A 71,811-nucleotide genomic window follows, 5' to 3' on the forward strand; every position below is an offset into this window, starting at 1 on the left:
TTTAGCCTTTATCTGCTGCTTCACCATCCTGAAATCAAAGAGGAAGAAAAAGGAGGGATGGCGGGACCGCAGAATCGCAGATATGACTGAGGCTGATGTAAATCCGAAGGCCTACCCCTTTGCAGATGCCCACCTCACCAAGAAACTACTGGGCCTTCCTCTCCATCCTCTCAGGATTCATCCTCTCTGGTGAATGGAGCAGTCATGTAACTACAAGCAGCTTCAGAAAGGAGCCAACGAAGCCACCAAAATGCTCAACAGAGGCATCTCTGAGTTCATCGTGATGGCTGCAGACGCTGAGCCCCTGGAGATCATCCTGCACCTTCCACTGCTGTGTGAAGATAAGGACATGCCCTACATGTTTGTGTGCTCCAAGCAGGCCCTCGGGTGGGCCTGTCGGGTGTCCAGGCCTGTCATCACCTGTTCTGTCACCATCAAAGAAGGCCCCCGGCTGAAGCAGCTGATCCAGTCCATTCAGCAGTCCATTGAAAGGCTCTTAGTGTAAACCACTGGCCTCTCAGTGAGTCCTCCCCCTGGGGTTGTGTATCATATCATCTGTGTTCGCATGTAGTTTCTCCAGCTACCTTCTCTTGTTATATTCTAGTACTAAATCCGGGTTTTGCATTTTTGTATTATTTTTGTTTTACAGGTTGTTATCTGTATATTAATCCCCCACCCCACCTCCATCTCCCATTCTACTCTCTCTCTACCATCCTATCCTCCCTTTTGAAAAATGAACTAATGCCAAGAACAGGCAGAAACAGAGTGGTGACACCATTCAGAGGCAGGAAGAGCCTCGTCAGAGATCTGGTTTGAGCTCACTGCCTGTTTTATGTAGGACATGATGGATGTAAACACCATTCACTTTGTATCCTTTGTGCCTGGAGTACAAAATGATGCCATAGGTGTTTGGTCTCTAGGGGATTATGAATCATTAGGGGAGAAAGCATGTATTCTTTGAAGGTGTTAGGTGTGTGTTCAAGTGTCATTTGCCAAAATGCTCCTGCTGTTTGCTAGGTAATGTGATGTTGTTCTCCTTTCCCCCAAATCCCAACCATGCCCCTGAGGGCGGCAGGGCAGCAGCATACCAAAGAGATGTGCTGCAGAATTCCAGAGGCTACCTGGGTGAGTTAGACATGGGGCAGCTGATGTAAGGAGTTGAGAAGTGGCTAGAAAAAAAAAAAAAAAAGAGGGTCCACTGACACTGGAATGAAGTCTGAGCAAATCATGGAGACCTGACTGGAAGCTATAGCAGAGACATTGGAATCAAGGAAACATCCTTTCTGGTGAATGGAGTTGCCTTCAATGGATACTTGGTACTAGCTCTGAGAGCCCTTATGCCTGTTTCCTGCCAGAATGTGGGTCAGGGTCAGATGTATGTATTCTTTATCACATCAGAAGGACAGTACTAGTGTGTCATTCTTGTGAGCATCCTAATAAAGAAATATATTCATATTCCGAAATAAAGAGGAAGGAAAATAAAAGAGCCCAAGAGAAGAATAAAATTCCAATGTTATGAATTACATGGCCACAAGGCAGTGACTGTCCTTCTCCCTAGAAGTCTTTATATTTGTTCAGAAGTTTTCCACCAAGCAGAAAAGCCTCCCCCGCACTGTCCAGTAACGATAGCCGCTACCCACAAGTGACAATTTTAATTAAATTTAAAATCTGACTTCCATTCATTTCACACATTCAATAGCCACATGAAGCTAATGGCTATTATGTCGAACAGCTCAGACATATAACATTTCCAACATCCCTGAGAGTTCTAGTGAAAACAGTGCTCGAGATGAATCAAGGAAAATTCCTCTGCTCAAAAGCAAGTGTTGACTAGAGATCATTTAAAAAGCATAAAATTTTTCAAAGGCAGTTTTGAAAATGTATTCTTCTTTCAGAAAAAGTGAAATTTAGAAGCTGGAAAAATGCAAGTTTTAGGCATATGAACATTTGACACATTGACTGTGAACAGATTAGATTTAGAAGACCTGAGGAGGAGCTACTGCCTTCTCCATCCCGTCTGGGCCTTGGGAAGCCCCAAGCTAAGGCAGGCTGGAGCAGAAGATATCCAGCCCTCAGACTGCCCCCTGCCCCTCCCAAGTAGATCCCAGCCAGGAGCTGACAAGAGTGGGGCTGGGCTTTTACAATTGAGGCAGCCCCAGAAAGGCTGCATGTCCTCTGGAGAAGGGGTATTCAACCCGGGATGCTCCAAGCCTGGGGTGGGCTGGACCAGGGAGGGGGCCCTGGGTGGGGAGTCAGCTCTACCACTGTCCTGCTGTGCACTCCGGGAAGCATCTCTGCCTCCGTGGGCCTCCTCCCCTGTGAGGTGGAGAGGCCCGATCAGGGCGTCACAAAGGCCTTTCCTGGGATTCTTTAATTTTCAGACACACATAGATATGAAACTTAGGAAAAAGTTGAAGTAATGGAAAAACACTCACACATAAAAAGCAACACACTAACTTGTATCAGGATTGAAACCAATATGTTTAGGATTCTTTGTAGTCATAAAGTCACTTAACTGGGCTTCCTCAGAAAGTTGTACCTCCTTAGCATAACCTTTTCACCTTCCTCCCCCGTCTTGGCCCCTTCTCTGTGGATAAGCTCCCACAGCTCTGGTGGAGGCTCAGTCTGAGCACTACCCCAGACCTGGATTCCCTCCTTTGACTGCAGTGGGGTGGATTTCAGACCCCCCACCTTCCAATAGCAGCAGCTAGGTCACCTGGAGTTAGGGAGGAGGAGAGAGACCCTCCTGGGAGTGGGAGTGGTTTGGGCACCACCAGGGCCCAGTGGGCCCATCCTGGCCCCTGAGGCCAGCACCAGACTTGTCTGCCCAGAGTGACGACACCTGGAAGACAGAATGTGCAGGCATCAGACTACAGGGAAGCCAGGACCCCCGCCCGTGCCCTTGCTCCTCCCAGGAGAGTTGAGGCTGAGACCTCAGGCACTCGCCCACCCCTGCTCTGCTACATTACCTCCCTGGGGGAGGACGCCAATCTTGAATATTTATTGAGTGTATTTATTTGATTAACATTCCATTTAGTGGGCATTATCTTTGGAACAGTGATCAAATGTGATACGTGTCACATAGATTTCTTGGTTCTGGGCTCGGCCTGTGGCTCAGAGCTCCACTGGGGCCTCCCTTTGACATCCCACCTCACCCCCCTTTCCAGCTCCCTTCCTATCTTGACCTCTGGCCCTCCTGGAGCGGGGAGCATTGAGTGTGGGTTGTACTGCAAACCCAATCCACGTCTAGTGGCCAGTGAGTGGTGGCAACATCCTGGCTGAGGCCCAGGCTGCTGGCTGCCACTCCCCTACCCACCCAATTCCCATGTACTCCGTGGGTGGATTGGGGGCACAGAAGGGGGGACTGGCAGCTGCTTGGAGCTACAGCTCTGCATCATGGACTCTGAAAACTACATCTTCCTGAGACCTGAAGGAGAAAGTCTGGCTGTTCCGGGTTCTGCCCAGAATCAGTCCTGGCGGGAGAAGGAAGACACTGGATTATTGAAGTGGAACTCTGACCACCACTCATCTGTGCCCCAGATACAGAGCACACAGCTCCTGAGGCTGAGCAATAAAGCAGGCCCCCCAAATCTCAAAAAAAAAAAAAAAAAGAAAACCTGAGGAGAAGAACAAGAGAAGGAGATTATGGAGAGAAAGCAAAGGAGGAGGATAGCCTTTAAAATGTAAAAGATCTGAGATTGGAGGGTTTCCACTCTTAGCTGCTTACATCTGTTCTCCAACCTTCTATATTCAGAACCTGTGTCCCTGCCATGAAGGAGAACTGCCAACTGAAGGTATTAAGACTTCATTTACGACTGAGCAATACTTACCAAGGGATACAACCTAATTGGAAAAGCTCCAGGCTGAAGGACAAACAGTGTATGTTCTCATTCATTTGGGGAATATGAATAATAGTGAAAGGGAATATAAGAGAAGGGAGAAGAAATGTGTGGGAAATATCAGAAAGAGAGACAGAACATAAAGACTCCTAACTCTGGGAAACGAACTAGGGGTGGTGGAAGGGGAGGAGGGCGGGGGGTGGGGGTGAATGGGTGACGGGCACTGGGGGGGACACTTGACGGGATGAGCACTGGGTGTTATTCTGTATGTTGGTAAATTGAACACAAATAAAAATTAATTTATTAAAAAAATAAAAAAAATAAAAATGCCAATGTGACATTTCAAGAAAAAAAAAAAAAAAAGAAAGAAAAGCTCCAGGCCAAAGGCCAACTATCTTGGAGCATGGTAGATTGTCAGAAATCCTATAAATCACTCACATAGTTAGCAAAGAAAAAGTCAGTTCAGAGTGGTAGGATATCCAGTTCCTCAGCCTGGCTCAGAGTGTAGGCAGCAGTGCATAGCAAGGCAGATGAGCAATGCAGATGCTCTGTCAGCCACTTTCAGGTAGGGATATGAGGTAGGAGGTAGCTGGGTGAAGGTGAGTAGGCCCTGGGGCAGGCTGCATTCCTGGACACTGCCTTTGCTCAAAGAAGGAGGAAAACTAGTGCACACTGACAGAAACACAGTAAACCCAAAGCCATGGGTTCCATGAAGCTATGTATTTGTTTCTAACACCAAGGAGGGCACTTGATGGAATGAGCACTGGGTGTCATACTATAGGTTGGCAAATCAAACTTAAATAAAAACAAAAGAAAAAATATTTAAAAAATATAAAACTTTCATTCTAGATCTAAGTTTTCCAGAACTTTGAGATCTGTTCATTGAAAAGGCCTTACTCTTAGTCCAGTTCTCTGTGTTCTGTACTTGCCCTTAAAGGGTGCTCAGGATCCTGGGGATGCTCAATGCTCTTCTTTACACACCTCAGGTGCACTAACAAGCCAGAAGAAATATATAATCATGTCCAGGGTGGGTCCTACTCACATACAGAATTCTGGGTGAATTCTTTGGTCATTTTGAGATCGACGGTAGGATAATGACAAAACCCCTAGGTTTTGCAAAGACACAGACCAACTGCTCCCCTCAGAATTCAGGATCCTGGGCTTTCCAGATAATGTTAAAGAGGAGAAAGTACTGGATTTAGAGTCAAGAATACAGATATCTTGTTTCATGTATGCCCCTTTTACCTGTGGGACCTCAGACAGGTATGTCCCCTCTGTCTCAAGTTTCTTATTCAAACACCAGAGACAGTAATCTCCATCTTACAGGAATAGTGCTGATGCCACCTATGCAGAGAACTCATCCAAGCAAGCCACCAATAAAAGCTGGTGCCTCCTGACCCTTATCTTTACTTACCTCTGAAGGTGTTTGAGTTGAGTGTGTGAGGAACTGGCTGATAGCTCTTTTATGTGGCCTCTTCTTACTTGGAGAGGGGGAGAGGAGGTTGTGACCTGGAACCAGGACAGAAGAGCAGAAAAACAAGGTTCAAAGGCCTAGAACTTAATGGTGATTTGCATTGTGGCAGATCTGTAAGTTCTGCCCTGGAGCTACATTTTGGCCATGTCACAGAGTTTTTCCTTTGATACTCTCCCATTCCAAAGGATCGGATTTTCTTTAATATGACAGTACATCCTATCCTGCTACACTAGAAGAACACTGTGTACCTTACTAACAGTTCTGGCCATCCAAACAGACCCAAGTCTTGAGTCTATCTGATGCATCTGAGTCTCCCCATAGGTAGACTGAAGTGCAGTTTGCGTATCTATTTGCTTTGGACTTGCTTTGTGCTAATAAGATCCCACCTTTCTCTGTATTGATTCTCTTTTGCTAATTAAAGCATAGCACTGGCATGGCTGGGTGTCTCAGCGGTTGGGTGCCTGCCTTGGGCTCAGGTCGTGATCCCAGGATCTGGGATTGAGTCCCACATCGGGTTCCGTGGGAGGACCCTGCCTATGTCTCTGCCTCTCTCTCTCAGTCTGTGTCTCTCATGAATAAATAAATAAATCTTAAGAAAATTAAAAATAAAACATAGCAGTATCTCCCACCAAATGCCTTGGGGGTTTTATGTGGATAAAAAAAGACTGAACAGGAAGGACTTAGGAAAGGCAGATGGCCACCCAGCAAATGAGGGAAGTAAAGTGATCGAATCTAGCACCTAGGTCTTGACACAAGTTTGTGGGTTGAGGGCTGGGGGCCTTTGCTCACCAAATATCAGAGAGGAGTTTTGCACTGGGCACTCATACACATGATTTGGAGCTTATTAGAAAAAAAAAAAAAAGAGTCCAGAGGCCAAGGGCCAGGGCTGCCAGGGAGCAGACTTCATTCTTCCAAACTCTATGTCCAGGAATATTTCATACACTGCCTGGAGATATCCATGTATAAGCGATTTTTTCTAGGATTCATCAAATGCACTGAACAGTAGGAAATGTATTTCAGGATTCTGAGGACTTGGCTATGGAGGGTAGACTGTATAGAGACAAAAGGCAGAATCTGGGGACCTGGGTACAAAGGCGTGGGAGCAAACAGAAGGGAACTTTGATGGGTGGGGACTACAAAGGCTGCCACACCTAAAATGATTGTGTTATGGAATACCAAGACCTCTTTTTCTATGGCCAGGTAATAATGTTCTGTGAGGGGCAATCACAGCTCTGCCCTGTGTCTGGTCCAGATGTTGGGGGTTCCTAGTGGTCTGTTTGAGGAGCACAGTCACTGAGAGTGCCAAGGAGGTTCGTCTGGGGATTCTTGCCACACTTGGTTTTGGACTATGCAAATAGATCTTCAAAAAAGCTGTGTAGATTTTAGGAAAACAGCAGGCCTTTACTCTTGCTTTTGCTCTCTGCATATTTTATTTTATTTTATTTTATTTTTTTAAAACAAAATTCACATTTTATTTAGGTTGAAATAAACTATACAAAATTGATTTTCTTCACCAAAAATAACAGCAATATTTTCTGTATTATTCCTAGATAACCACAAAACACTTATTTTTGTAGGTTTTCCAGGTTTTGTTTATAAATCAAGACGAGGCAGTAGATATAGTCATGGAAAAAGACAGAGGAAAACAGACAAATCACTTGTCAGTATCCATGGCCTCTGATCCTGTCTTGACCATGAACAGAGGTGTTCAACATACACCTGCTAAAAAGCTTACAAAGACATAGGTGTTCAACATATACTTGCTAAACAGCTCATGAGGATGTAGGCTCAACAAAGGAATGTAAACAGCAACAACCCAATGTGGAACAATGGCAGGTTCTCTCATTCAAACTTTAAGTATAAATTGTTCCTTTAAGTTCATTTGATAAAGACAAAATCTACACTGCAATCTTTGCTTGGCAAACTCACTTTTCTCTCTGTCTGGTAACTCCCTTAACTCCATTATAGATTTTTAACATACTAATACCCCTACTACTCAAATGTCACTCGTGAGCTTCATTGTAACATTTTACAAAATGTACTCCTTCTTCCCACACCTCTTCAAAATCTATTTTCTCTCTGCATATTTTATACACATGTACATATATACATGCATACACATATACATGCATGAACACTCATACATATACACATATATATACACTTACCTATATAGACACATAATATATATACTCACATATATACACACATACATATAAACAGACAGGCAAAAAAAAGACAGGCATATATGTTCATATATACATATATGAATATGAATTTATGTATACATTTATACAAATTATTACTTATATGATTATATGTATACATATACACATATAGTACACACATATATAATACATGCTCATGTAATTTTTATCTGTAATGTGCCTTGTGTTCTTCTAAAACTATAAGGTTGTGTTGTTGGTGTCTGCTCTCATAGTCCCCATTCCGGAGCTCTAGAGAAATCCTAGTGATTGCTTATTCCATTGGCATTTGAATGTTTAAAAAAGATTTATCTGTATATCTGAGAGAGAGAGAGAGAGAGAGCAGGAGGAGGGCCAAAGGGAAAGGGAGAGAATCCCAAGCAGACTCTCTGCTGAGCCCAGAGCCCAGAGTGGGGCTCTCAGGACCCTGAAATCTTGACGTGAGCCAAAACCAAAAGTCCAGTTCTCAACCAACTTAGCCACCCAGGTGCCCTGATATTTGTATTTTTAAAACTGAGACATAATTTACATGTATTAGTTTCAGGTATGTAGCATAATGATTCAATATATATATGGTGAAATGATCATCACAATAAATCCAGCTAGCATTCATCACCACACAATTACACAATTTTTTCCACATGCTGAGAGATTTTAAGACCTATTCTCTAAGGAACTTTTCAATATACAATACAGTATTGTTCACTACTGTCACCATGCTGTACAGTACATCCCAGAACTTATTTATTTTGTAATTGGAAGTTGGTACCTTTTGACCCTTGTCACCCATTTTGTTCACACTCTACCTGCCACCTCTGGTAACCACTAGATTGTTCTTTGTAGGTATGAGTTTGGGCTGTCTTGGTTTTCTGGCTACATATATGTGAGATCATACAGTATTTGCATTTGTAAAGGATCCAATCTTCAAAGAAAAAATGGCCGATGTTGGAAATTTAACCATCCCTTAGGAATTCTTTTAGGACAGGGAGGTCTTTACAGTTGACCTCAGGTTAAAGGGTAAGATTGTGTGTCTATCCCACCCAGAAAATGTTGAAAGAGGAGACAGTCTGTGGAGCTCTCCCCACAGTCACTAGGGTGAACAAGGAAAAAAGAGGAGGCAGGGGAGAAGGAAAGGCTGAGGGGTTCTCTCCAAGGGAGTAGGTTAGTGGAGCTTGTCAACGGGAAGAAATAATTTAAGTTGAAGGAAGGTTAGAGTGATTGACCCTCCACCTCACAGAACGTGAAAAGTTCCCTTCTCAGAATTCACCTCCTCACTCCATAATACCAGAACAAATTCCCCACATTTGCTGTTCTTTCAGAGAGTAGAGGTAGTTCATTTGAAATGGCTGTTTTGAGTTCCTATATCTACTCCTGGCTCTGCTACCAATCCATGTGGAGTTGGCAGATCTGCTTGGATAAGCATGCAAATCTCACCGACTCCTGGACCTAACAGTTTCTCTTCTAAGAGTCCAATTCCAGGGCTGGATCTTAGTACCCAGTGTAAACGATGAGGTAAGAGAGTCCTTCTGGTCCCTAGGACTTGCTATGTATTGTTGGGAGGCAAGATTGGAGACATGACAAAGGTACTGCATTGAGCACCTACTGTGTGCCAGGTACTATGAGGGTGTATATAAGATGTCATCTTATTTCATCTTCACCATGGAAGTGTCAAGAATTAATGAATGGACTAAGTCTACAGAGGTCATAGGACTGTCCCAGTGTTACGAAGCTGGAGAATATTGGGGTCAGTTTCAACTCCCCATCTGCCCCAGCACAAAACGTATGAACATTCCTCTGCTACTCAAATTTTTATTGACAATAGAAGGTTGATTCATGCCCATTATCTCCAGACTTACACTGTGGTGCCTTATAAGGTTTAAGGAAATTGACACTCATCTTCTGTTGAGTTAAATATGATTTATACATATTTAGTTACAAAACTATCCATCTCTCTCTTTACATATACATATATGTATTTATTTATACAGGCATACATGCATATATATGTGTATTTATTTATTTATACTTAACATATCTACTTAATTCTTGCACCCACACAATCCACTTCACTTATATTAATCTCAGAAATAAAAGATTTATGGTTGAAAATATTCAATATAATACATTGTCTAGATAATCAGTAATTAGTATAATGCAAATGGTTGACAATAGGAATTTAAGTGAGATGTGTGTAATTATGGAAAACCACATTGTGAAATATTTACCTGATTAAATGAGGGTGGGGCAAAATGGATAACAATAGATGGGTGATTTCAAATATGAGAAAACAATAGATTGTTTATATTAAATATGCAAAAATAGAATGGTAATAAATGAGACACACATGAATTCTCTAGTTAGATTATCATTTTTTTAAAAAATTATACTCTTCTCTTTTTTCTGTAAATTATCTAATAATTAGAATTAGGAAAAAATTGGGACACCTGGGTTGCTCAGTGGTTAGGCATCTGCCTTTGGCTCAGGTCATGATCCCAGGGTCCTGGGATCAAGTCCTGTATCAGGCTGCTTCTGATACAGGGGAACCTGCTTCTCCCTCCACCTGTGTCTCTGCCTCTATTTGTGTCTGTCATAAATAAATAAATAAAATCTTTTTTTTTTAAAGAAGTAGGAAAAATTTGTTTGCAAAGGAGGGGGTTAATCATATGAGAACAGGAAACTTCTTCAGAAGCCCAGGTCCCAGAGAGAACAGCGTGTGATAAGGGGAGGAAACAAGGCCAGTAGAAGCAAGGAGGAGCCTAGGATAACCAGCCAACTCTCCGGAGAAGTCTGTGCCAGACTGAGAACACTCCACTCTGGCCAGAGTCATGCCAACCCAGGCTCTGTTGCTTATCCTGCTCCTCTGTTTGCTGCTGCTGCAGGCCCAGGGAGGGTACCATAAATCCAAGAGGACGCAGGGTAGGTGACAGGAGGGGAAAGGGGCCTTCCGAGGAGGACCTGGGAATTGGAACCTTTAACACATCCTGCTCAGACCACAGCACTATGAAGACTCTGGGTCCTCCAAACCATGGCCCTCTGGCCCCTTTACCCAGCTCTGGGAATGTGATGTGGGTGGAGGGAGAACCTCTATCTTTTGATTCTCCATTCCAAATACCCAGACACAAATGGTACATACAGTAGTGAAAGGTACATCATGGCCTGAGAATCATGAGGGGAAACTAAAAAACTTTTCTTTGATTTCTGCACATAGGTGACACGTTACATCCAGAAATGTTGGTGGGAGTAGGTGTAGAATGAAAGGACCCTGGGAAAGCAAGTTTTGGCGTGTTCAAAGTCAAGTCCAAGTTATCATTGGAGGGACCAGGATGGTGACAGTGGAAGGGAAAGAAAGAGAGTGCAAGTGGTATTTTCTGTGAAGGGGCAAGGGCCCTGGAGTCAGGGACAGTGACAGGAGAGAGGGGGCAAAATGGCAAGTCTTCTTCTCTGGACCCTGAAAATTCTGGAGAGTGGAGAGCATCTGCAGGATATCTCAGACTCTGCTGGTTTCTCAGAGTGTAGATTCTAGGGAGAATATTTACCAAGGCCATGACTAACAGGAGAGACAAAGTCCTGGCTACAGAGTATGGAGAGGGCCCAGGAAGATCAGGCATTGAGATCTATTAGGGGAAAATGGGGGGAAATAGGATTTAATATAATATACATATAATATACATCACCAGGACTGGGTGAAAGGCAGAAAGTGAATTCCCTGAAAAGTCCAAGAGTGTCATGTGTGGGACCAGGTTCTAGGGTCTTTGGGAGAGGATTTAAACTTGAGAAGAGTGCTCTTAAGGGATCTGGTTCCACTGACCCTGTTCCTGCTCTGTTTCAGAAATACAGCTGATTAAGGAAATCAAGGTCTGTGAAAAGCACACCACCATATACATGTGCAGACGCTCATGTGAATATCATCAAGACTGTCAAGCAAATAACATATGCTGTTCAACCTTCTGTGGGAATATTTGCATGAGCACCCTCCAGTGAGTGGGTGAGGAGGCTGGGCTGCTGTCCCAAACCTCTATTCACACCAAGGCATGAAGACTTCACCACAGGCAAGAGGATGTCAACAGGAAAGCAGTCTTCCCACTGTCTGAACTGATTGTTCCTGTCAAATAAACCAGAACAAACCTCCACACATCTGACTATTCTACTCTCAGTGCTTGTGATCTTTGAGGACATAGTGCAGATCACAGAGTGCCTACTCGCTGGATCCAGGTCTCTGATCTCTCTCCCCTTGTCATACTTCTCTCTTCTCTCTCCTGTTGGCCCCCACACCCGTGCCAGGCCCCTGAAGCCCTGCCTCATTGTTGATCTGCTCACTGAACGGAGAAACTTCTCATGTGTGATATCTCCCAAAGCTAACAAGAATACTCCTTAGCCTGGATCAGAAGGGCCAAGTTAAACATGAGGGAGGTGGGGCTAGACATTGGTCACAGAGTAGGAGGCCCACAACAAGGCCTCTTCTTAATTGATCCACACCATCCCATTCTTCCTATTCTCCTTGTGAGGTTCAGATTACTGTCCCTTTAAAACAATGAGGAAAACTAATCCAAGGGAAGTTAAGTAATATGCTCAAGGCCAAGAGATTGAGAGACCATAATAGGCTGGAGGGGGATGCTTGCCTGGACTCCCTGTTTGCTCACTGCTCCTCCACTATGGTAAAAACATGGCCATGGAAGTGAATGCCTTCACTAACATCTCCCACCACATCCTCCACCAGAACGGCCACTCTTGGGATGGGGCCTGGAATGGGATACCAGAACTTGAGACGCCAGTGCCTTCCATCAATTTAAAGGTCCACACTTTTCTGTAATTCCCCTCCATATAGTCTCACTCTCTCTCTTTATTAATCCAGGAAAAGGCTACATAGTAGAGAACAGGGGGCTCATGGTGATGCTACCAAGGATTAATTGCCTATTGAGGGTAGCTATGGGTGTTGCCCATGGTCTCATGGTGAATCAGTGGACCTTAATCATTGGACAGACTCCTGACTGCTCTGTGCCAGCAGAGAGGCTCTGAGGTGGTCGTGGGACTAAATCCAGGGACTGGATCACATAGGCCCAGTGGGGACATGGAATCAAGTGCAAAGAACTCAGGAAGGCAAGCAGGCCTTGCTGGAGGCAGGTGTGCAGTGGTACGCTCCAGTCCAGTGCTTCCTGCTGGGCAGCAGGGAAGGATTGTCCAGAGGAGAAAACCTGCCTCTTTCAGGCCAGAGCCTCTGGCCCACCTCAGAAGCATCCCAGGGCTCCTAGTATTAGAGGAGCTTCTCCACCTCTCCTAGGAGCTGCACTTGACCAGGAGGCCTTAGGAAAGAGAGATCAAGATCAACCAGCATCATCATCAGATGTAGATGGGCGGTAAGAGCATCATCAGATATAGATGGGCGGTAAGAGCATGCCCTGCAGGAACTCTTTCTTAGTGCTTCCTCACATAGCCTGACTCTGTAAGCATCTTCCCAGTGCTTGGCCATGCCCCAAACACCCTGAGAGAGACTATTAAGAAAGGCAAAGTTCCTGCCAGGACCCATATAGGAAATGAGCTCCCACATCCATATCCAGTGCTCCCTATCATGTGAGTACACCATGCTGCCAGCTGACCTATTTCTTGCCCCAGCGTGAGCACCTTGGACTATGAATTCTACTGGAAAAAGCTGGTCTTCTCCATCAGGACAGCTGGTGTCCCAGCCTGTGTTCTACAGAGCTCTCTCGACATCCATCCCACCCAGTGACAAAGAGGCTACAGCTAGAATGCTTTGGCTGGGAGGAGTGTTTCCCTGGTCAGCACTCCATGTTCTGTCCTATGGAACAGCTGTGTGCCCCTGTGGTAGGGCCAGTGGAGGAGTGAGACCCCTGCAAGGACTGAATCTCACGGAGGCAGAGGATGGAGCAAATGTAGATTCTGCCAAGACCTGGTGTCCAAAAACCGAGTCCTGGCCTGCAGAGAATAATTGATCAGGCTGCCCTGTGTGACAAACACACAGCCTCACAGCTGCCATGGCTTCTGCATTGCTTATTCTTTTCTCATCCTCCAGTCATGCTCCTTCTCTATGTTATACAGATGGGAGATTCTAGAAGTATATTCTCCATCTCATACACCATGATATAGGTAAACTTCTACCTCATATCAATCCTTTGCCTACCCTCACTGCTTACAGGCGGGTCCATACACCTTTGATGCCTTCACCCCAAAGTGTGCCCCACTACTGCTTCTGGTGTAGTATGTGTCATAACAAAGCCATGGTGCTTAATTAAGGAGCTATAAGGAGTTACCTGGGGAACAAGGGTTGGATTTCAGTGTTGAGTGCAATACCTTCAAAAGAAATGCCCATCAACAAATATAGAGAAGCTGTAAGCCCAAGGACAAGAAAGGAGGATTTGGTGAACCTACGGCAGGCAGTCTCTGATCTGTCTACTAATAGAGAGCCAAATTCCTGGAAGACCCAAGACCCTGGCCTCCACATCACTGTCCAATGGAGCAAGCATCCCCCTGTCATTAGAGTAGGTGTGCCGACCTCAAGGTGGGTACTCTAGCTTCCAGAATGATCCTTCCTTCTGCTGTATCTGTATCCTCTTACTCCTGCTTATTTTGTCTGCCTGGCAATTATACCTGGTAATAGTAGTCATATCCTGAGTTGTCTGGTAATGCAAGGCAGGATTTCCAGCCCATATTGTTCCCCTAGTATATATTTGAATTGCCTTTTTTTTTCAGGATTTCTTTTTCTTTTTTTTAAATAATAAATTTTTTTTATTGGTGTTCAATTTGCCAACATACAGAATAACACCCAGTGCTCATCCCAACAAGTGCCCCCCTCAGTGCCCGTCACCCATTCACCCCCACCCCCTGCCTTCCTCCCCTTCCCCCACCCCTAGTTCATTTCCCAGAGTTAGGAGTCTTTATGTTCTGTCTCCCTTTCTGATATTTCCCACACATTTCTTCTCCCTTCCCTTATATTCCCTTTCGCTATTATTTATATTCCCCAAATGAATGAGAACATACACTGTTTGTCCTTCTACGATTGACTTACTTCACTCAGCATAATACCCTCCAGTTCCATCCACGGTGATGCAAATGGTGGGTATTTGTCGTTTCTTTTTTTTAAAATTTATTTATTTATGATAGTCACAGAGAGAGAGAGAGAGAGAGGCAGAGACACAGGCAGAGGGAGAAGCAGGCTCCATGCACCGGGAGCCCAATATGGGACTCGACCCCGGGTCTCCAGGATCGCGCCCTGGGCCAAAGGCAGGCGCCAAACCGCTGCGCCACCCATGGATCCCGTATTTGTCATTTCTAATGGCTGAGTAATATTCCATTATATACATAAAGCACATCTTCTTTATCCATTCATCTTTCGATGGACACCGAGGCTCCTTCCACAGTTTGGCTATTGTGGACATTGCTGCTAGAAACATCGGGGTGCAGGTGTCCCGGCGTTTCATTGCATCTGTATCTTTGGGGTAAATCCCCAACAGTGCAATTGCTGGGTCGTAGGGCAGGTCTATTTTTAACTCTTTGAGGAACCTTCACACAGTTCTCCAGGGTGGCTGCACCAGTTCACATTCCCACCAACAGTGTAAGAGGGTTCCCTTTTCTACACATGGTCTCCAACATTTGTGGTTTCGTGCTTTGTTAATTTTCCCCATTCTCACTGGTATGAGGTGGCATCTCATTGTGGTTTTGATTTGTATTTCCCTGATGGCAAGTGATGCAGAGCATTTTCTCATGTGCATGTTGGCCATGTCTATGTCTTCCTCTGTGAGATTTCTCTTCATGTCTTTTGCCCATTTCATGATTGGATTGTTTGTTTCTTTGGTGTTGAGTTTAATAAGTTCTTTATAGATTTTGGAAACTAGCCCTTTATCTGATACGTCATTTGCAAATATCTTCTCCCATTCTGTAGGTTGTCTTTTAGTTTTGTGGACTGTATCCTTTGCTGTGCCAAAGCTTCTTATCTTGATGAAGTCCCAATAGTTCATTTTTGCTTTTGTTCCTTTTGCCTTCGTGGATGTATCTTGCAAGAAGTTACTGTGGCCAAGTTCAAAAAAGGTGTTGCCTGTGTTCTCCTCTAGGATTTTGATGGAATCTTGTCTCACATTTAGATCTTTCATCCATTTTGAGTTTATCTTTGTGTATGGTGAAAGAGAGTGGTCTAGTTTCATTCTTCTGCATGTGGATGCCCAATTTTCCCAGCACCATTTATTGAAGAGACTGTCTTTCTTCCAATGGATAGTCTTTCCTCCTTTATTGAATATTAGTTGACCATAAAGTTCAGGGTCCACTTCTGGGTTCTCTATTCTGTTCCATTGGTCTATGTGTCTGTTTTTGTGCCAGTACCACACTGTCTTGGTGACCACAGCTTTGTAGTACAACCTGAAATCTGGCATTGTGATGCCCCCAGCTATGGTTTTCTTTTTTAAAATTCCCCTGGCTATTCGGGGTCTTTTCTGATTCCACACAAATCTTAAAATAATTTGTTCCAACTCTCTGAAGAAAGTCCATGGTATTTTGATAGGGATTGCATTAAACGTGTAAATTGCCCTGGATAACATTGACATTTTCACAATATTAATTCTGCCAATCCATGAGCATGGAATATTCTTCCATCTCTTTGTGTCTTCCTCAATTTCTTTCAGAAGTGTTCTATAGTTTTTAGGGTATAGATCCTTTACCTCTTTGGTTAGGTTTATTCCTAGGTATCTTATGCTTTTGGATGCAATTGTAAATGGGATTGACTCCTTAATTTCTCTTTCTTCAGTCTCATTGTTAGTGTATAGAAATGCCATTGATTTCTGGGCATTGATTTTGTATCCTGCCACGCTACCAAATTGCTGTATGATTTCTAGCAATCTTGGGGTGGAGGCTTTTGGGTTTTCTCTGTAGAGTATCATGTCATCGGCGAAGAGGAAGAGTTTGCTTCTTTGCCAATTTGAATGCCTTTAATGTCTTTTTATTGTTTGATTGCTGAGGCTAGGACTTCCAATACTATGTTGAATAGCAGTGGTGAGAGTGGACATCCCTGTCTTGTTCCTGATCTTAGGGGAAAGGCTCCCAGTGCTTCCCCATTGAGAATGATATTTGCTGTGGGCTTTTCGTAGATGGCTTTTAAGATGTCGAGGAAAGTTCCCTCTATCCCTACACTCTGAAGAGTTTTGATCAGGAATGGATGCTGTATTTTGTCAAATGCTTTCTCTGCATCTAATGAGAGGATCATATGGTTCTTGGTTTTTCTCTTGCTGATATGATCTATCACATTGATTGTTTTACGAGTGTTGAACCAGCCTTGTGTCCCGAGGACAAATCCTACTTGGTCATGCTGAATAATTTTCTTAATGTGTTGTTGGATCCTATTGGCTAGTATCATGTTGAGAATTTTTGCATCCATGTTCATCACGGATATTGGTCTGTAATTCTCCTTTTTGGTGGGGTCTTTGTCTGGTTTTGGAATTAAGGTGATGCTGGCCTCATAGAATGAATTTGGAAGTATTCCATCTCTTTCTATCTTTCCAAACAGCTTTAGTAGAATAGGTGTGATTTCTTCTTTAAACGTTTGATAGAATTCCCCTGGGAAGCCATCTGGCCCTGGACTCTTGTGTCTTGGGAGGTTTTTGATGACTGCTTCAATTTCCTCCCTGGTTATTGGCCTGTTCAGGTTTTCTATTTCTTCCTTTTCCAGTTTTGGTAGTTTGTGGCTTTCCAGGAATGCGTCCATTTCTTCTAGATTGCCCAATTTATTGGCGTATAGCTGTTCGTAATATGTTTTTAAAATCGTTTGTATTTCCTTGGTGTTGGTAGTGACCTCTCCTTTCTCATTCATGATTTTATTAATTTGAGTCTTCTCTCTCTTCTTTTTAATAAGGCTGGCTAATGGTTTATCTATCTTATTAATTCTTTCAAAGAACCAACTCCTGGTTCTGTTGATCTGTTCCACAGTTCTGGTCTGGATTTCGTTGAGTTCTGCTCGAATCTTAATTAACTCTCTTCTTCTGCTGGGTGTAGGATCTATTTGCTGTTTTTTCTCTAGCTTCTTTATGTGTAAGATTAGCTTTTGTATTTGAGTTCTTTCCAGTTTTTGAATGGATGCTTGTATTGGGATGTATTTCCCCCTTAGGACTGCTTTTGCTGCATCTCAAAGATTTTGAATGGTTGTATCTTCATTCTCATTAGTTTCCATGAATCTTTTTAATTCTTCCTTAATTTCCTGGTTGACCCTTTCATCTTTTAGCAGGATGGTCCTTAATCTCCACATGTTTGAGGTCCTTCCAAACTTCTTGTTGTGATTTAGTTCTAATTTCAAGGCATTATGGTCTGAGAATATGCAGGGAATGATCCCAATCTTTTGGTATCGGTTCAGACCTGATCTGTGACCCAGTATGTGGTCTATTCTGGAGAAAGTTCCATGTGCACTTGAGAAGAATGTGTATTCAGTTGAGTTTGGATGTAAAGTTTTGTAGATATCTGTGAAATCCATCTGGTCCAGTGTATCATTTAAACCTCTCGTTTCTTTGGAGATGTTGTGCTTAGAAGACCTATCGAGTATAGAAAGAGCTAGATTGAAGTCACCAAGTATAAGTGTATTATTATCTAAGTATTTCTTCACTTTGGTTATTAATTGATTTAAATATTTGGCAGCTCCCACATTCGGGGCATATATATTGAGGATTGTTAAGTCCTCTTGTTGGATAGATCCTTTAAGTATGATATAGTGTCCCTCTTCATCTCTCACTACAGTCTTCGGGTAAATTTAGTTTATCTGATATAAGGATGGCTACCCCTGCTTTCTTTTGAGAACCATTTGAATGGTAAATGGTTCTCCAACCTTTTATTTTCAGGTTGTAGGTGTCCCTCTGTCTAAAATGAGTCTCTTGTAGACAGCAAATAGATGGGTCCTGCTTTTTTATCCAGTCTGAAACCCTGTGCCTTTTGATGGGGTCAGTAAGCCCGTTCACGCTCAGAGTTACTATTGAAAGGTATGAGTTTAGTGTCATCATGATATCTATTCAGTCCTTGTTTTTGTGGATTGTTCCACTGAATTTCTTCTTAAAGGGGAATTTTAAGAGTCCCCCTTAAAATTTCTTGCAGAGCTGGTTTGGAGGTCACATATTCTTTCAGTTCCTCCCTGTCTTGGAAGCTCTTTATCTCTCCTTCCATTTTGTATGAGAGCCTTGCTGGATAAAGTATTCTTGGTTGCATGTTCTTCTCATTTAGGACCCTGAATATATCCTGCCAGCCCTTTCTGGCCTGCCAGGTCTCTGTGGAGAGGTCTGCTGTTACCCTAATATTCCTCCCCATGAAAGTCAGGGATTTCTTGTCTCTTGCTGCTGAAGGATCTTCACTTTATCTTTGGAATTTGCAAGCTTCACTATTAAATGTCGAGGTGTTGAACGGTTTTTATTGATTTTAGGGGGGATCTCTCTATTTCCTGGATCTGAATGCCTGTTTCCCTTCCCAGATTAGGAAAGTTTTCAGCTAGGATTTGTTCAAATACATATTCTGGCCCTCTGGCCCTTTTGGCGCCCTCGGGAACCCCAATTAAATGTAGGTTTTTCTTCCTCAGGCTGTCGTTTATTTCCCTTAATCTATCTTCATGGTCTTTTGTTTGTCTCTTTTTTCCTCAGTTTCCCTCTTTTCCATCAACTTGTCTTCTATGTCACTCACTCGTTCTTCCACCTCGTTTACCGTGGTCGTTAGGACTTCTAGTTTGGATTGCATCTCATTCAATTGATTTTTAATTTCTGCCTGATTGGATCTAAATTCTGCAGTCATGAAGTCTCTTGAGTCCTTTATGCTTTTTTCTAGAGCCACCAGTAGCTGTATAATAGTGCTTCTGAATTGGCTTTCTGACATTGAATTGTAATCCAGATTTTATACCTCTGTGGGAGAGAGGACTGTTTCTGATTCTTTCTTTTGAGGTGAAGTTTTCCTTCTAGTCAATTTGCTCAGTGCAGAGTGGCCAAAAACAAGTTATATTGGGACAAGGAGAAAAAGAGAGGAGAGAAAGAAGGAAAGAAAAAAGAAAAAAGGAAGAAAAAAAGAAAAAGAGAGAAGAAAAAGAAAGGGGAAAAAAGGGGTGGGGGAAGCAAACAGAAATCAAAAAGCAAAAAACAAAACAAAGCAAAACAAAACAAACAAACAAACAAAAAAACACGGGGGAGTATCTTTTTTTTCTGTATACTTTTAAGTCCTTTGATTTCCCCTGGAACTTGTCCATCTAGTTGGTCTTCTGGGGGAGGGGCCTGTTGTGCTGTTTTTCAGGTGTTAGCACTTGGGGGAGCTGCTCAGCCCCCTGCCTGGTGCAGGGCTCAGTGAGGGTTGTTTACCCCGTGAGGCCCCAGGAGGAACAACCGCAGTGGCAGCGGCCAGCTCTGGAGCCCTGGAGTCAGCCCCCGCAGTAACTCCAGAGCTCTCGGTCTGCAGGGGCCTGGAGGCTCCGGGGCGGGGCCGCTGATCTTCTCAGCTCGGGACAGGAGCGTCCTTGCTGTCCTGGGCCCTTCCGGCCTCTGCCTGTCCAGGGGGGAGTCCGGATCCTGGGCTGTGTCCCGGCGCCCAGTCCTCCCGGGCCTGCGCTGTTGGATTCGTGCTCCCGGCCGCGCAGCCGCCTCTCTGCGGAGCCGCTGCCCGAGCCCCTCTGAGCTGCTCCCGGGCCAGCCGTGCGTGCGCTGCAGCCCTTCAGGTAGCTCGGCGCACTCTCCCCAGGGCGCAGGTGTCTGTTAGTGTCCCAGGGAGCCTGAGGGCATTCCCGCCCTCCTGGGGTCCAGCTCCAACTCCCTGCGAGCGCTGTTCAGCCTGGGAAGATTGGTGCAGCTCCTGCTTCTCCTGGACGGGGCTTTCCTGTCCTGGGGACACTCGCCCCGGCCTTAGCCCGGCTCCTCGCGGGGCCCCTCCCCCTTGGATGCCTTTTGTTTCTTTATTTCTTTTTTCCCCCGGTCTTCCTACCTTGATAGAAGCGTGAACTCTTCTCACTGTAGCATTCCAGCTGTTCTCTCTTTAAAGCTCAGGCCAAATTCGTAGATTTTCAGGATGATTTGAAGGTTATCTAGGTAATTTGGTGGGGACAGGTGATTTGGGGACCCTACTCTTCCGCCATCTTGCCCCTCCTTATAGGGTTAGTTTGCCCATTGTCATTCCCAGGTCAACCCCAGACATGAGTGGACACCTTTTCCTTGCTCCACTGATGACAAGAGAATGATGGTATGAGATCTTCAGGAGGGCCTGAGTATGTCCCCCTGAGTCTTAGAGTCCCAGGAGCAAAAAATCCCAGGTGACCTTGGGTGAAGAAAAGAATGCCTCATCTTCCTTCTGGTGTTATCCAAGTCTAGCTTCTGATACTCCCAGAGCACTCCATACACAGATGACCCTTCCCTACTCACCTGACACCCATTTCAACATGTCTTTTCTTTGTCCTTATGTCCTTTTAAATTCTGTGATTTGAAGAACTGATAATGCCTTGCCATGTTACCTCTCTCAGACTAAACACATCTCAAAAACAGCACTTGACAGGATGAGCACTGGGTGTTATTCTGTATGTTGGCAAATTGAACACCAATAAAAAACAAATTTATTATTTAAAAAAATTAAAAAAATAAAATCTGAGAAAAAAAAACAGCAAGAGAGAGAGAGAGAGAGACGGAGGCAGAAAAGAAGGGAAACAGAAAGAGAGAAAGGCAGAGAATGTTGTTATGCCCAGGAAGGCACCTATGTTGTTGGTGGAACTTCAGATACTGTGGAAGGGGTAGAGTCTTTTCCAGATTTCCTGAAACCATAATACGTGGGTAAGAGTAAAGACTTGTAGCAATGTCTTCATTTTTGTCTCCTCTAATCCTGCATCCTCTCCACATTTTACAACAGTGCCTGGGCTGTTCAGTAATGACAATTATGGCCCCAAATCGAAGGACACTGATTTTTGGTCCTGGCTAGTAACCTATCACTGTAGCTGTGTCTTGGAGCCTTAGTTTCCTCATCTAGAAAATGGAAACGATACAACCTACTGGCAACTTTGGTGTCACTGTGAGGACTAGATAAGATCAGGTGAAGTTTATTCATGAAGTGGCAAGGCATGGTCAAAAATAGTGCTTAGAGTTGATTCTGAGTTCATGTGGTGGATCCCCCCACTTGCCAGCTCTGTGCCTCTTGGCTCAGTCATGGAACCTCACTGAGCGTTATTCTGTCTTACTTTTGTTCTGTTTTTTAGTTCTTTCATTGTTTCGGTTATGATTTTAGTTTTAAGTAATCTCTACATCCAACTGGGGGTTATACTCACAAGCCTGAGATCAAGAGTCACACAGTCTTCTAACTGAACCAGCCAGATGTCCTGCACCTCAGTTATCCCCCCATTTGCTCTTGTAAAGAATGTATATTTCCCAGTAATTCTGAATTCTTCTTGATACACATCAGTCACTTGTTATTTGTATTGTTCAAATCTTCTAGATCCTTCCTGAGTTTGTTGTATTTTGTTTTGTTTTGTCTTCCCACTCTATTGGTTACTGGGAAGTGTGTTAAAATTTTCTGCTGGTCAGTTATGCTTCTGGCAATGGCAGGCCAATTGACTTTGCATTCCAAGAATGCAAAATGAGATCTCCTGCAGTCTCCCAGCCCCACATTTGGATACTGGTCACCTCCCAATTCTTCTTCCAGGATGGGTTAACCTGGACTTTGAAGTGAGACACCCAAGAGCAAGGGCTCAGTGTGTTGCTTAATGTACCTACTGGTTAAAAATGTCCTATCTGCCTGGTGGCTCCAGAGTCTTTCTCAACTGCTTCTTTTTGTTAATTGCTTAGCAGGAAACAGTTTATTGGTTTTGTCCTAAGGCAATCACCCCCTACTAGTCCAGGAGAACACTATGGACCTGTCCTCTTTCTGCACAGTGCCCCTCCCCAACCCTATATGCCACCAGATCCCCTATTTCAAGCACATCTCTGGTTCCTAACATATATGCATTTCAGGAAACTCAAGTACAGGGGCATGTAGACAATGAGGTCTACATATCTATTTGTCTTCAATCTGCTGAGTGGACTTGAGTAGGTTCAGCCACCTGTCTGTGCCTATTGGTTTTCCCTTGTTAATTTTAGCAGGTGTGTGCTGCAGTATTCATGGGTATAACAACAGAGATCAAAAACTAGAGTTGGAAAGTTACTAGGGTAGGGTCATAGAGCCCATAATCCACCATTGCCCACAACTTCATCTGTGGTGTCGGGGACAGGAGGAAGATTTGATATCAACCTGTTATATCCTTCAAATTCCCTTACTTCTCCCCCCAGTGTATATTTAATCCTGTCATGGAGGAAAACTAACTTTCATTTCAGTTACCCCAATTCCTCCTTACCCCTCAAGGTAGGATCAAGCATCTCTTCTTCCAGTAAATCTGATACCACGACACACATAATGATCTCTCTGTACTTATACCTTAAGGCACTAACTATATATCCCATTTATCCCTTTTCACCATGGCCCATTCTGGTTTCTGCTTGTTTGGGTCATAAGACTTGGCATATATGCCAACAGAGAGTTAGTCACACCTCTGCACATGAGAAGTTGTCCTTGCCATGAGCCTGAGCACAATGTAGATTCTCTATAACCTTCTAAAGTTTGCCTCTTCCTCCTAGGAGTATTCACACTTGAATCTTCAAGTTCAATTCCTATAGATTCAAGTGATTGAGTAAATAATGCTGACAAATATGGCATTATTTGAGCACTGGGTGCTACATGCATCTGATGAATCATGAAACTGTACCTCTGAAGCTAATAATGCACTGTATATCAATTAATTGATTTGAAAGAAAAGAAAGAGGAAGATGAGAAGAAAAGAAAGAGAATAGAAATGAACGAGCTTAATCAAGGCCTCATTACAAGTTATAGTAATAAAAAAGTTCTTTCTGAAAATATAAAACAAATATCAAAAACAAAAACAAAAAAAAGTGGCATTGTCTGAGAGGGCTTGGATAGGCCAATGACATTTCCTTTCAATTCTAGACTGTGGGTGCTATCATCTATAAAAAAGATTGTACTTCCCTGGATTAGTTAAATGGTGGCCACATGTGGGGACATACTAGAATCACAGGCCTGAAATAAGGAAAAAAAGGCTGCACCAAGAAATTCTGGGAAACCCAGAGATATGGTGTTTCCTATAGCCAAAAGAACATCCCACACATAAGCAGTTTATCCTCAGAGATGATAGTCAATGAACAAAGAGAGTCTAGGAGTCTTGGCTAATGAGTTCAATCTTCTTTTTTTTTCAGTTCAATCTTCTGAATGGTGAGAGGGCAGAGAAATCCACAGGGAGGCAGGGGTTAGGGGCTTAAGGTGGAGGGAGCTAATGGTAGTGGGACTACAGAAGAAGAGTCAGACGTTCTGGGCTACTGCCACTGTTTATTTGTGAAGGAGTAGAGGTTGACAAAACAATGGTTCAGAGAAGAGGGTTGGCAAGTAGGGGAGATGTTGCCCTCACCTGCCCTCCAACCCCCCAACTGAGACAAGACAATGGTCCCACTGATTATCAGGGAGTATTAATCTGATGCTCCTTGGACATCTCTACCGGAGTCCAAGGGAACAGCATTAGACACCACTGTGCTTCTGGGGTTGTTGTTTGCAGTGCTGGTCTCTGGAAGCAAAAAGGGGTAGATATTCAGTGGCCACAGTTGGCTGAAACACAGTTCTTTGAGAGTGAGAGTAACAGATCCTCCCAAACCCCAGGGGCAGGATATTTTCTGTGGTTTAGGAGATGTCCACACAAGGCTTCCCTCAGTCTATATGTATTAAGTCCAGTGAGTCCAGGCAATATGTATTAAGTCATGAGTCCAGATCTCCTGAGTTTTGGATAAGTCAGCAGCCTTGAAAGTGAGCAATAAAAATGGGCTTGGACTGGGAGGAAGGGGTGGAGATCTCCATGTTGGAATGGGTACTGAGACTAGGGAGGCATAGTATCCTTTGACTTTCCCTCACGTCTAGGGGTTCCATGGTCTTTCAAAACCAAATGGCAAAAGAAGGGTGATTCTTATATCTTACCAGGTCCTCGAATTTTCATGCAGATGTTTCCACAGATGGACAAGTAGCATAAACTGTCAGTATTATAACCTGAATAAGAGTTGCACTGTTTCCTGCAATCATAGTAGTTGGGCAGGTTTGGGCAATCTGATAGTGCATCTTTGGGGTTAACTAGGAAGGAACACATAAGCAGTGACTTCAAGAAGAGGAAGAGATTTTTCTCACTATTATCAGCCCCTGTATGTCCCCAGCACCACCTCCATTGGTTTATCTTCTTCTTTTCCCTGCCCAGGGATCTGGGAGGCCTTTTCCATTCCCAGAGTCAAAATCCAGATCTCACCCCCTAACAAACCCAGCAACCATGAGGCCACCTCCATGGAATTCAACATCACATGACCTGAGTCCTGAAACCAGTTCTCAGAACAAAGAGGCCCAAGAGATCCTCTGGTCTCCTGCTCTCATTTTATGGAGAGGAACAGGGTCCCAAAGGAGAGGAAGAACTGTTTCGTTCTTTTCTCTGTCTGTCTGAGACAGCCCTTCAAACCTAGCTGTCCCTCAGAAACCTTTGCCAGCCAGTATGGATCCACTACTCTCCCCCTCATTTCTGCAAACTTCAATTCTTTTACCCCAGCCATTCCAAACTTCTCTTGGTCAAGATCCATTTCAGTTCTCTTCCCACACCCAATGTTCTAAAATACTCAATTCGGTAAAGAAAAGGCATATTTCAAGAAACAATTAGTCTCCCTTGCTCAATTTGTTGCCCATCCTTGGAACTCCTGAGTGGAGGATGCAAACTCCTGGTGGTTCAAGCTAGGCACTCTCCATGCAGCCTTCCATGGCTACAGGTCCTCCTCAACAAAAACACCATGTAGTACCACAGTCCCCACAACATACAGAAAAACATCATTACTTGTCACATCAGGAGTCCCTCAAACTTGAGAACTGCACATTCAGCTTTCCTCAGGTATCCTGGCTTAAAAAAAGAACCAACATTTTCATTATGCCAGTACCTGACTCCTTGTTTTCTAGCCCCTCTTCAGATTGAAGCTCCACAAAAATACCTACTGAAATGTGGATGACGAGTTACTTTCCTAGTTTTTTCTCTCATATTTCCTGTCACTGGCATGATGACCAGGCAGTAGAGTGTCACCAGTTGGAGAAACAACCACTTCATGATGTTAACTCTGGATGTCTGAGTGTGAGCCTGGCAGCAGACCCAGTATTTTACCAGGTCCTGCAGGGGTTAGGGAAGGGCTTTGGGGTGTGGAGTTTGAAGAACATGTGACTGGTCTCTCACTGCCCCACCTGGTTCTGCTTCATCTCCTCCAGGCACCACTCCTTGGCTGGGCACTGCCATCTCCTGAGGTACTTTTCTTGTCTTATGCTTTCTACTCCTCTCATTACAGAAATGAATTCTTCATAATTTTATCATTATTTAATTTAGAGATTTGAAAAACACAGAAAAGCACAAAGAAAACTAATCAGATATAATCAGTTATCCACTACCTAGATAGATAATAATGTCATTTGTCTTTCATGAAAGATATCTTTAGAGTTGAACCCCCCAAATCATACATATTTATTATTGAAGTGTTTTGGTATACTTTAAAAGCCGTTAAGAATATCAGTAAATGGGGGTACCTGAGTGGCTCAGTTGGTTGAGTGTCTGCTTTCAGCTTAGGCTCTTATCTCAAGGTCCTGATATCAGAGTCCTGTTATGGAGGCACTTGCTGGGCTCTCTACTCAGCAATGAGTCTGCCTCTCCCTCTCTCTCTGCTCCCCCTCCCACCCACCAATGTCCTATCTCCCTTAAATAAATATAGAATATAGTCTTTTCAAAAAAGGCTGTCTATAAATGTGAGTTAATTAAAATTTAAAAATCACCAGAGACTTTTAAAAATTGATTATAAAATTTGAAGTGGACAACTTTTTCTAAGCCTGAATTTCCCCAACATTTTCTGGGTTCCACAAGAATTAGCTCTTAAATGATACCAGCATATTTCATATTTAAATGATACTGAATTTACACTTTGAAAAATAAAGAAAATAAAAGATACTGAATTTAGTTTTTGTAGATACAATAATTCTATATCATTCAATTTCATTAAGGTACTCTTTGGGAGTGACATCATCAGCAAGATGGTGTGAATGAATAAGACTCCCGTCTTGACCCCCCATCCCCATACACAACATGCAACATTTGGAATCCACTCACAGACAAAAGTACCTTTGTGGAAGCTGTGGATCCAGCACCATATGCCAAGGGACCCAAGAGGAGTCTCAGCCATGGGTTGGGTCATAGGCATGAAGATTTCAGCCTTGGCATGGGACCCTGAAGTAGCCTGAGAACTGGCTCTATTCCTCCTCAGCCACAGTCCAGGAGCCACTGGAGAACACTCATTTAGACAACAACCTGCAGGTGACAGAGCTTTGTGGAAGTCCAGGCTTGTAACAGGGAAGTTCCACCACACTGATGGAGAAAAAAAAATCCAAGTGTGGATGGAATGGAGAGGTTATAGGTAACAGTTTGACTCTACGCACTTCACACCTACCCAGATTTTTAAAAAAATATTTTCTAAAGAACTGTGAATGGAAAAATGTTTAAGTTGTCTGTGCATCCAGGTGAGAGGATATATAGTCACTGCATCAAACTTAAGCTCATTTCATACTTACATCATTTACACATATTATGCATTATCAGTATCTTCCCCAGATTGCTAACTGAAATATTTTCTTAAAAAGTAAAACCTTATGAATGAGATTGGCATGAGGCAACAACAACTCTGCCTTTCCTCGTGACCTTCCATAACTGGCTGGCTCCTTCCTTTCCACATCTTTTGTCTTTAGCGGAGGATGATATTTAAAGAGATGACTAGAGCCATTTCAGGGAGCTACTCAGTTTTCCTTGTCTGTCTCATGTTACTGTAGATACGCATTTAGTTCACTTCTGTTTTTTTTTAACTCCTCCTAATCTATCTTTTATTGCAGAGGTCTCAGCTAGGAACCCAGAAGGATAGAGAGAAACTACTTTCCCTTCCCCATAATACCCAAGATACCCAAAGGGAAACACTTTCCTTCTGTATCCTTCCCTTGGGGGTCTCTAACCTTTTATTCTTCTCTACCTTTTTTGTTGGAAGGAATAGCCACTTCACTCAATAGAACTCCAAGTGCTCCTTATCCCTGAATATCAAGACAAAGCCCCACTCCTGCAGGATGGTTCCCTGAGCCCCCGAGTCCTTGTGCCTTTTTCTTACCCTGAGCTCTAAGGCACTAACCAGTGTTTTGGTAGGCCTTAGTCCCTTACCTGGCCTCGGTCTATCCTATATCCCATTGTGGAACCTTTCCATGGACTCTATAGTTGATAAGTGTGAGGTGCTGACTCATCCCATCTAAATGAAAATATCTCATTCTCTAGACCAGGCAGAGGCACAGAGATGAACACGTTGTAGGGACTTTATAATCCCCTCATCCAAGGGAAGTTACAGCATTAAAATGACCTTCAAGATACTAATGGTAGAAATTCAAATATATACTAGGGGAACAGTATGGGCTGTAAAGCCTGCCTCACATTACCACAGGATATGAGTATTATTACCAGATAAAACTGCCAGGCATACAGGGACACCTGGGTGGCTCAGTGGTTGAGTGTCTGTCTTCAGCTCAGGGTGTGATCCCCAGGTTCCAGGAGGCTGCTTCTCCCTCTGCCTGTGTCTCTATCTCTGTGTGTCTCTCATGAATTAATAAATAAAATCTTTTTAAAAAGCTGCCAGGCAGACAAAACAGGCAGGAGTAGGAAGATACTGGGATGCCAGAAGGAAGAATCATTCTGGAAGCTCAGAGTGCCAACCCTGAGGGCAGGATCCCTTTCTCTATGATAGGGGTTGCCAGCTTCTTACCACAGGGGTACATGTTAAATTGGACAGTGATATGGAGGCCAGGCTCTTGGATCTTCCTTGAGGAGCTTGACTTTGCATATGGAGACAGATCAGAGACCATGTGTTCACTAAATCCTGCTTTCTGTTCTCCTTGGGAATAAAGCTAGACTATATTTGCCAGTCTCCTTATAAATAAGAGGCCTGGGTGACTACCTTATGGCAAGTCAAGTAGTTAAAAGTCAGGGAGCCCTAGGGACAGCCAAACTTAATAGCACCCTGGTCCCTGTTAATGGGAACAGAAATTCTTTCTGTAAGATGAGGAGTTACCCATTTTAAGCAATTTCTCCAAAGAGATTTGTTAACTGGGGATGTAGGTGGAGCCCAAGACTCTTTGGGCCTGCCTGCCTCAAGGGACCAATGGAAAGGCCAGACCAAGGAAGCAATAGTCTGGACCTTGGACAAAAGAGGGATGAACAAACTAATGGATGACCCTTTGGGGGAACTGAATGAGAGCAAAGGAAGAAAAGTGAGCCCCTCACATTGGTGTTTGGGTTTTTGTCCTAAATGGCAGTCTTGGTATGGACATAGGAGGACATTGCCTTATGCTTCCTGTTTCTTTGACCAGGATTTTGGTGAATCTGTTCCATGTCACAGCTTCTGGATGAGGGTGGCCAGTAGTGAGGAAGCATGTCCAGGTCCGATCATCTTACTCCAACCAACTCACTCATTGTCCAATCAGATATTTCCACAGAAGGTCCAGCAACATGTATGATTGGGAGATAAACACTTCTGTAATTTAGTGCACCTCTACTTACAATACTTTAACAGAGGCTGTGTACCCAGCACTGCTCAGTGGCTCTTCTTCCAACTGGAACTGAGATGGTAGGTGTTGGCAGATCCATCACCCACAACTTAGAGAAAACACCTTTCCCAAGCTTAACAACTCTTGAGCTCTGAATACTGAGCTCGTAGTCACAAACAAAACACTTGTTTTCATTTTCAGAAAATCCTTTCCTTGAATTCTAGCTGAGTCTTTTCACAGAAGACCCTTGTTGCATCACATGCCTTCCCTCTTACCACATGTCCCCATAGCACCTCAGGCCTTTGGGCCCTCTCCAAGCTCCCTAAAGATAGGAGCCAGGACAATTTCACAACTTTGGCACTACCTCACCAGGTCTATTTCCTTAGCACTTGGGATTTCCGGGCCTATAATATTCTCTAGCTCCACTTTCCATACCCAGTTTACAGAATGGAAAACTGAGCTGAGGGAGAAAAGGTACTATCTTTCCCCTTGTCTCTTTGCTTCTCTGCTCATACCACCTAATCACTCAGCCTCACTCTACATTTTATATCTTTCACTATCCCACAACCTTCCTCATTATCCCCTCATTTTCATCTGGCCCCAAATTTTGACTCCTAACAATGTCTCACTTGCCTTTTCCATTTTTTCTCATTCTAAAAGATTCTTCCCTTCCAAGTAAATCATATTGCCCTTTTGGTATTCATCAAAGGCAAGAGATCTGAAAATATGGCTCAGAGGGCAGTTCTGTGTTGGTGTTTCCCCTACCTAAGGTAGTCTAACATTGGAAATTATCATTTTGTGCCAGTTTTTGGTATGCACTTACAGACAAAGCTATGTTCCCTTTCCATATGCCCATCGTCACTTTCAGAGCTCAGACGGAGAGCTGGAGGGACTCCAAACTGGGGACATCCAACCTAAATCTTTCTTTGTGTCTCTATTTTAAGGAGTTTGTGATCCAGAAAAGAGGGTCACATAACCAGTTACACCTGACATCCCAGGCCTGGGCAAAGCCCCCTCCTCCCATGTCATACCACCTACAAAAATCTTGTCCTTGATGCCTCCCAGCAGAGCCAGAAGTAGCATAAACCCATAGATGAGCCTGATGAGTAGGAGAACCTGGGGCTTCATTGTTGTCACCCTGTATGTTTGGGTTAAGTTCTGGCAGAAGACAGGTTTTCTCCAAATGCCACTGGTGGTAGAATAGGAATTAAGTAGACTTGGATCAGAAAAAGATAGAAAATGCTTGTGAATATTGGGTTATTCTTTCTCCTACTTTTCCCTTTCACCCTCTGGCACCTAACAGCGTATCAAGCTAGCCATTGGCTTCCCTAGGGTACTTCCCCAACTCACATTACGTGTTACTTCCTTTGCAAAATTGTTTTTTTTAATGCATTTTTTTCTGATTTAAAAGCAATAAATCTTTTCTATAAAGAACTTATTAAACTCAACACCCAGGAAACAAACAATTCAATCATGAAATGGGCAAAAGACATGAACAGAAATTTCACTGAAGAAGACATACACATGGCCAACAAGCACATAAGAAAATGCTCCACATCACTTGCCATCAGGGAAATACAAATCAAAGCCACAATGAGATACCGCCTCACACCAGTGAGAACGGTGAAAATTAATAAAACAGGAAACAACAAATGTTGGAGAGGATGTGGAGAATGGGGAACCCTCCTGCACTGTTGGTGGGAATGCAAACTGGTACAGCCACTCTGGAAAACTGTGTGGAGGTTCCTCAAAGAGTTAAATAGAGCTAGCCTATGGCCCAGCAATTGCACTACTGGGTATTTATCCCAAAGATACAGATGCAGCGAAATGCCAGATCACTTGCACCCCAATGTTTATAGCAGCAATGTCCACAAGCCAAACTATGGAAGGAGCCTCGGTGTCCATTGAAAGATGAATGGATAAAGAAAATGTGATATATATATATATATATATATATATATATATATATATATATATATAAATGTTACTCAGCCATTAGAAAGGGCGGATACCCACCATTTGCTTCAATGTGGATGGAAAACTGGAGGGAAAAAAAAACTGGAGGGTATTATGCTGAATGAAGTATGTCAATTGGAGAAGGACAATCATTATATGGTTTCACTCATACAGGGAATATAAGAAATAGTGAAAGGGATTACAGGGGAAAGAAGGGAAAATGAGTGGGAAACATCAGAGAGGGTGACAGGACATGAGAGACTCCTAACTCTGGGAAACGAACAAGGGTAGTGGAAGGGGAGGTGGATGGGGGGATGGGGTGACTGGGTGACAGGCACTAAGGGGGGCACTTGATGAGATGAGCACTGGGTGTTATACTATATGTTGGCAAATCGAACTTCAATAAAAATAAATAAATAAATAAATAATAAATGCAATAAACATTCAGCTTGTATAATTTGTCAAACAATAACAAGAAAAATACAAAAAGGAAACAGATAAGCATTAGGACTTCCACTATGCATGGATACCCTGTGGATGTGAGTCCTTTTTTGTTATATTCATTATTTTAAAAAAAGATTTTATTTGTTCATGAGAGACACAGAGAGAGAGACACACACACACACACATAGGCAGAGGTTAGAAGCAGGCTCCATGCAGGGAGTCGGATGTGGAACTTCTTCCTGGGACTCCAAGATTGCACCCTGGATGGAAGGCAGGTGCTAAACCGCTGAGTCACCCAGGGATCCCTGTTATATTCATTATTTTTATGAACTTAGAATCATAGAATATGTCAAGTGTCCTGATTTTTCTAGTTAAGAACATACATAAAGCAATATAATGGAATTGTTAGTACATACCCTAAGACAGAGAGTACCAGAGTGATTCCAGAATGAGTTATGAGGGATGGGTTACTCAATAGGACTTATGAAAGTTGATGGCCAAGATCTAGTCAAGGGACCCTTAAAACTTTCATCTAAATAGATGAAGGGGCACCTGCGCCACAGTGTTCATAGCAGCAATGTTCACAACAGCCAAACTATGGAAAGAACCAAGATGTTCTTTGACAAATGAATGGATAAAGAAGATGTGTGGAAGCCTGGGTGGCTCAGTTGATTAAGCATCTGCTTTTGCCTCAGGTAGTGATCCTGGGGTCCTGGGGTCAAGCCCTGCATTGAGCTCCCTGCTCAGCAGGGAGCCTGCTTCCCGCTCTTCCCCTGGCCCCGCACTCATGCTTTCTCTGCCTATCTCCCTCTCTCTCAAATAAATACATAAGTAAAATATTTTTTTAAAGAAGAAAATGTGGGGCATCTGGGTGGTTCAGTAGTTAAGTGTCTTTCTTTGGCTCAGGTTGTGATCCTAGGGTCATGGATCGAGTCCTATATCAAGCTCCCTGCAGGAATCTGTTTCTCCCTCTGCTTATGTCTCTGCCTCTCTTTGTGTCTCTTATGAATAAATAAATAAAATCTTAAAAATAAATAAAAGAAAGAAAGAATGAATGAAAATGTGGTATATATACAATGCAATATTACTCAGCCATCAGAATGGATGAATACTAACCATTTGCATAGACATAGATGGAACTGAAGGATATTATGCTGAGTGAAATAAATCAAACAGAGAAAGACAGTTATTATATAGCTTCACTCACATGTAGAATATAGGAAACAGTAGAGAGGATCATAGGGGAAGGGAGGGAAACCTGAATAGGAAGTCATCAGAGATGGAGAAAAACCATGAGAAACTCTTTTTAAAAGATTTTACAAAAAAAAAAAAAGATTTTACACTGAGGGGGGCACTTGATGGGATGAGCACTGGGTGTTGTGCTATATATTGGCAAATTGAACTCCAATAAAAAAAAGAAACATTAAAAAAAGATTTTATTTATGAGAGAGAGAGAGAGAGAGAGAGAGAGAAGCGCAGAGATACAAGCAGAGAGAGGAGCAGGCTCCATGCTGGGAGCATGACATGGGACTCAATCCCGGGTCTCCAGGATCAGGCCCTGGGCCGAGGCAGGTGCTAAATTGCTGAGCCACCCAGGCTGCCCCCATGAGAGACTCTTAACTATAGGAAACAAACTGAGGGTTGCTGGAGGGAATGTGGGTGAGGGGATGGGTTAACTGGGTGATGGACAGTAAGGAGGGCACATAATGTGATGAGCACTGGGTTTTATATGCAACTGATAAATTGTTGAACACTATATCTGAGACTAATGATGTAATATATATATACACACACACATATATATGTTGGTTAATTGAATTTAAATTTAAAAAAAGAAAGAAAACAAAGTTGAATGGGTTGTAGAGAGGATTTCAGAGATTTTAGGGATCCCTGGGTGGCGCAGCGGTTTAGTGCCTGCCTTTGGCCCAGGGCGCGATCCTGGAGACCCGGGATCGAATCCCACGTCGGGCTCCCGGTGCATGGATCCTGCTTCTCCCTCTGCCTGTGTCTCTGCCTCTCTCTCTCTCTCTCTGTGTGTGTGTGACTATCATGAATAAATAAACATTAAAAAGATTAAAAAAAAGATTTTATTGGTAAAAAGCTCTGCTTGGGGAAGTGGGGAAGCTGTCTTCTAATTCCAAGTTGAGGGAAAAGGCTTTGTGGTTACTACTCATAGAGCTTACTGTGTCTCTCTAGAAGTCTATAGGGATCCTGTAGACCTGAGTCATGACTGAAGAATCTAAAGGGTGATGAATCTGGCTACAGTGGCCTTTAGTAGCAGAGAAGAGGGCTATAGTTGGGGAACATCTGTATTGCAAATGATTAGATGCCATTTTGTATCTGTAGTGAATCCTTGATATCTCCCATGAAAGAGTATAAGAAGCACAAAGCCAACTTATGATAGTAGTGTACTGTGTGAGAACTGTCCTACTCCTACTTATTGGTTCTTCCTGATTCTACTACCTAGGAGAGAGAAACTTTTATTAGCCAGATGGAGGAGAAGGAACAGAATCACAAAGAGCCCAAGGTGGAGACACTGACCACATCCTTTCTCACAACTAGAGCTTCTGAGGGAGGAGAGAGTCCTCAGTTCTCAACAATTTGTGGAGTTATGACTCATTACATGGCCTGCACATTTAATTATTAAGTTGAGATGTTTTATGACTAAAGGTCATGCAAAATTTGAGGGACATACCTAAGCTTTCCTGAAGAAGCAAGGAAACAACCTGAATATCAGATGTGTGTTATCACACCTCCTGTTCTTTTAAAAGCAATAGAAAGGAAATTTCTGCAACCACACAATTTGCTGTATTTTAGAGAGGAAGCATATTTTGACATATGCATCAGGGTCAAATAGGCTTGAACTAGAATCCCAACAACCACTCCCCCCAACATTTCGCTGTGGAAACTGGGCTTATCACATAATTCCTGGAGCCTCAGATTCCTCATCTGTATTTCTGTATCACAGAAATAAATCCATATTCATCTCATTAGGTTACTAGGATCAAATAATCTTGTATATGAAACACTTAGCATAGGAGCTGGAACATAGTATACACTCAATAAATGTTAGCTTTTAGTACTAAGCTCAGAATTTCCTCTCTTGTCTAGATGTTTAAAACTATTTTCATTAAAATTTTTAGTTTTTGTCTGCCGGGACACCTGCACCCCGATGTTTATAGCAGCAATGTCCACAATAGCCAAACTGTGGAAGAAGCCTCGGTGTCCATCAAAAGATGAATGGATAAAGAAGATGTGGTTTATGTATACAATGGAATATTACTCAACCATTAGAAACGACAAATACCCACCATTTGCTTCGATGTGGATGGAACTGGAAGGTATTATGTTGAGTGAAATAAGTCAATTGGAGAAGGACAAACATTATATGGTCTCATTCATTTGGGGAATATAAAAAATAGTGAAAGGGAATAAAAGGGAAAGGAGAAAAAATGAGTGGGAAATGTCAGAGAGGGAGACAGAACATGAGAGACTCCTAACTCTGGGAAACGAACTAGGGGTGGCGGAAGGGGAGGTGGGCGGGGGTGACTGGGTGATGGGCACTGAGGGGGGCACTTGATGGGATGAGCACTGGGTATTATGCTATATGTTGGCAAATTGAACACCAATAAAAAATAAATTTATAAAAAAATCCTTAATTTGTAGAGCTGACAGCTAATCAAACAATAAAAAAAGGAAGGATAAAGATGATAGTAATGGTTAAGAAGAAAACAGTGGGCAGAAGAGGAAATAGCCTGCTGACTACTGGCAGCTGAGGGGTGGGGGAGATAACATATGGAAGCAGGAGCTTTAATTAACACTCAGAATTCCCAGAGCCCTTCCATCTGTCCCCTTTAGCCTTTATCTGCTGCTTCACCATCCTGAAACCAAAGAGGAAAGAAAATAAAAGAGCCCAAGATAAGGGATCCCTGGGTGGCGCAGCTGTTTGGCGCCTGCCTTTGGCCCAGGGCACGATCCTGGAGACCCGGGATCGAATCCCACATCGGGCTCCCAGTGCATGGAGCCTGCTTCTCCCTCTCACCTATGTCTCTGCCTCTCTCTCTGTGACTATCATAAATAATAAAAAAAAGAGCCCAAGATAAGAGTAAAATTCCAATGAATATCTCAAGACAGTGATTGTCCTTCCCTCTGGAAGTGTTTATGTTCGTTCAGAAGTTTTCCACCAAGAAAAGTACTCCAGTAAGGTAGCCACTACCTACATGTGATGGTTTTAATTAAATTCAAAATTCAGCTTCCATTCATTTTAAGCATTCAATAGCCACATGTACCTAGTGGCTACTATATCGGACAGCTCAGACATACAAATTCTCCATCATCCCTGAGAGTTCTAGTGAACAATGGTGCTTGAGAGGAATCAACCAAAATCCCTCTCCCTCAAAAACAAGAGATCATTTAAAAGGTGCAAAATTTTTGAAAAGGGGCTGTGAAAACGTATTCTTGATGAAAAAGTGAAATTTAGAAGCTGAAAATAGGGCAAGTTTTAGCATGTGAACATTTGACACATTGACTTTGAGCAAGTTAGATTTAAAAGACCTGAGGAGAACAAGAGAAGAACATTATGGAAAGAAAGCAAAAGGAGAAAGGAGAAAAATGAGTGGGAAATATCAGGGAGGGAGACAGAACATGAGAGACTCCTAACTCTGGGAAACGAACTAGGGGTGGTAGAAGGGGAGGTGGGCGGGGGGTGGGGGTGACTGGGTGATGGGCACTGAGGGGGCACTTGATGGGATGAGCACTGGGTGTTATTCTGTATGTTGGCAAATTGAACACCAATAATAAATAAGTTTATTTAAAAAATAAAAATAAAAAAACAAAAGCTATGGAAGGGCCAGAGGATGATTCCACATACATAATAAATGCAACTACTCTTCAAAAAAAAAAAAAGAAAAGAAAAGAAAAGAAAAAAGAAAGCAAAAGAGGGAAGCAATTAAAATGTAAAAGATCCAAGGCTGGAGGGATCATACTCTTAGATGCTTAGATGCTTACATCTGTCCTCCAACTTTCTCCATTCAGAACCTGTGTCCCTGCCACCTAGCCTCAGCATGGCTTGATGAAGGAAAATTGCCAAGTGAAGATATTGAGATTTCATTTACCAATGAGCAATATTTACCAAGGGAAATGACCTAACTGGAGAAGCTCCAGGTCAAAGGCCAACTACCTTTGAGCACGGTAGATTGCCAGAAATCCTATAAATCAGTCACATAGTTAAAAAAAGAACGTCAGTTCAGGGTTGTTGGGATACCTAGTTCCTTAGCCTGGTTCGGAGTGTAGTTGTGATCCTCTGAAGTCAGCAGTGCATAGCAAGGCAGATGAGCAATGCAGATGCCCTGTCATCCCTTTACAGGTGGGGATATGAGGTAGGAGGTAGCTGGGTGAAGGTGAGTAGGCCCTGGGGCGGGCTGCATTCCTGGACACTGCCTTTGCTCAAAGAAAAAGGAAAACTAGTGCACACTGACAGAAACACAGTAAACCCAAAGCCATGGGTTCCATGAAGCTATGTATTTGTTTCTAACACCAAGGAGGGCATTTGATGGGATGAGCATTGAGTGTTATACTATAGGTTGGCAAATCAAACTTAAATAAAAACAAATGAAAAATTGAAAAAAAAACAAATGAAAAATTGTAAAAAATATAAAACTATCATTGTATAACTAAGTTTTCCAGAACTTTGAAATCTGTTCATTGAAAAGGCCTCACTCTTAGTCCAGTTCTCTGAGTTCCTTACTTGCCCTTAAAGGGTGCTCAGGATCCTGGGGATGCTCAATCCCCTTCTTTGCACACCTCAGGTGCACTAACTGAGCCAGAAAAGAGATATATAATCACATCCAGGCTGGATACTACTCACATACAGGATTCTGGGTGAATTCTTTGGTCATCTTGAGACACAATGTAGGATGATGACAAAGCCCCTAGGCATTGCAAAGACACAGAGCAACTGCTCCCCTCAGAATTCAGGATCCTGGGATTTCCAGATAATGTTAAAGAGGAGAAAGTACTGGATTTAGAGTCAGGAATACAGGTATCTTGTTTCATGTATGCCCCTTTTACCTGTGGGACCTCAGACAGGTATGTCCCCTCTGTCTCAAGTTTCTTATTCAAACACCAGAGACAGTAATCTCCATCTCACAGGAATAGTGCTGATGCCACCTATGCAGAGAACTCATCCAAGCAAGCCACCAATAAAAACTGGTGCCTCCAGACCCTTATCCCTACTTACCTCTGAAAGGGTTTGAGTGTGTGAGGAACTGGCTGATAGCTCTTTTATGTGGCCTCTTCTTACTTGGGAAGGGGGAGAGGAGGTTGTGACCTGGAACCAGGACAGAAGAGCAGAAAAACAAGGTTCAAAGGCCCATAACTTTTTTTTTAATTTATGTTTTATTGGTGTTCAATTTGCCAACATATAGAATAACACCCAGTGCTCATCCCATCAAGTGCCGCCCTCAGTACCCGTCACCCAGTCACCCCCACCTTCCGCCCACCTCCCTTTCTACCAAAGGCCTAAAACTTAATGGTGATTTGCATTGTGGCAGATCTGTAAGTTCTCCTCAGGAGCTACATTTTGGCCATGTCACAGACTTTTTCCTTTGATACTATCCCATTCCAAAGGATTGGATTTTCTTTAATATGAGCACTATATCCGGCTAAGCTAGGAGGAATGCTTTGTACCTTACTCACAGTTCTGGTCACCCAAACAGACCCAAGTCTTGAGTCTATCTGATGCATCTGAGTCTACCCATTGGTAGACTGAGGTGAAGTTTATAATTCTATTTGCCTTGGACTTGCTTTGTGCAAGTTTGGACTGATTATTTTTTGGTAATTAAAGCATAACACTATCTCCCGCCAAATGCCTTGGGGGTTTTGGTGGATAAAAAGAGACTGAACAGGAAGGATTTAGGAAAGGCAGGTGGAAAAAAAATAATTAAAAAAAAAAAGGAAAGGCAGGTGGCCATCTAGCAAATAAGGGAAGTGAAGTGATCAAATCTAGCACCAAGGTCTTGGCACATGTTTGGGGGTTGAAGGCTGGGGGGATTTTCTCACCAAATATCAGGGAGGAGCATTGCACTGGGCACTCATACACATGATTTGGAGCTTATTAAAAAAGAAGAGTCCATGGGCCAAGGGCCAGGGCTCCCAAGAAGCAGACCTCCTTTTCCCAAACTCTATGTCCAGGAATATTTCACACACTGCCTGGAGACATCCATGTGCATACATCCAGTATATATATATATATATATATATATATATATATATATATACACACACACACATATATATATACACATTTCTTAAAACATATACATATATGTATATGTATTAATGTTAAATAATATATATCATTTAATATATACATATATACACATATATTATACACATATATGATACCTGCTTATGTATTTTTGACCCATAATGTGTGCATGCATTCTTCTAAAACCGCAAGTTTGTGTGGTTGATGTCTGCTCTCATAGTCCCCATTCCTGAGCCCTCCATAAAACCTACTGATTGCTTACTCCACAAGTATTTGCATTTTAATTGAGAGATAATTGACATATAGCATCATATTAGTTCACATATACAGCATAAAGTTTCAGTATTTATATAGTGAAATCATCATCACAATAAGTCTAGCTACCATTCATCACCACACAATTACGCTTTTTTTTACTTGTGTCAAGAACTTTTTTTTTTAGATTTTCTTTTTTTACTTGAGAAAGAGATAAAGAGAGAGCACGGAGTAGGGGCAGGGGAGAGGAACAGAGAGACAAGCTGACTCCATGCTGAGTGGGCTAATGTGGGCTCAGTCCCAGGACCCAGAGATCATGACCTGAGCTGAAGCTCAGATGCTTAACTGACTGAGCCACCCAGGTGCCCAGTGATGAGAGTCTTGAGATCTATTCTCTTAGCAACTTTTTAATATACAATACAGTATTGTTCACTACAGTCACCATGCTATACAATGCATCACCAGGACTTCTTTATTTTGTAACTGGAGGTTTGCACCTTTTGTCCCTGTCACTCATTTTGTTCACACTCTACCTGCCACCTCTGGAAACCACCAGACTATTCTCGGTAGGTAGGAGTTTGAGGTGTATTTGTTTTCTGGCTACATATATTTCATACAGTACTTGCAGTTGTAAAGGGATCCAATCTCCAAAGAAAAAATGGCTGATGATGGAAATATAAGCATCCTTTAGGAATTCTTTTTGGACAGGGAGGTCTTTACAGTTGACCTCAGGTTAAAGAGTAAGATTGTGTGTCTTTGGGAAGAGCTATCCCACCCAGAAAATGTTGAAAGAGAAGACAGTCTGTGGAGCTCTCCCCACAGTCACTAGGGTGAACAAGGAAAGAAGAGGAGGCAGGGGAGAAGAAAAGCCTGAGGGATCTTCTCCAAGGGAGTAGGTTGGTGGGGCCTGTCAACAGGAAGAAATAATTTAAGTTGAAGGACAAGGTAGAGTGATTGACCCTCCACCTCACAGAACGTGAAAAGGTCCCTTCTCAGAATTCACCTCCTCACTCCATAATACCAGAACAAATTCCCCACATTTGCTGTTCTTTCAGAGAGTAGAGGTAGTTCATTTGAAATGGCTGTTTTGAGTTCCTATATCTACTCCTGGCTCTGCTACCAATCCATGTGGAGTTGGCAGATCTGCTTGGATAAGCATGCAAATCTCACCGACTCCTGGACCAAACAGTTTTTCTTCTAAGAGTCCAATTCTAAGACTGGGTCTTAATACTCAGGGTAAACTATAAACTAAGAGAGTTCTTCTGGTACTTGGGGCTTGCTATGTGTCATTGGGAAGCAAGATTGGAGATAAGACAAAGGTACTGCATTGAGCACCTACTGTGTGCCAGGTATTATGAAAGTGTTTAAAGATGTCAATTTATTTCATTCTCACCATGGAAGTGCCAAGAATTCATGAGTGAACTAAGTCTACAGAAGTCATAGGACTGTCCCAGTGTTATGATGCTGGTGAATATCGGGGTTAGCTTCGACTCCCCATCTACCCCAGTACAAAATGTACGAATATTCCTCTGATACTCAAATTTTTATAGGCAATAGAGGGCTGATTCCTGAAATTATCTCCAGACTTACACTGTGGTACCTTATAAGGTTTGAGGAAATTGACATTCATCCTCCGTTGAGTTAAACATGATTTGTACATGTTTAATTACATTTATAGCAGCAATGTCCACAAAAGCCAAACTGTGGAAGAAGCCTCGGTGTCCATTGAAAGATGAATGGATAAAGAAGATGTGATATATATATATATATATATATATATATATATAATTTTACTCAGCCATTAGAAACGACAAATACCCACCATTTGCTTCGATGTGGATGGAACTGGAGGGTATTATGCTGAGTGAAGTAAGTCAATTGGAGAAGGACAAACATTATATGGTCTCATTCATTTGGGGAATATAAAAAATAGTGAAAGGGAATAAAGGGGAAAGGAGAAAAAAATGAGTGGGAAATATCAGAAAGGGATACAGAACATGAGAGACTCCTAACTCTGGGAACCGAACAAGGGGTGGTAGAAAGGGAGGTGGGCGGGGGGTGGGGGTGACTGGATGACGGGCACTGAGGGGGGCACTTGATGGGATGAGCACTGGGTATTATGCTATATGTTGGCAAATTGAACTCCAATAAAAAATAAAAATAAAAATAAAAATAAAAATAAAAATAAAAATAAAAATAAAAATAAAAATAAAAATAAAAATAAAAATAAAAATAAAAATAAAAATAAAAAAAGAGCTCTGGTCATCCTGGCCAAAGGAGCAGAGGAGATGGAGACAGTCATTCCTATAGATGTCATGAGATGAGATGGAATTAAAGTCACCATTGCGGGTCTGGCTGGGAAAGACAGCGTAGCCGAGAAGTCATTTGTCCTGATGCCAGTCTGGAAGATGCAAAAAAAGAAGGACCAGAATGTATGTGAGTCCGCTGCGGAAAAGGAGATAATGAAAGAGCAAGAAGACAGGAAGGGCCTCATAGCCGCCATCTGTGCAGGTCCTACAGCTCTTTGGGCTCATGAAATAGGTTTTGGAAGCAAAGTTACAACACACCCACTTGCAAAGGACAAAATGGTGAATTGAAGTCATTACAGCTACTCCGATAACCGCATGGCGAAGGACGGCCTGGTCCTCACCAGCCGGGGGCCTGCAACCAGCTTTGCGTTTGCGCTTGCGATTGTCCAGGCGCTGAGCTGCAAGCATGTGGCTGACCAAGTGAAGGCCACGCTCGTCCTTAAGGATTAAAGCAGAAATCTTTGATGACGAGGTAGAGAAATGGGATGTTTGTAATCCTTCTCACCGTGTCCACTTTAAGCAAAATGGGCAATTCCCCCGCAGTCTGGCTGCCAAGTGGCCGCCTCACCGAGCTTCCAGGCCCGCGCCTAGGTCTTCACGGTCCTGAGCCTTGATGGCAGAGTAAATGGCAGTTAGCAAACTGCTGGTTGTTACTTCGTTTGTCTCTCAATTCTCCCTTTTGTGTGTGTGTGTGACCAAATTCACTATCAGCTTCACCTGCAGCTGTTAAGTGTTGATACAGCCACTGAGATAAAAGAGCAGTGAACACATTTGACACAGCAAGGAGGAAAAGCATAAAAAAAAGATTTAAGGAGCTTGTGATTTTTCCTCCCATTTGTTAACTGTATATTGTTAGTGTGCTACTACAAAACCAGTGGAGAGAAGGGCACTTGACGGGATGAGCCCTGGAGGTTATCGAACTCCAATAAAAAAAATATATACACAAAAATACCAGTGGGAAAAATGTTTTTAAAAAACTTATGGAGGAAAGACCCTGTGGCCATAATAATACATATAGTGCTGTGGGACAGCATTTTATTTTTTAAATTTCAAAAAAAAAATTTTATTGGAGTTCAATTAGCCAACATATAGCATAACACCGAGTGTTCATCCTGCCAAGTGCCCCCCACTCAGTGCCCATCACCCAGTCACCTGAACCCCCCACCCACCTCCCCTTCCACTCGTTCATTTCCCAGAGTTAGGTGTCTCTCATGTTTTGTCACCCTCACTGATATTTTCACTCATTTTCTGTCCTTTCCCTTTATTCCCTTTCACTAATTTTCACATTCCCCAAATGAATGAGACCATATAATGTTTGTCCTTCTCTGATTGACTTATTTCACTCAGCATAATACCCTCCAGTTCCATCCACATTGAAGCAAATGGTGGGTATTTGTCGTATCTAATGGCTGACTAATAGAAGATGTGGTATATATATACAATGGAATATTACTCATCCTCAAATTTCTTGAAATTTCTCTGGACTCTCTGAAATTCAGCTTCTTCATAGAACTACCTCCTTGGCATTCTTCTTGAGATACTTGAAGATATCTACCACTATTTGCTGTATCAGCCTGGAACCCTCCTCCCTCCCCCAGTGATCATGGCTATCAATCTATGAATGTTTTTCTCTAGCATTCAAAAATATTATGCTGTGTTCTGGTGACTCACTATAGCTTTATAGAGCCCACAGAACTTAGCTTATCTTCTTGTGCACAGAAGAATCACGAAAACATTTCATGTGATCAGACAGGTGTGTTCATCATTCCAATGTGAATACTTAGCCATTTTACATCCATTATTGTGGGCTTTTCTATGACCCTTGGCTCCAGCCAACCTCACTCATAAGGTTTTATTTTTGTAGAAAATATTTTCACTTAGTAATGTGGGCAAGTTGATATCCATTATGTACAATATGTGTAAACAGTGTGAGCATGAAGCAAACTGAAGTGTAATGCAGGGACTATACATCCTCTTGCCTGGGTGCACAGATAGCTTAAACATTTTTGCATGCACAAGTCCTCAGACTATTTTTAAAAGATTTTATATATTTATTCATGAGAGACACACAGAGAGAGGCAGAGACATAGGCAGAGGGAGAAGGAGGCTCCTTGCAGGGAGCAGATGTGGGACTCGATCCTGGGACAGGTATCATGCCCTGAGCCTAACGTAGATGCTCAACTGCTGAGCCATCCAGGAGGCCCTCCTTAGACTTTTTTTTTTTTTAATCTGGAGAGGTAGGATACAGATAAAGTCAACCTGTCACTTTTAACCTCTCCATTGTGTCCACACATGGCTTTTGTTTTTCCTCCATCAGTGTGATGGAACTTCCCTGTTATAAGCCTGGACTGCCACAAAGCTCTGTTACCTGTGGGTTATTGTCTAAATGAGTGTTCTCCAGTGGCTCCTGGTCTGTGGCTGAGGGAGGATAGAGCCAGTTCTCAGGCCACTTCAGTGTCCCCTGCCAAGGCTGAGATCTCCATGAAAGGATCCAACCCATGGGTGAGATTCCTCCTGGGTCCCTTGGCATATGGTGCTGGATCTGCAGCTTCCTCAAAGGTACTTTTGTCTGTGGGTGGATGCCAAAATCTTGCGCTGCTGAGAGGAAGGATCCAAGCAGTGAGGTCTTCTTATTCAGCCATCTTACTAATGTCACCGCCAAACACTACCTTAATGAAATTGAATGATATAGAATTACTGAATCTACAAATATTGTAAATGCAGTATAATTTAAAAATGAAAGATGAAGGGATCCTTGGGTGGCTCAGAGGTTTAGCGCCTGACATTGGCTCAGGGTATGATCCTGGAGTCCCGGGAAGGAGTCCTGCATCAGGCTCCCTGCACGGAGCCTGCTTCTCCCTATGCCTGTGTCTCTGCATCTCTTTCTCTCTGTGTCTCAAATAAATAAATAAATAAATAAATAGATAAATAAATAAATAAATAAATAAATAAATAAAATCTTTTAAAAAGAATGAATGGTGCTGCTATCATTTAGGAGCTAATTCTTATGAAACAGAAAATGTTGTGATAATTTAGGCTTAGAAAAAAATTGTTCGACTTTGAATTCTGTAACCAATTTTTTAAAGTCTGTGGTGATTTTTAAGTTTTAATAAACTTACATGCATTGACATTCTCTTTTATTTTATTTTATTTTTGTTAAGATTTCAATTTTATTTTATTTTTTAATAAATTTATTTTTTATTGGTGTTCAATTTGCCAACATATAGCATAACACCCAAGGCTCATGCAATCAAGTGCCCCCCTCAGGGCCCGTGACCCAGTCACCCTAACCCCCCGCCCACCTCCCCTTTCCACGACCCCTTGTTTGGTTCCCAGGAGTCTCTCATGTTCTGTCTTCTCTCTGATATTTCCCACTCATTTTCTCTCCTTTCCCCATCATTCCCTTTCACTATTTTTTATATTCCCAAAATGAATGAGACCATATAATGTTTGTCCTTCTCTGATTGACTTATTTCACTCAGCATAATACCCTCCAGTTCCATACACATTGAAGCAAATGCTGGGTATGTGTCGTTTCTAATGGCTGAGTAATATTCCACTGTATACATAGACCAGGTCTTCTTTATCCATTCATCTTTCTATGGACACCGAGGCTCCTTCCACAATTTGGCTATTGTGACATTGCTGCTATGAACATCGGGGTGTAGGTGTCTCAGTGTTTCACTGCTGGACTGACATTCTTAAATGGCTTTTAAAATTTACTAAAACTCTCAAACAGTAAAGATGTATGATTTTTTTTATTGAAAGGACAATTTTAAAGCTATCTTTCTATGAAAACAAATGACACTATTACCTATCTAGGTTGGATAGCTGATTATATCTCCTTCATTTTCTTTGTACTTCTGTATTTTTCAAATTTCTAAAAATAGAAATGATTAAATATGAAGAATTCATTTCTGCAGTGAGCAGAGTAGAAAACATAAGAAATAGGAAGTACCTCAGGAGACAACAGGGTCCAACCAAGGAGTGGTGCCTGGAATAGATGAGACAGAACCAGATGGGGCAGTGAGAGACCAGTCACATGTTCTCCAAACTCCACACCCCAAAGCCCTTCGCTACCCCCTGCAGGACCTGGTAAAATACTGGGTCTGCTGCCAGGCTCACATTCAGACATCCAGAGTTAACATCATGAAGTGGTTGGTTTTCCAGCTGGTGACACTCTACTGCCTGGTCATCATGCCAGTGACAGGAAATATGAAAGAAAAAACTAAGAAAATAACTCGTCGTCCAAATTTCAGTAGGTATTTTTGTGGAGCTTCAAACTGAAGAGGGGCTAGAAAACAAAAAGGAACCAGGCACTGGCATATGTGAAACTCTTGGTTCCTTTTTTAAGCCAGGATACCAGAGGAAAGCTGAATGTGCAGTTCTCAAGTTTGAGGGACTCCTGATGTGACAAGTAATGATGTTTTTCTGTATGTGTGGGGACTATGGTGTTTTTGTTGAGGAGGACCTGTAGTGGTGGAAAGCTGCACAGGATTCAAAGCCTGCATATAGAATGCCTAGCTTGAACCACCAGGAATTGGTGTCCTCCACTTAGGAGTTCCAAGGATGAGCACCAAATTGGGCAAGGGAGACTAATTATCTCTTGAAATATGCCCTTTGTTTACCAAATTGAGTATTTTAGAACATTGGGTGTGGGGAGAGAACTAAAATGGGTGATTGACCAAGAGAAGTTTGGAATGACTGGGGTAAAAGAAATCAGCAGAATTGAGGGGAGAGGAGTGGGTCCATACTGGCTGGCAAAGGTTTCTGAGGAATAGCCAGGTTTGGAGGGTTGTCTCAGCCAGACAAGGAAAAGCAAGGGACGGTTCTTCCTCTCCTCTGGGACCCTGTTCCTCTCACTCTGTAAAATGAGAGCAGGAGACCAGTAGATCTCTTGAGCCTCTTTGTTCTGCGAACTGGGTTTCAGGACTCAGGTCATGTGTTGTTGAATTCCATGGAGGTGGCCTCATGGTTGCTGGGTTTGTTAGGGGGTAGGAGCTGGATTTTGACTCTTGGAATGGAAAAGGCCTCCCAGATCCCTGAGCAGGGAAAAGAAGAAGAGAAACCTATGGAGGTGGTGCTGGGGCCTTAGAGGGGCTGATAATAGTGAGAAAAACTCTTCTTCTTGGAGTCACTGCTCATGTATTCCTTCTCAGTTTTAGTAAAACCGAAAGGGCGAGATTGCTCGAGGTCACCTACCAACTACGAGTGCCAAAGAAAGTGCCAATATTCCTGGGATTGTGTTGCTGGCTATGAATGCTGCTTTGCTGCCTGTGGAAGTATTTGCTTGAATATCCGACAAATTGGTAGGGTTAAGAATCACTTCCTCTTGCCACTCGGTTGTTAAACCTATAGAACCACTATTGTAGGGGAAAGACAGAGAGAGACTATACCTCCTCAGTCCCAGGACCCATTCCAACTGGGGATCCCCACCCCTTCCCTCAGCCCAAGCCCCCATTGTCTGCTTGTAGGCCTGCCTGATTTATTCAAAACTCAGGAGATCTAACATTAATGTCCCTTTGCTCACTAGACTCGAAAAAACCCAAGGGAAGCCTTGTGTGGGCATCCCCTAAACCACATTAAATATCCCTGCCCCCAGGGTTTGGGAGGATCTGTTACTCTCAAAGAAATATGTTTCAGCAAACTGTGTGGTCACTGAATACCTACTACCCCTTCTCTCTTTCAGAGACCCATAAGGACACTACACCCAGAACCGAGGCTGTAACTACTTTGTATCCCCCAACCACCATTTGGAATTAGGACCTATAGACACCTACAAGGTGTCAGGCTAATTCTACATGATGTCCAGTGGTATCATCGTCTTATCCCAGCTGGGAGGCGGCAGGGAGGGGAGTGGATGGGTCCCAGGGCAATGTCTCTCCTACTTGCCAACCCTCTTCCCTGAACCATTGTATATCAGCCTCTTTTCCCTGAAAAATAAACAGTGGCATTAACCCAGAACCTCTGTCTCTTCTTCTATAGTACCACTACCTTTAGCTCCCTCCATTTAGTACCTAAGTTTCCAACGCCTGCCTCCCAGTGGATTTCTCTACCCTCTCACCATTCAGAAGTCTGAACTCCTTAGCCAAGACTCCTGGACTCTCTTTGTTCATAGACTACCATCTCTGAGGAAAACGGCTTATGTGTGGGATCTTCTTATAGCTACAGGAAGCACCATCCCTCTGAGTTCTCCAGACTTTCCTTATGCAGCTTATCTTTTCTTTTCAGGCCTGTGATTCTAGTAGGTTCCCACAAGTGGACTCCCTTTGAACTAATCCAGGGAAGTACAATAAATCTCACAGGTGACAGCACCCATGGTCTAGAATGGATAGGAAATACCATTGGCTTCTCTAAGCTCTCCTCTCCAACAATGCCTTATTTGTTGGCATCGTTTACTCAATCACTTGGAAACTATAGGAATATCTTCAAGTGCAAATACTCTTAAAAAAATAAACAAACTTTAGAAGGTTATAGAGAGCGTACAATGTGTCCAGACTTGAGGGAAGAACCACTCCTCAAGAGTCGAGGTGTGACTAACTCTCTGTTGGCATACAGCCCAGGGAAGGGTTAAGTCTTATGATCCAAAGTAGCAGAAACCAGGATGGGGCATGGAAAAAAGCATGTATGGGGTATACACTCAGTACCTTAAGATATAAATGCAGAGAGGTCATTATGTGCATCATAGTATCAGGTTTACTGGAAGAAGAGATACTTAGTCCTAAACTTGGAGGATAGGGAGGAATTGGGGCAACTCAAATGAAAGTTAATTTTCCTCCATGACAGTATTAAATATAGAGTGGAAGGAGAAGAAAGGGAACTTGAGGATATGAAAGGTTGATTCCCTCCCTACTTCCTGTCCCCAAACCAACAGATGAAGTTGTGGACAAGATTGGATTATGAATCTGGCATTAAGCTCTATGACCCCAGCATATTGGAACTTGCCAACTCTTCCTTTTTGGTCTCTGTCATTATATCCATGAAACCTGCAACACGCAGGTATTACTTGCTAAAATCAACAAAGGAAAACCAATAGGCACAATAGGTGGCTGAACCTACTCAAGTCCTCTCAGCAGGTTGATGACAAAGAGATGTGTAGACCTCATTCTCTACATGCCCCTGTACTTGAGTTTCCTGAAATGCATATATGTCAGGGGCCAGAGATGTGCTTAAAATAGGAGATCTGGTGGCGAATAGGGTTGGAAAGGGGCACTGTGCAGAGAGTGATAGTTGAGACGGGCGAAGGAGGACAGGTCCATAGTGTTCTCCTGGACTAGCAGGGGGTGATTGCCTTAGGACAAAACCAATGAACTGTTTCCTGCTAAGCAATTAGAAAAAAGAAGCAGTTGATACAGACTCTGGAGCCACCAGGCAGATAGGACACTCTTAACCAGTGGGTACACTAAGGAACACACTGAGCCTTTGCTATGGGGTGTCTCACTTCAAAGCCAGAGGTAACCTGCCCTGGAAACAGAATTGGGAGTATCCAAATATGGGGCCAGGAGAACCCCAGGAGATCTCATTTTGCATTCTTGGAAGGATTGGTCCCAAGTCAACTGGCCTGCCATTGCCAGAAGCATAACTGACCAGCAGACAATTTTAACACACTTCCCAGTAACCAATAGAGTAGGAAGACAAAACAAACAAAATACAACAAACCCAGGAATGATCTAGAAGATTTGAACAACACAATAACAAGCACTGACATGTATCAAAATGAATTACTAGAGAATATACATTCTTAAAAAAGCAAATGGAGGGGATCCCTGGGTGGCGCAGCGGTTTGGCGCCTGCCTTTGGCCCAGGGCGCGATCCTGGAGACCCGGGATCGAATCCCACATCGGGCTCCCAGTGCATGGAGCCTGCTTCTCCCTCTGCCTGTGTCTCTGCCTCTCTCTCTCTCTCTCTCTCTCTCTCTCTCTCTCTCTGTGACTATCATAAAAAAAAAAGCAAATGGAACATTTTTTAAAAAGTCTCAGCAAATGTCAAGAAAATGAAATCAAACATACCACAGTGGGAAAAAAAAACTAGAAATAAGTAAGGTAAAATTGATAGAAAAAATTTCCAAATGGGTAAAAGTTAAGGAAAGCAGTGCACCAGGGTGGTTCAATCAACTAATAGTCTGCCTTTGGCAAGGGTCATGATCCTGGGGTCCTGGGATTGAGCCCCATGTTGGGCTTCCTGCTAAGTAGGGAATCTGCTTCACCCTCTCCCCTCGCCCCTCCCCCCACTCATGGTCTCTCTATCCTTCTCTCTCTCTCTCTCTCTCTGCTCCATTTCTCTCTCGAAGAAATAAAATCTAAATAAAATTAAACAAGCAATTCTAAGGAGTCATAGGTCAAAATGAAATCATGATAGAAAATAAAAAATATTTGGAACTGAAAAATGAACATGACATCTCAAAACATATGCATACAGAATGATGTCCAGCAAGTGGCAACACATGAGACCCTAACCTCTGTCCCTCCACATAGATCAATAATTACACAGCTGTCCGTGAACAAAAACAGTTCTGCAGTAGCAGACACACAGTGGAAGTGATTGTGGCAAATGGTGTCCTGTCCTACAAACCAACCCAGCATATTTGCCATTGAAGAAACCAATGGCCAGCATGGCATCCGTAGACCTCAAAGCAGATTTCAGTAGCTTTTGCCACTCTCACTGTCACCGGCCACTTGAGTCTCTTCCCACTCCTTAGCCTCTGCCCACATGGAGCTCAGGAACTGCACCAGTAGCCGACCCAGGCCTCTGTAGCTGTGCAATTGCAAGATGCCTGTCAAGACCCCCGTGACTGACACCACCAAAGTGAAGTGTACATGCTTGGGGCTGGCCTACCTGTGACAGGCCTTCACTGCAGTACACATGCCCTGGGAAAATGTGAAGCCACAGGAGGCCTTCACGTGCTGACCTGCAGAGCCACTGCTGCCACTTACGGTCCTAGATCAGGCCCTGTCTTCAGTCACTGGCCTGTACCACAGCACTCATCTACAGACAGTCCATCCTGCTACCCACCTGCACTCCCCTGGTCCCACCCCCACCACAGGCCTTCCCTGCCAGGTGTTGGCAATCTAATGCACAGCATTCTGACTATAGTTAATACTAGTGTATTGCATACTTGCAAGTTGCTGAGAGAGCAAGTCTTCAGTGATCATCAAAGTTTCTTGATCTACAGTCTTATGTCTCCCAACATATTTAGGAATTTTCAGTCATTATTTCCTCAAATATTTTTTCAGCATCAGAACTTTGGTTGTTGCCCCTTAGGTTCTGTATATTTTTGGTATGTTCTTCTTTTTTTTTTTCTTTGTTGTTCAAATTGGATACTTTCCATGCAGCAGTCTTCAAGTTGGTTGCTCCTATCTCTGCCCTGTGGATTCTGATATTAAGCCCATTCAGTGAGCATTAAATCTCAGTTACCATGCTCATTTCAAATTTCCATTTTCTTCTTCTTTAGGTCTTCCATTTCTTTGCCGAGACTTTCTATTTTTCCATCTTTCAAGGGTGTTTTGATTACTTGTTTCAGAATTTTTATAATAGTTGCTTTAACACTTTTTAAAGAAGATTTCAACATTTATTTCATCATGAAACTGGAGTCTGTTGGTTGCCTTTTGCCATAGGAGTTGGTATTTTCCTTTTCTTTCATATATTCCAAAATTTTGGATTATATCCTGGACATTTTTAAACATATTTTATTTATTTATTCATGAGAGACACACAGAGAGATGCAGAGCCATAGGCAGAGGGAGAAGCAGGCTCTCCAGAGGGAGCTTGATGTGGGACTTGAACTTGGACCCGGATCAAGCCCTAAGATGAAAGCAGATGCTCAACCACTGAGCCACTCAGGTGTCCCTATCCTGGACATTTTGAGTGTTTTAAGAGTCTGAGTCTTGTTCACACTGAACGGAGAAGGTAATACTGTGTTTTCAAAAGTAATTCAAATAGTTAAGTGTAGAGTGAGTTCAACCTGTCTTGGGTGAGTTGTGTTCCTATGTCAGTTCAGTTGTTCAAAGCCTCTGTTTGCAGTTCGTTTGGTGCCTCCCTGAATATGCACCACCACATGGCTAGTCCGGGATCTAGGTGGTGGTGTACCTATCTGCTGGTTCATTTCTCGAAGTATGTCAGTTAGGATCACATCCATGCATGCAATGGCTTAGAGGTGAACCCAGAAATAAATAAACAACTATATGTGTTTGCTTTCTCAAGTTCTTGTTGGTCATCTCCCCCCGTGCCTTCTATTTCCCCTCAGCTCCAAACAGCTTAGGCTTTGGTTATCCTGCTCTACTAGGCCCTTCCACAACTACATCCATATCCAGAGCCAGTTGGTGAGAGAACAAAGAGAGAAAAGATAAACAGGGACAATGGTGGCCACCTGCTCCATAAAATTACAGCTGCACCCAACAGAGGAAGATTTCCCCTCTCTCAGAGTCTTGGCTCCTTCCCATCCTGATCACCACTCTTTTTCTTAGGGACTAGGACATAGAAGAAAAATTAAGGGGCATTCAGCAGGCTTGGTAGAGCATGCAACTTTTGATGTCAGGCTGTGAGTTTGAGCCCCGTGTTGGGTGTAGAGATTATGTAAAAATAAAATATTTGAAAAAAGAATGAGGAGGGAGAAGTGGAGGAGGAGGAAAGGGAAGAATTAAGAGAAAGAGAAAAAAAACCAGGTGATTTCTGCACCTCTTCTGGGCATTACAAGTTCTCTTTTCTATGTCTCAAGCCAACTTTAGAAAGCTTCTCCCGTCATTCTACCTGTGCCCTAGTGCTTATTTTCAGGTTTGGTGGGGGATATCAGAGGGGGAAAAATCCCAGTAGATCCATCATCAACAATGTGGTACTTGAATTCTAGCCTTCTTTCCCATCTGTCTGTTAGTACTGATTTTCCAATTTTTATAGCTATATTCAGTGGGATGGGCAAGGAACCAGAAACAGGCAATAGTATTTATCCCTGGAAATGGGTTCGCCTTTCCTTCTATTAGGCCTTTTTTTTTAAGATTTTATTTATTTATTCATGAATGACACAGAGAGACAGAGGCTGAGAGACATGCAGAGGGAGAAGCAGGCTCCATGCAGGGAGCCTGACACCAGACTGGATTCCAGGTTCCAAGGAACACGCCCTGGGTGGAAGGTGGCGCTAAATCGCTGAGCCACCTGGGCTGCCCATATTAGGTCTTTAATGTGGAAATTTGTGTTAATCTAATCAGGAGCCAGACTAGTTTGTGGTTTATGGGTTGCTTGTTGCTGTGGTTACCTTGAGTGCACCATGGATTTTTGGAGAAAATCTGTAAGAGTGTGTGAATTGCCCACTGCCTCCACCCTTGCCCAGTATTTGCAGCCTCAGACTTTTCACTTTCTTTTGATTTTTTTATAAATTTATTTTTTATTGGTATTCAATTTGCCAGCATATAGAATAACACCCAGTGCTCATCCCGTCAAGTGCCCACCTCAGTGCCTGTCACCCAGTCACTCCCACCCCCCACCCACCTCCCCTTCCACCACCCCTAGTTCATTTCCCAGAGTTAGGAGTCTCTCATGTTCTGTCTCCCTTTCTGAATTTTCCCACTCATTTTTTCTCCTTTCCCCTTTATTCCCTTTCATTATTTTTTATATTCCCCAAATGAATGAGACCATATAATGTTTGTCCTTCTCCAATTGACTTATTTCACTCAGCATAATACCCTCCAGTTCCATCCACTTCGAAGCAAATGGTGGGTATTTGTCGTTTCTAATGGCAGAGTAATACTCAGCCTCTAGCAATATGCCGACCACCTAGATTAACTATCCTTTCTGGTTTCTGGCTGCCTATCTCCTAGGAAATCAATGTTTGTGTCTTCTATCTCCTTGCAGGTGCCTGTCTCTATTGATACTGCACTGGTTAGTTGTCCTGGGATCTCAGTGCTCTGGTGAGTTTAAGAGAAGTTGTTAAAGATGCAGTGAAATGGCAGGACACCTGCACCCCGATGTTTATAGCAGCAATGTCCACAATAGCCAAATTGTGGAAGGAGCCTTAGTGTCCACTGAAAGATGAATGGATAAGGAAGATGTGGTCTATGTATACAATGGAATATTACTCAGCCATTAGAAACGACAAATACCCACCATTTGCTTTGACTGGATGGAACTGGAGGGTATTATGCTGAGTGAAATGTCAATCAGAGGACAAACATTTTATGGTCTCATTCATTTGGGGAATATAAAAAATAGTGAAAGGGAATAAAGGGGAAAGGAGAAAAAATGAGTGGGAAATATCAGAAAGGGATACAGAACATGAGAGACTCCTAACTCTGGGAAACGAACAAGGGGTGGTGGAAAGGGAGGTGGGCAAGGGGTGGGGGTGACTGGGTGACAGACACTGAGGGGGGCACTTGATGGGATGAGCACTGGGTGATATGCTATATGTTGGCAAATTGAACTCCAATAAAAAAATTGTCAAGCTTTGTTTTCAGTAAGTTTGAGAGGTTTATTCAGCTTTCTACATCTGGGCAGAAATCAAAAGTCCCTTTTATGTATTTATTATTATTTGTAAGTGTGGTAAAATACACATAAAATTAACCATCTTGACTATTTTTTAGAAGGAGGGAGGGGCAGAGGGAGAGGCAGAAGAGAATCATATGCAGGCTCCCTGCCCAGCGCAGAGTCCAATGCAGGACTCAAACTCACAACTCTGAGATTGTGACCTGTGCCAAAGTCAAGAGTTGGATGCTTTCCCAACTGAGCAACCTGGGACCCCAACCATCCTGACTATTCTTAAGTGCACATTTCAGTGGCATTAAGTACACTCACATGGGTGTACAACTGTCACCATCATCCATCTCCAGAACTCTTTCATCTTGTAAAAGTGAAACTCTGTACCCATTAAACAACAACTCCCCATCCCTATCCCCCCAGCCTGTGGAAACAACCCTTCTCTTGTCTCTGTGAATCGGACTCCTCTAGGAATCTCGCAAAGGTGGAATCATATGGTATTTGGTTTTTGTGACTGGCTTAGTTCACTTAGCTTGGGTTCAAGTTCATCCATGTTGTAGCCTGTATGGTAATTTCCCTCATTTTCAAGGCTGAATAATGATCCATTGTATATCCATTCCACATATCCTTTATCCATTCAGTAGAGTGGGGAAAAGATTCCTCCAAAAATTCATCACTTTCAAGCTAGTTTTCCCACATAACAGTGCAGCAGGAATTAGCACATGGGTGAAGTCCGAAAAACCTAAAGGCAAGGCTTGAGATGAAAACAGTCTGAGTGTTTAGGGTAGTATGTGAAACAAACTGATTTTGACATTGCTCACTTAAACACAGGATTCCAAGAAATTCTACAGGTCATGTGTCATGAAAGAGGAATTTCCATTAAATATACGAGCTCACAAGAAAAAAAAAATCCCACCCGTTTAAGAAAACAAGAAAGGAAGAAAAAGGTCAAGAGAAAGAGATCCACAGAGACATCAGATATTGAAATTACTATAGACAGAGCACAAAACAAAAGTGCTTAGGAAAGGAAAGGAAAAGAAAGATGGCAATAGTGCACAGATAAAGCGAAAGAGAACATAAATACCACCAGAGAGTCGGAGCAGCCGCCGCCAAGTCCTGACCTGGCTCCGCACCGCGGCCTCCACCGCCCGACGTGAATTCCGGATTCCTTTTGGTTCTAAGTCCAAAATAGCAACTCTCAAGGATCAGCTGATTCAGAATCTTCTTTAGGAAGACCATATCCCCCAGAATAAGATTACAGTTGTTGGGGTTGGAGCTGTAGGCATGGCTTGTGCCATCAGTATCTTAATGAAGGACTTGGCAGATGAACCCGCTCTTGTTGATGTCATGGAAGACAAATTGAAGGGAGAGATGATGGATCTCCCGCACGGCAGCCTTTCCTTAGAACACCAAAAATTGGCTCTGGCAAAGACTATAATGTGACTGCAAATTCCAAGCTGGTTATTATCACGGCTGGGGCATGTCAGCAAGAGGGAGAAAGTCGTCTTAATTTGGTCCAGCCTAACGTGAACATCTTTAAGTTCATCATTCCTAATATTGTCAAATACAGCCCAAACTGCAAGTTGCTTGTTGTTTCCAATCCAGTGGATACCTTAACCTATGTGGCTTGAAAGATAAGTGGCTTTCCCAAAATTGCGTTATTGGAAGTGGTTGCAATCTGGATTCAGCCTGGTTCCATTACCTAATGGGGGAAAGGCTGGGAGTTCACCCATTAAGCTGTCATGGGTGGGTCCTTGGAGAGCATGGAGACTCCAGTGTGCCTGTGTGGAATGGAGTAAATGTTTCTGGTGTCTCTCTGAAGAATCTGCACCCTGACTTAGGCACTGATGCAGATAAGGAACAGTGGAAAGAGGTTCACAAACCGGTGGTTGACAGTGTCTATGAGGTGATCAAACTGAAAGGCTACACTTCCTGGGCCATTGGACTGTCTGTAGCAGATTTGGCAGAAAGTATAATGAAGAATCTTAGGTGGGTGCATCCAATTTCCACCATGATTAAAGGTCTCTATGGAATAAAAGATGATGTCTTCCTTAGTGTTCCTTGCAATTTGGAACAGAATGGAATCTACAATGTTGTGAAGGTGACTCTGACTCCTGAGGAAGAGGCTCGTTTGAAGAAGAGTGCAGATATACTTTGGGGGATCCAAAAGGAGCTGCAGTTTTAAAATTCTCTAATGTACCATGTCACTGTCTAGACTGCAACAAGATTTTAGTTGGAGGTTGTGTATGTTGTCCTTATTATCTGACCTGTTACTCAAGTCGTAATATTAAAATGGCCTAAGAAAAACATCAGTTTCCTAAAGTTACAAATGGGAATGGTGCACAAAACCCTGCAGCTATATCCTGATGCTGGATGATACCTGCTTGTGTAGTCCTAAATTGGTTAACGTAATACAGTTCTATCATCTCGGAGGCACCACTGTCAATGTCATATATGCTGCAGTTACTCCTCAAACCAGATGTGTATTTACTGTGTTCAGTAACTTCTGATTCCTTCAGCCCAACACCCAACATGCCTAGTCCATCTTTTATTCTTCAGTCATATCCTGGGATCCAATGTATTAATTCAATATTGCATGTATTGTGCATAACTCTTCTAAAGGATCTTATTTTGTGTACTATATATGTCAGAAAATAGTGTGCATTGCCATATAATGTAAAAAGATAATGCAACCAACTATCTCATACCAACTAAAATATCAAATAAATTTTGGAAAATAAATATCACCAGAATACTGGGGTTCCTGGCTGGCTTAGTCGGTGGAACATGTGACTCTTGAGCTTGCAGTTGTGCGTTGGGAGTACCATGTTGGGTCTAGAGATTACTTAAAAATAAAATCTTTCAAAAATCACAAGGATATTGAAAAAGTACCAAGTAGAATATCTAGAAATAAAATACATAACAAGTAAAAAGCAAAAGAATGAAATATCTTGACTCACCAAGGATTACTCAAAGTAGTAATATATTTTTAACCTGTTCGTTACTCTAGTGCTGACCACCCAGTGGAAACTTCTTACTTTTAAAAAATGTCACCTGGCTTTCTTGAAGTAGATTGATAAATAAAAATCGTATGTATTGAAGATGGGTATCATAAGTTTTGATATAGTTACATTTTGTGAAATGATCACCATAATGAAGTTATTAACATATCCAACACCTCACATAGCCATCTCTTTTTTATAATATGTGGTGAGAACACTTAGATCTACTCTCTTAGAAAATTTCAAGTGTACAATATAGTTTTATTATTTATGGTCACTATGCTACATGTTGGATCCCCAGAACTTACCCATGTTATAACTGGGGGCTTGCCCCCTTTGAACAGTACCTTCTCTTTTCCACACACCCTTCAGTCCCTGGCAACCACTATTCTGCTTTATGCTTCTATGCGTTCAACTTTTTGAGATTCCACATGTGAGATCATGCAGGATTTGCCTTTCTGTGCCTGGCTTCTCTTACTTGGTATAATATCCTCCAGATTCATCCATGTTGTTGCAAATGACAGGATTTTTAAGGCTGAATAAAGTTCATATATATCACTTTTTCATTATCCGTTCACCCATCCACTGACACTTAGATGGTTTCCATATCTTGGCTATCATGAGTAACACTACAGTGAATATGGGAGCGTAGATATCGCTTCAAGATATTACTTTCATTTCTTTTGGATATAGTATAGTCAGAAGTGGTATTGCTGAATCACATGGTTGTTCTGTTTCTGATTATTTGAGGAACATCCAGACTGCTTTCCATAGTGATGGCACCAATTTAAATTTCCACCAAACATGGACAAGACTTCCCTTTTCTCCACATCCTTGCCAATACTCATTATCTTGTGGATTATTGATGATAGCCATTCTAACAAGGTGTAACATGAGATCTCACTGTAGTTTTGGTTTTCATTTCCTTGACGATCAATGATGCTGACCATCTTTCATTATACCAGTTGATCATTTGTATTTTTCTTTTGAGAAATTCCCATTCAAGTCCTTTGTCCATTTATTAATCAAGTTATCTGTTTCCTTGATATTGAATTGTTCAGCAAACAAAATAAATTTGCACGTACAGAATTTGCAAATAATAAGAAGAGATTATAGAAAACTCAAAATAAGATTGTAGAAATGAACACACATGTCATTAACCCCATAAATGCCAATTGATCAGCAAAGATGACTGGAAATGATTTTTTTAAATGTATATAGACACTGTAAGAAAAATAAAACACAGGTGCATGGAAAGGTTGAAAGCAAACTGGGGGGGGAAGTCGAGGCAAATGTAAACTAAGAAGACATGGTATAGATAGATTAATATCAGACAATACAGAGCTACAAGATGACTTTACTCTAGGGATAGAGAAGCGGTCACTGTACAATGATAATAGATCCAATTCACCAGAAATTGTTTGTATTTACCTAAATCAATAGGATCAAGATATATTAAACAAACAAGGATGGAATTACAGGGGTAAATTGAGAAGTGTTTGTCTTGAGAGCCCTCAACACAACTTTCTAAATTACTGATAGGTCAAAAAGACACAAAATTAGAAAGTTTAAGACATTTAAACAACATATAGCGGAGAGATGTAGTGCCCTGTATACCACCCTTGAGGATTCCAATATCAGAATGTAGATCACTAGATAGGAGTTATGTCTTTGAAGAAGGCATCTACTTACTCTGCCTAAGCTTAGGGCAAGGTGTATGAAAGAGATCCATAGAGCTAATTGTCCTCCTCAAGGTCTGCCCAGTGGCTGAGGCTAAAGGCACATTCTTGGTTGAGTAGCCAAGCAGGAGACATGCTATGCCATTGGGAGGAGGAAGATGTGAGGGAGGAGCTCTCAGTTGGAAATAGAGCCTGAGGCTGGCTGTGCTCCGGTGTGTGGTGGGAGTGGGGGAAGCAGTAGGCAGTCATGGGATGTAGTAGAGTCACAGTGGGGCCTTACCTGTAGTTTCCAAAAATTGTAACCTGGAAATTTACACTCTTCCCCCGCCTCCTGACCATCAGGAGATCTTTTGATTGCAAAATGCTCCTCCGTTTACTGCAAAGAACAACCTCTGCCATGTGGGGAAGCTGGGAAAAGAGGTAGGTTCTGTGATGGGGTTCTGGGGAAACTTTTGACCACCCAGGCTCAGGGACTGAGGAACCCACTGGGTGTGAAACATTGTCATTTGACAATGGACTGTTGGGAAATAGTAAAAAAACAAAACAAACCCTACCATCATTTTAAGTGATTTAGATTCTTAGAGACCCAGAAATTCAAGAAAATTACTTTAATCTCTTAAAAGCTGTTGCACTTGTACCACTATGCATGTATTAGAATGACTAAAATAAACATTTGTAATTCTAAATGCTAGGAAGGATATGAGGCACGTGGAACTCTCATATGTTACTAATAGAAATGCAAAACGGTACAGCCTTTTTGGAAAACACTTTGGCAGTTTCTTATAAACATATACTTATCACATAACCCAGATGTCCTCCTCCCTGGTATTTAGCCAAGAGAAATGACCATTTATGTCCATATTAAAACCTGTATGAAAACATTTGTAGAAGATTTACTCATACTCACCAAAAACTGGAAACAACCCAATGTCTATTAAGTGAATGGATAAACAATCTATGGTACCTCATAAGATGAAACATAAATCAGCCATAAGAGGTCCAGACAACACACAACAACATGGATGAATCTCAAATGTATTATGCAAACATGTTGTAGATATTAATCTTGTTAAAGCTGCCCAGCTTTAAAAATAAAAGATACAGATGCAATGAAACGCCGGGACACCTGCACCCCAATGTTTCTAGCAGCAATGTCCACAATAGCCAAACTATGGAAGGAGCTTCGGTGTCCATTGAAAGATGACTGGATAAAGAAGATGTGGTTTATGTATACAATGGAATATTACTCAGCCATTAGAAATGACAAATACCCACCATTTGCTTCAACGTGGATGGAACTGGAGGGTATTATGCTGAATGAAATAACTCAATCAGAGAAGGACAAACATTATATGGTCTCATTCATTTGGGGAATATAAATATTAGTGAAAAGGAATAGAAGGGAAGGGAGAAGAAATGGGTAGGAAATATCAGAAAGGGAGACAGAACATGAAGACTCCTAACTCTGGGAAATGAACTAGGGGTGGTGGAAGGGGAGGAGGGTGGAGGGTGGGGGTGACTGGGTGATGGGCACTGAGGGGGGCACTTGACGGGATGAGCACTGGGTGTTATTCTGTATGTTGGCAAATTGAACACCAATAAAAGATAAATTTATTATTAAAAAAAAGAAAAAGCAGAAGCAAAAAAATAATAATAAAAATAAAAAAATAAAAATAAATAAAAATAAATCGATTGGGGTCAAAATACCGTTCTATGTTTTGTCACCCTCTCTAACTTTTCCCATTTTCACTCCTTTCCCCTATAATCCCTTTCATATTTCTTATATTCCCCATAGGATTGAAACCATATAATGATTGATTCTCTGATTGACTCACTTCACTCAGCATAATACCCTCCAGTTCCATCCATGTTGATGCAAATAATAAATAAATAAATAAATAAATAAATAAATAAATAAATAAATAAAGTCCTAATTAGATACCTACAATCCATTTAAAAAATATATGGAAAGCCTTTCTTTAAAAGTCGGACATTTTAAAACACTTCTTCTCCTTGAATTCATATTTCCATTCCTCATACCCCACAGACTCTTACTCTAAGGCAATATAATCTTATGCTCAAGAGTCTTTATTTTTTTTTAATAAATTAATTTTTATTGGTGTTCAAACTCAAGAGTCTTTAATCACCACCTTTTCATACTGCTATGCAATAAAAACATGCATATAGATTGAAATTTTAAGTTTTCATTTCCTGAGACCAGAAGACTCTAGGAATAAAATTTTTTCTTATGCATTGATTTTTCATTCCATTCGTTATTTAAATAACAATAATAGATAGGTAAGTAAATACATTGAAATTATTGATTACCAAAATTTCAATGGTAAGCAAAATTCTGTAGGTAATGCATCTCTTAGTGATAAGTAAGTGCAGGGGAACAAAATTTTGTTATAGGTATGTCACTTGGTTTTTTGAACTTCTAGCACGTTGCCCCACCAAATCACATAATGCTCTCTAATAAAAATTATTTTTAATGATCTAAGTTAAATATTAAAAAGCAGCTTCATTAAACCCCCTTTCAAATTTTATAAAGGCATAGATTGGAAATCTTATACTTGAATTTATTTCCAAGTAATTAGGATACTGACAAAAAATCACAAGTGATTTTCTTTATTTTTGGAGAGTTTACCAAAAAGCCGTTACCAGTATTTTTTTTTCGTTACCAATATTTAATACATGTTCAATAATATTATTAATTATACCTGTTATTCTTTTATTTAGACACCTTATTGAATCTGATGAATCTGATACACTCCAAAAATGTTGGAAAGTTAACTCTGATAGACCTTTGATAGTATATATTTTATAAAATGCTTTTATCTTATAACATGCTTTAAACACAGTCAGAAATTTTTTTGAAGCCACAGATTTAGCTCCCTATATTTATGGAAAATGCTCAACGAATCAGCTAGTTGGAAAAGACAGTCTTCAATTAGCCAAATCAGACCAGTTTCTCCCACAAAAAGACTGACTTCGCTTTTCAATTGAAATGAATATTTTTATGTACATCCCTGTGGATATATGCCATTGTCCTTGGGACTTCTAACTCTAGAAGAGGGAGCTAAAGGCATAATGACATACTATAACTTGACACTTGAGTGAAACAAGGTGCTGACCCCTTATTTCCTATCCACATATCTTTTGCTTTGCTCCCAGGGAAGCATACTCAGGAAAATCAGAAAGGGAGACAGAACATGAGAGATTCCTAACTCTGGGAAACGAACTAGGGGTGGTAGAAATGGAGGTGGGCGGGGGGTGGGGGTGACTGGGTGAGGGGCAATGGGGGGGCACTTGATGGGATGAGCACTGGGTGTTATTCTATATGTTGGCAATTTGAACACCAATAAAAATTAAATTTATTTAAAAACGAAAGAAAAAAAAGGAAAATACATTTTCAAATTGTTCCTTTGTTTAGAACTTAGTTTTTAGGGATCCCTGGGTGGCGCAGCGGTTTGGCGCCTGCCTTTGGCCCAGGGCGCGATCCTGGAGACCCGGGATCGAATCCCACGTCAGGCTCCCGGTGCATGGAGCCTGCTTCTCCCTCTGCCTGTGTCTCTGCCTCTCTCTCTCTCTGTATGACTATCGTAAAAAAAATAAAAATAAATAAAAAAGAACTCAGTTTTTATACTTTCAACACATATAAGAGATGGGTAAGGCATATGCTCCCATCCCCACCTTTTTCTGGAAGCAGCACAGGACATTCTGAGAGACAGATAGAAGGGGAGAAAGGCAGGCTGCAGGCTTTTTCTCAGGCAGACCAACTTCAAGAAACAGTAAATGTGGAATTTAAGAACGAGGACATCACGTCCTTAAACCTGTTTGTGCCTCTGGAAAATCTATTTGTGTCCTCTGGAGTAGGGGAATGCCAGCATGCAGCATGGACAGGACTGACTGAGTTGGCCTCCTTACTTTTCAAATGGGTAGACTGAAATAAAAGTAGCCCAAATTGACATGGTGAATTAATGGTGGAACTTGGGCTTTGATCAAAGCGTCTTCATTCCTGGCTCATTGTTGTTCCTACAGGACGATCGAGTCCATGCCTCCCACATCTGTCCCAGTCCCCAGGGCCACTGAACCAGTAAGCCACACACGTTTGCTTGTTCCCCACAGGACACATGTTTTGTAGTCTCTTGCCCAAAGAAATACCCCTCCAGAATGAATTCACTGTTTTATGGTTGCCAGATTTAGCACATAAAAATATTACATGACCAACTAAATTTGAATGTCAGATAAATACTGGATCATTTTTAGTGTAACTACAGTCTTTATATTTCATTGGATATACTTCTCCTAAAAATTCTAACCGAATACCCTACATTATATTTGGCGATCCAATTGATCTGCATCTTTCCTTGTACCCGCATCCCTGGAGATCTGCTTCCTACTAAGAAACTATAGGCTGTCTGATCAACTACTACTTAAGACTGGGTCAATAGATATAAAACTTCAAACCCAAAGAGTGATTTGATATAAGAATTTAAGACTCCACGATATGTTGGCAATTCGATCTCCAATAAAAAAAAATACATATAATTTTTAAAAAGTGAAAAAAAAAAAGAATTTAGGGATCCCTGGCTGGCGCAGCGGGTTAGCGCCTGCCTTTGGCCCAGGGCGCGATCCTGGAGACCCGGGATCGAATCCCACGTCGGGCTTCCGGTGCATGGAGCCTGCTTCTCCCTCTGCCTGTGTCTCTGCCTCTCTCTCTCTCCCTCTCTCTCTCTGTGTGTGTGTGTGACTATCATAAATAAAAATTTTAAAAAATTTAAAAAAAAGAATTTAAGACACCATAGGGCCTTGGCTAATCTTCCCAGGGAAGAGAAATAATGATATACAGAGATGTTTATGGGAAATTCAAGAGCCAAAAAGACAATAGGCACCTTTTCTTTGACATTCAGTAAATTATTTGTTTACTTCCTAAAATATACTAATTACACCAGTCACCATGCTTTCCACAAGAGTTTCATTAATTCTCATGTCTATGAAGTAGGTGTGTTACTATTTCCTTCAAGGAAAACTGAGGTAAGGGACACCGGGCTGGCTCAGTCAGAGGACCATGTGTCTCTTGTACTTGGGCTTGTAAGTTCAAACCCCACGTCGAGTATAGAGACTAGTTAAAACTAAAATCTTGAAAAAAGAAAGGAAAAAATACTGAGGTTCAGTGAGGTTCAGTGGCATAGCTGGCAAGTAGGGGATCCACCACATGAGTTCAGATTCAACTCCAAGCACTATTTTTGACCATGCCATGCCACTTCATGAATAAGCTTCACCTGATTTCATCTAATCCTTACAGTGACACCAAAGTTGCCAGGTATGTTGTATCGTTCCCATTTTCCAGATGAGGAAACTAAGGCTCCAAGATACAGCTACAGTGATAAGTTACCAGCCAGGATCAAAAATTAGCATCACTGGGTTTGGAGCCATAACTGTCATTACTGAACAGCCCAGGCACTGTTGTAAAATGTGGGGAGGATTCAGGATTAGAATTCTAGGGACAAAAATGAAGACATTGCTATAAGTCTTTAGTCTTAGGCAGCCACGTAATATGGTTTCAGGAGATCTGGAAAAGACTCTATGCCTTTTCAGAACTTCATGTCTGAACTTCATGTTTGAAGTTCCACCAACAACATAGGTGCCTTCCTGGGCATAACAACGTTCTCTGCCTTCCTCTCTTTCTGTCTCCCCTCCTTTCTGCCTCCATCTATCTCTCTTGCTGTTTTTGAGATGCGTTTAGTCTGAGAGAGGTAACATGGCAAGGCATTATCAGTTCTTCACATCACAGAATTTATAAGACATAAGGACAAAGAAAAGACATGTTGAAATGGGTGTCAGGTGAGTAGGGAAGGGTCATCTGTGTAGGGAGTGCTCTGGGAGTATCAGAAGCTAGGCTTGGATAACACCAGAAGGAAGATGAGGCATTCTTTTCTTCACCCAAGGTCACCTGGGATTTTTTTGCTCCTGGGGCTCTAAGACCCAGAGGGACATGCTCAGGCCCTCATGAAGACCTCAAACCATCAGTCTCTTGTCATCAGTGAAGCAAGGAAAAGGTGTCTACTCATGTCTGGGGTTGCCCTTGGAATGACAGTGGGCAAACCAGCCCTGCAACTGTTCCAGAACAATCCCTGTGATCCTTCACATGTGACCTTTCATGGAGGAACAAGACAATGGGCAAATGTCCTGCTGGGACATGCTCCAGACCATGGCAGAGTGTGGGGCCACTGGGAAGGTCCTAGGCCTGAAGATCCTGCCCTACTCTCCACGTGACCTCAGACAAACCCCTTCCCCACTGTGCATCTTGGTTTCCTCATCTGTGGACTGAGAGAAGTGGTGGATAGTCTCCATGGTTCTCAGCACAAGCTCTATATGTCTGTCTGGCTTGTGCCTAATCCCTCTGCCTCTTCTCGTCCCACACAGGAACCTTCCTCTCCACAGTTCGACCTTCTCCTGGAGGAATATAGCACTCCTGCTGCTTCTCTCTATCTCTTTGGAGGAGACCACTTCTTCGCCAGTCAAAATAGAGATACGTGGGTTCAGAGGAGCTTCAGCCACCCTTCCTTAGCAGGCCTTTCTGAGACTGAGAGTCAGGCGGGAGGCAAGGACTCACATTATTTGAAGCCACATCTTCTGTGGCTTTAGAGAACTAGCCCTGTTCACACACCCTGGGCCCTTTGATCCTTCCCTCATCTACTGCCTCCAAATTATTTCTCTACCTTTTCCTGATATGTGTCTTTTCCAAGATTAATTTTTAAAGTGAATCTATCACTAGGCAGGAGCCTGAGGTAGAGGACAGTGAGGAGGCAGTTGCACAGTGGAGGACAGAAATGGAATGAGGTCTGGCCTGCCCTGGAAATGCTGGTCAAGAGAAGAAGCTATGGGGCTTGGAGAGAGACTAGAGGGAAAACTGGCCCAGGTCCATGATTGATAGGATGCTGGGGTGAAATATTGGGAGAAAGGAATCTCAGGGTTCTCATGACCACCTGGGAGCCTGCTGATGTCAAATATAAAGATGTGAGTAGAGAGATGGAGGCATTGTTGAGGCATAGGGAGACCCTAGTTCTGTTTTATACATGTGGGCATAGAGGTCTTATGAGATGCCCAGATGCATGTTCCCCAGGTTGTTGAATATGTGTCTTTAGCTTGGAAGTGAAGATGGGTTTGGAGAGAGGTATAGGAACCACAGTTAGCATCATGGATATGGATGTGGTGCAGAAAGTGTGCGTCCAGTAAAGACAGCAGAGAGCTGACATCTACACCCAGGGAGCATCCTTAGTAGTTGCAGAGGAACCATCAGGGTGTGTGCATTCAGGGAGGAGACGGCACAGACAAGGTAAGGAACTGAGGACGGCTGACCGGGAGGGAGGAGGATTATAAGTGAGAGCTGAAGCTGACAGTGGGGCAAGAAGGTACAATGGCTAAACCAAAAAAATGGTTTACAAGCCTCTAGAAGCAGAAGGGAGGCAGGACTGACTAGAGTCTATATTAGGTGGGGACATTTGTCTTTAGAATCTCAAGATTTCTATGCCTTTTTTACTTCTTGGAGGTATCCCTTATTTGATTTGCTTTACTCTCCTTTATTTAATTTGCTAGAACACTGGCTCCCAAGGAGTAGCCTGCATCATGATGCTCAACTGCCTGCTTTGGTGTCCCCAGATGTGCTTTTAAAAATTGAAGTCCCTAGGCTTCACTTTCTAGAGATTCTGATTCAGGCCACAGTCTGCAGTTTCTAAAAGATGCACAGAGGTTTCCATTGTATACTCCAGATTAGGAACCACAATTCTTCTTAGCCTCAGATGTCCATGGTGGATGCATGAAGCATGGTATGAAGGGTAAGAAATATATCTGGAAAGTACCAAAAGTCTCAATGGCATGCTCAGGGCTTCTGGCTTCCAGAGTGAGTCATGAATTGGAGGTCCCAGGGCTGCCCCTCATTAACTGTATTTTCACATCTGACGACTTCTCTTTCTCTTTCTCTTTCTCTTTCTCTTTCTCTTTCTCTTTCTCTTTCTCCTTCTCCTTCTCCTTCTCCCTCTCCCTCTCCCTTTCCTCCTCCTCCTCCTCCTCCTCCTCCTTCTTCTTCTTCTTCTTCTTCTTCTTCTTCTTCTTCTTTCTTCTTCTTCTTCTTCTTCTTCTTCTTCTTCTTCTTCTTCTTCTTCTTTTTCTTCTTCTTCTTCTTTCTTCTCTTTTCTTCTTCTTCTTCTTTCCTTTGCCTAGGAAATTAGGAGGGTGATACTAATGACCTATATGGCCTTTCCAATTCCAAACTTCTATAATTCCAAGTCTCAGTAGTATCCAAATGAATCATGCTTCTCTGGTCAGATCTCACTGGAGAGCAGCTTGGTTTAGAGTCCTGAAGCCAACTCCACAGTATAGTAGTTATCTGTCGCTGTGTGACACATCACCTCTAGGCCAGAAGTCTGGTGTAGTGTGCCAGGCTTCTCTGCTCAGGGTCTTGGCAGGCTGAAACCAGGGTGTCAGCCAAAGCCGCCATTCCCATCTAGGAACCCAGAGTTCTTGGCCATGCACTCTGGCTGTGGCAGGATCATTTCCTTGCAGTTGTACCATGGGGGTTGCTTCCAGAAGCCACCTTCCATCCAGGGCACCTAGCTTCCTCCATCCTCAATGTTACTAATAGTGCATTGGACTGAATCTCTCTTACCTCTTCCCTATTAATCAGGGGGAAAGCGCTTCATTTTAAGGACTCAAGAGCTTAGGACTGGTCCACTCAGATAATCTCTATATTTTAAGATCAATTAACTTGGGACTCTACTCACATCTATGAACTCCCTTCACAGCAGCACCTAAATTCATATTTGGTTCAATAACCAGAGGATGAGAATCTCGGGGAAGCAACTTTCAAATTCTGCTTCCTACAACCCCGGCAATTAGGAAGCCACGTCTAGCCCTTAAAAAGGAGGAAGCAAACCCATATCTGCCAAGCTCTTTCCATGTGCCAGGCACTGTGACAAATGCATTACAGGCATCATCCCCTTAATTCTTTTAAGCAGGTTGTAAGGATTTTCTCATATTATAGATGAGAAATGTTGGACTCCAAAGGAATACGTTTTCCCCAAGATTATTTACAGTTGTGTTGGCATCAGGCCTCCACACCAGGTCTGTCTTGGAGTGCTCCTCCTGCTGCCCATTTCTGCACACTTTAGAGGTAACTGCGAAGTTGTATAGTGGAACTCAGTTTGGCCTTGAGCTCACAAGGAGCCAGGGGCCCAAATCAGGTTTTTTTTGGTGACTCCTATACTCCTATTTCCATGATATTTCCTCTACTCCTTACTAATTAACTTCCCCAATCAACTACAGTTCTGGAGGTAGATGCCATGGGCATTAACATATTCTATTCCAAGAGGAGAGAGGAGCTCCTGAACTTATGGTAAGACTCTTGATCCCCATATAACTCCCTGCTGTGGAATCTGAGATGCTTCCCCTTCAGTTGACCTGAGCATAGATTCCTGACTCAGATAGATCTAAATGAACCATGAGTGGTGAGAAACAGACCCAATCCCCAAATATAAGCAGAGTGAGAACAGAGGATGGAAGGTAGAAGACAGGGCTGATAGAACATCACTTTTCACCTTTGCCATAGGAGGAGAGCTGAAACTCTCAAGAGATGTGAATGTGGACATTGCTTTGTTGCAGGGAAACCGGGAGTATGCCCCAAAGACAGGGTCATCTGTGAGACTAAAGTTCTAGACTTCTGCTTAAGTGATTTGCACTGCCAGAATTACATGAAGTGCTGCTCATTCGCCTGTGGGAAGAAGTGTATGGATCCATTCCAAGGTAGTGGCCCCCAGGCTGTGGGCACAGGCGCCTTTACAGGTGCCTTTCTTCCTGCTCCATCCAGAACTAGTTGAATGATTCTCTTGGAGGGTAGGACAAAAAGCTAGGGTTCATGCTTTTCTTTTACTATTCAGATTCCCAACACTCAAGTACAAACAATGAGTTCAGGAATGGTGGATATCAACTGGATAATATGGATGATAGTCTTTTTTTGAGTCAACATTCAAGCATTCACAAATAACTAACACTAGTTGTGTGCCCCCTAACTGTCAAGAGACTATTGCTGGGCATGTGGTAAATACAAAGCTCAGTTGGTTTAGATGCTGGGCTTAGTTTTGGACCCTTTGGCCTTCAAATAAGTTTCCTGTTAACTTAAAATATATAGCATCTCATAATAGGAAATTATGATATATATATATATATATATATATATATATATATATATCCAAAGTGTCTATTTTAATGTTCTTTAGACAAAGGTCATTGGGAATACACTTATAGGTGAACAAGGTGGATTTATTATTCATTATAATGAGGGAGAATGTTCACCATAAATAACTGGAGGGATCTCAGTAAAAAGCTACTGAGATTCAGGAAAGAATCTACTATAGGAGAGAGGCTTTGATTGGGGAATTTGGGGCCTGGGTGTGGTCTATATTGGGTGTCGTTGAAAAGTGGGACACTCTCAGGGAATCTTATCTATAGAGAGGGCAGGCTAGACTAAGGATGAAGCCATAATGGATAGAGAAGCATAAATCACTCATAGGTGTTTGGCATTTCATGGGTTTCACAATATTGTGTTTTTAGTTTCCCTTTATGATGGCCCCAGAGCAATCTTCTTTGATGTGGATGTCCTGTGACCTGTCTATTTCTAATAGGGAATGACATGGTTCAGCTGTGAGCATCAGACAGGATCCAGACATGAGACATTGCTGTTTTTCTTTCTTCATGGCTTGTTCCTTCTATACACCAGGTGCTTTGTTAGGCACTTGGGATACAGTCACTGAACAAGTCTCACCTTCCCAAAGCTCAGGGCCTTAGAGTAAAAGATCAGCTACAAAACATCCTCATATGCTTTTCACTATGTCTTTTGCAAGGTAGAAATGGTGCTCAGAGATAGTGAACAACATAGATTATTTGTAGGAGAACTAGTCTAGACTTTTCTTGACAGTGGCTCTGTATGACTTGTATGGTCATACCAAGAATTGTGTAGAAGCTAAGAACCTGACCCCTTCTCTTTTCTACTACCCTTTCTGGCCTTAACTCTTTGCTTCCCACCCTCAGAACCCTGCATGCTACCCTCAGACCAAGGAAGCTGTAACATTGGGATCTCGCGCTGGTATTTTGACTTTAAACATCAGATATGCAAACCGTTTAAATATGGAGGCTGCTATGGGAATGCCAACAACTTCAACAGCAGAGGAAACTGCAGAGTGGCTTGCTCATCAGTTGGTAAGACTTATAAGCCTAGCATTCCGAGGAACTAGTCTAACCAGAAATAGCATACCAGCCTAGGTATAAGCTTAGGCTTTGAGGTGAAACTGTCTTGACTCAAGTCAGCTCTGTCATTCACTGAATGGGTGGCCTTCGGTTAGTCTTCTGCTTCCATGCACTTCAGCATTCTTGTCTATAAAAGGGGGATAAAAATAGCATTTACCTAATGGAGTCATTGTGGCAGAAAAATGACATAGAGCACATGCCTGTTGAGTAGTACTTGAGGACTCATCCAAGAATGAAGCATCAACAGGTCAGGTCTGGAATCCCATGAAGTAGGAGTAGAGCATGGAGTAAGTGAAGAACAGGCTGAGGTGAAGGTGAGGGCTGTGGATTAGTTCCTACTCTAATGACCAACACCAATAATACTGGGAGACAGTATCTTACAGAGGTAGATGAAACTCCTCCTTTTCCCATTTCCTGAAAATTTCTTCACCTCTTTGAATTTCTGTCCTTCCCCTGTAATACTGGACTAACAGCAAAGACTTCACTGAGGTGAGGTGTTGGTAGGATTATATGTGATCAGGACACAAGGATCTGACATGGGGGCTGTTCAGTAGTGTGGGCTCACTAAATAGTAGCAATCCAGGGAGTGACAATTGATGTTCAAACGCAACACTGTGTGACATACAAGGCAGCACTAGAACTTTGGCCTCCGGGTCTGTGAATCGAGCTGAATACTGTACCATCACGTCTATTAGCCTCACAAAGAAACTGAGTCAGAGAGATAAAGTTAATCGCCCAAGGATTCACAGTGGGTCCCGGGTAGATCTGGAATTTTAATTCTGTACGTCCAGTGAGCTTGAATAGACAAGGCACTCTTGTGGCCTTACCCGTTGTGGGATGCTGTAAGGAATCATGGCACTATAGATTAGACCTTGGCTCACTCTCAGAAGCCAGCAGAAAGAAGCAACCAGGGAAATGGGCTTGAGTGAGTTTGGGGGAAACTTTTTTTCCATCTGGGGCTCAGAAAGAACCTAACAATAGCTCTGAGAGTCAAACACACCACAGTCTGTCTGAGTCTGACTTGAGGAAGAAGGACAAGGAGTAGAAGGAGAAAGAGAAGACAAGAAATACTTCCTGCCCTCATAGAATTTGCAATCACATAATGATCACAGGAAACATGCACAAAATCCTAACAAATTGATTTCAATACCACCCAGGTCCTAGTGACCCACACAGTTTTATCTCCAGTCTGAATTTGACTCCCAAACTCCAACTGCTTACTCTACTCCTTCATCTCAATCTCACAAACACCTCACACTTCACTTGTCTAAAACAAGACTCCTCATCTTTGCTCTCCCACCTCAAACTTGCTCTGCCCATAGTTCTCCCCATCTTGATTGGAATCAACTTCTAAATGACCCTTAATGAATCAACGTCGACATTCTCAATCCACATCTACTGAGTTAGGAAATCCTTTTAGATCTACCTTAAAAATAGATCCAAATCTGACCACTTCCTACCACATTCTCAGCTGCCAACCCAACCTGAGGAGCCACCTTCTTACCTGGGGTTTCAAAGAACAAGCCTAACTCTCTTCCTACCACATCCCATGAGATGCTGAGGCATTGCATTCCTCCGCAGGCTCCCAGAGGTAGTCATGGTAGAGTGAACCAAGTCACAGGAAGATATACTAGTTTTGAAGAGAAGGTAAAGGTGTTTGAAGGGTGTGAGGTGGGTGAGGTTTGAGGAAACTCACATCTGTTCTTGTTTTAGTCAAGACTGGACAGTGCCCACTCTTCCCCTTCAAGAACCGTATGGAGTGTCCAGCTTCCTGTAAGGGTGACATGGATTGCCCCAACAGTGACAAATGTTGTGAATCCATGTGTGGCTTTGTTTGTACCAAGGCCTGGACAGGTGAGGACTGGAGATATACCTCCCAAATATGCTAAGGATATCATGTTGTCTCATGGAATGGGAATGCCCCTTCGGTTGACCTTAGATGTCTCTTGGGAAATTTTCCTTTTTTAAGGC

At 42.5% G+C, this 71,811-nt stretch overlaps 3 protein-coding genes and 3 pseudogenes across 3 annotated transcripts in view; all 6 read left to right on the forward strand.

The window, feature by feature from the left end:
- The first annotated feature begins 82 nt into the window (after nucleotides 1–82).
- LOC129522043 (NHP2-like protein 1) lies at nucleotides 83–505 on the forward strand (annotated as a pseudogene).
- A 9,837-nt stretch (nucleotides 506–10,342) lies between these two features.
- On the forward strand, nucleotides 10,343–11,498 carry LOC129522157 (WAP four-disulfide core domain protein 10A-like). Its single transcript, XM_055344307.1, has 2 exons — nucleotides 10,343–10,433; nucleotides 11,347–11,498. Exons 1-2 carry the CDS (start codon nucleotides 10,343–10,345, stop codon nucleotides 11,496–11,498), a joined length of 243 nt encoding a protein of 80 aa, XP_055200282.1.
- A 682-nt stretch (nucleotides 11,499–12,180) lies between these two features.
- On the forward strand, nucleotides 12,181–41,846 carry LOC129522169 (Parkinson disease protein 7 homolog; annotated as a pseudogene).
- A 3,699-nt stretch (nucleotides 41,847–45,545) lies between these two features.
- Nucleotides 45,546–47,159, forward strand: LOC129493631 (WAP four-disulfide core domain protein 10A-like). The gene is made up of 3 exons (XM_055299988.1): nucleotides 45,546–45,654; nucleotides 46,556–46,705; nucleotides 47,086–47,159. The coding sequence occupies exons 1-3, from the start codon at nucleotides 45,546–45,548 to the stop codon at nucleotides 47,157–47,159; spliced, it is 333 nt and encodes a 110-aa protein (XP_055155963.1).
- A 1,111-nt stretch (nucleotides 47,160–48,270) lies between these two features.
- Nucleotides 48,271–56,142, forward strand: LOC129522180 (L-lactate dehydrogenase A chain-like; annotated as a pseudogene).
- Nucleotides 56,143–63,791: 7,649 nt separating this feature from the next.
- The window catches only part of WFDC8 (WAP four-disulfide core domain 8), a 9,003-nt gene continuing 983 nt past the window's right edge, over nucleotides 63,792–71,811 (forward strand). Inside the window, exons 1-5 of the mRNA XM_055344333.1 lie at nucleotides 63,792–63,862; nucleotides 64,966–65,075; nucleotides 68,200–68,340; nucleotides 69,625–69,792; nucleotides 71,554–71,694. Of these exons, the coding sequence (XP_055200308.1) occupies nucleotides 63,792–63,862; nucleotides 64,966–65,075; nucleotides 68,200–68,340; nucleotides 69,625–69,792; nucleotides 71,554–71,694 (631 nt within the window). The remainder of the gene's footprint in view (nucleotides 63,863–64,965; nucleotides 65,076–68,199; nucleotides 68,341–69,624; nucleotides 69,793–71,553; nucleotides 71,695–71,811) is intronic.

Source organism: Nyctereutes procyonoides, unplaced genomic scaffold (genome assembly GCF_905146905.1).
Source record: "Nyctereutes procyonoides isolate TBG_1078 unplaced genomic scaffold, NYPRO_anot_genome, whole genome shotgun sequence".
In the NCBI taxonomy this organism is placed as follows: Eukaryota; Metazoa; Chordata; class Mammalia; order Carnivora; family Canidae; genus Nyctereutes; species Nyctereutes procyonoides.

Coding starts and splice junctions, on each gene's coding strand:
- LOC129522157 (XM_055344307.1), top strand. CDS start 10,343: ATGCCAACCCAGGCTCTGTTGCTTATCCTGCTCCTCTGTTTGCTGCTG. Junction 10,434..11,346: donor TAAATCCAAGAGGACGCAGG/GTAGGTGACAGG, acceptor GCTCTGTTTCAG/AAATACAGCTGATTAAGGAA.
- LOC129493631 (XM_055299988.1), top strand. CDS start 45,546: ATGAAGTGGTTGGTTTTCCAGCTGGTGACACTCTACTGCCTGGTCATC. Junction 45,655..46,555: donor AACTCGTCGTCCAAATTTCA/GTAGGTATTTTT, acceptor ATTCCTTCTCAG/TTTTAGTAAAACCGAAAGGG. Junction 46,706..47,085: donor CTTGAATATCCGACAAATTG/GTAGGGTTAAGA, acceptor TCTCTCTTTCAG/AGACCCATAAGGACACTACA.